Source organism: Malania oleifera, chromosome 5 (assembly GCF_029873635.1).
Source record: "Malania oleifera isolate guangnan ecotype guangnan chromosome 5, ASM2987363v1, whole genome shotgun sequence".
Classification (NCBI taxonomy): Eukaryota; Viridiplantae; Streptophyta; class Magnoliopsida; order Santalales; family Ximeniaceae; genus Malania; species Malania oleifera.
The window spans coordinates 111852336-111924424 of NC_080421.1; the positions used below are offsets into that span (position 1 = coordinate 111852336).

At 36.1% G+C, this 72089-nt stretch overlaps 2 protein-coding genes across 9 annotated transcripts; both read left to right on the forward strand.

Moving 5' to 3' along the window:
- The first annotated feature begins 7186 nt into the window (after nucleotides 1-7186).
- On the forward strand, nucleotides 7187-13508 carry LOC131155216 (protein transport protein SEC23 A). 2 transcript variants are annotated; one of them, XM_058108195.1, is made up of 6 exons: nucleotides 7187-7559; nucleotides 7730-8710; nucleotides 9013-10833; nucleotides 12615-12731; nucleotides 12854-12925; nucleotides 13040-13508. In XM_058108195.1, the coding sequence occupies exons 2-6, from the start codon at nucleotides 8225-8227 to the stop codon at nucleotides 13175-13177; spliced, it is 2634 nt and encodes an 877-aa protein (XP_057964178.1). In that variant the 5' UTR covers nucleotides 7187-7559; nucleotides 7730-8224; the 3' UTR covers nucleotides 13178-13508. The 2 variants fall into 2 exon arrangements, with proteins under 2 accessions (XP_057964178.1, XP_057964177.1); XM_058108194.1 differs by having other exon boundaries at nucleotides 7203-7559; nucleotides 7698-8710.
- A 2141-nt stretch (nucleotides 13509-15649) lies between these two features.
- LOC131155821 (proline--tRNA ligase, cytoplasmic-like) lies at nucleotides 15650-56138 on the forward strand. Of its 7 annotated transcripts, none has more exons than XM_058109261.1 (15): nucleotides 15673-15816; nucleotides 32162-32223; nucleotides 36762-36848; nucleotides 37069-37152; nucleotides 37240-37325; nucleotides 38017-38109; nucleotides 38409-38525; nucleotides 39048-39235; nucleotides 39795-39861; nucleotides 44681-44803; nucleotides 44953-45105; nucleotides 54047-54331; nucleotides 54505-54723; nucleotides 55140-55233; nucleotides 55782-56138. In XM_058109261.1, the coding sequence occupies exons 4-15, from the start codon at nucleotides 37107-37109 to the stop codon at nucleotides 55844-55846; spliced, it is 1536 nt and encodes a 511-aa protein (XP_057965244.1). In that variant the 5' UTR covers nucleotides 15673-15816; nucleotides 32162-32223; nucleotides 36762-36848; nucleotides 37069-37106; the 3' UTR covers nucleotides 55847-56138. The 7 variants fall into 7 exon arrangements, with proteins under 7 accessions (XP_057965246.1, XP_057965244.1, XP_057965241.1 ...); XM_058109260.1 differs by lacking the exons at nucleotides 15673-15816; nucleotides 36762-36848 and adding exons at nucleotides 30802-30956; nucleotides 31036-31099; XM_058109258.1 differs by lacking the exon at nucleotides 36762-36848.
- The last annotated feature ends 15951 nt before the right edge of the window (nucleotides 56139-72089 follow it).

Consider the following 72089-nt stretch of genomic DNA (forward strand, 5'->3'; position numbering starts at 1 on the left):
TGATCATTTGGACTTGACTTCAAAGTACCTAGAAATAAAGCTCAATTCAATGGTGGACTTCGGGTGATCGTCCATTTGTCACAATATTTGCGAAAGATAATTGAGGTGCATGTTGATCCCCACCAGTGAGAGTGTTTAATGTGTTGTCTCCTATGCTTGTGTGGGAATTATGAGAATGTTTAATGTTTTGTCTCCCATACTAGTCTTTATATTCTTCTCATTGTAAGAACTTTAAGGCAGCCTATGTTTTGAATATTAAAAGAAAACTCCATCATTGAAACTTAAAGCTTTGTCCAATCTTGTGATTGCATAGCGTGATGCTACACTGTTCTCGCCGGAGATCAAGTGGTGAGAAACCACTTTATCCAACACCACCATCACCCCCTCCTCACTCTAAACACCCACATGGCCTCCCCCTTATACACCCACATGACCTCCTCTCCCTACGCTCCCATAGCTACTTTCATCTTGATGTTTCAAAGCTTGTTTGAAGGACTTTCGGCGTGATCTAAATTCATGTTGAACAATGTCAAATCATCCAACGATTCTCTCGGGTAAATTCGTTACTTATCTTGAATCCTTTATTGTGAGAACCATTTTTTGAAGCCTAGAATCCCATATTAAAGGAGCCCACTTGAATCCTTAGATTTCAATATTTTCACTTGCTAATATTAATCGTAAGAATATTGCATTGTTAACGTAGAACTTGCATTCTCGAATTTTGAAATAACATCTTTCTGCATAAAAACTTGATTCCTTGATAAAGGAATGCTTAAGACTTAATTTTTGGATAAAATCATAGACCTTTTCTGTGATGACTCAAAAATATATATACAATTAAAACACAATAATAATAAAATAATAAAAATGGTCATTAAGTTAATATCAATATATAAGTGTTTTTTTGTAGGATCTTTGATTCCATGTTTGATGCCTAAGAAAGATCATGTCTTAGCGAGTGCTCAGAGACCATTGCGGCTCAGTCGCTCTCTAGAGGTCGGCCCAGTCAAAATAGAATTTCATAGGATAAACAGGATAAACACTGTTTATACACGTAAATAAGTATATATACATAAAATTGTGTTTTGACAGACAATTTGTAAAAATACATTGTAAGATAATAATAATACAGGTATCATATATGGGGCCCACATGAGTCCCGAAGTTATGTAGGGCTCATAAAACCATATAAGGACTATTGGAGTTATGTAGGACCCACTTGGGTCTCGAAGTTGTGTGGGGCTCACATGAGTTTTTGAAATTCAAATTTAATTCTTTTTAAAAAATAAATAAATAAATACTAAAACATAGCTTAAAAGTAATAATAATGATAATAATGATTTAAAAAAATAAAAAATAAAAAATTAATTAACTAATTAAAAAAATTATTAATGGGAATGGTGGCAAGCACTTCCACATGGCCTTCATCCTCATCCCATACTCAACCCATATCTAACCCATCCTATGCCCATTCTTTAATTTAAAAAAAATTATAATTTCACCACTCTCCCCATACTTTTACAAATTCCACTTCTTCCACAAAAATTTCTTATAAATAGGAAGCTCTTAACCTTCATTTTTCACAAAAATTTTCAAAAGAAGAGAAAGATTAGTGAGTGAAAAAATTAGTAGTGGAGAGAGAATTTTTGAGTAAGTTCTCATTCACCCACTCTTTTCGATCTCATTTCTTAAAGATACTTATTATGTTCGTAGCGCAAGATAAAAGAAGAGATAAGTATATTTGATTATGTTAGTTTTTTTTTTTTTATTAAAATTTATACCCGAGTTCATTTGTAAGTAAATTTGATTATGTTAGGATTTTAATTTAAAATTTATACCCGAGTTTATTTGTAGGTAAATTTTGATTATGTTAGTTAGCTTCATAAAATTCCCCTGAGTTTATTTTTACGCGTATTTAATTATACAAGTTTTATTTTTAATATACTTGCATTTATTTTTAGGTTAAGAAATGTTCTAATCCACTTTGGTAAATTTTCAGCATTTCTTTCTATTAAAAAAAATTATATATATTTTTAACACAAAAATAATGTAACATGAGTTTATTTCTACGTTACATTTTAATGAAAATATGAGTAAATATGAGCTTTTTATGAGATTATTTTAAATTGCATAAATTATAATAAGAGAGTTTTTAAAACACCTTATGACAAAGGAAGTTCAAAGTTACAAATACTCGGTACCGCAGCTTAAAGTTTAAATGGATCAGAGTGCACCCACACTATTCACAGAGTGGTTATTTATATTAATGGATTTCTCTTGAGTGCATACCTGGTTCCGGACCAGGACTTAATAAGGAAAATCTCACTTAATGTTTACATACGTTGATTTAGGTTGGTCGGTCAGCCAGCTAAGTCCAGTTTTCGGAGCGCACAACCCAGTCATGAGGGTAAACATAACTTACGACAAACAAGCTTAAGAGTGATTTTTTATAATATATGTTTGTACATATTTAATTACGTGTACATAGTTATTAATGATTTGACGGAAAAATATAAATTTATATGAAAATTGTCATTTTTGTGCCTAAATGATGATTTAAAGGAAACGTATAAGAAAAAGTATATGTATGTATATAATTAAATTTTTTTTTTTTATAATTTTAAAGTTAAAAGTTTAATTTAACGGTCATAGTATATGGTTATTAAATTTTATTGTTTAGTTGATGATAAAAGTTTTATGTAGAAATTTTTAGATTTACATTTATTTTAGAAGCAGTTTTGAGGTTATAGTATTAAATATTATTTTACGAAATTTTTAAAAGCTCATTTTGACCGTACACTAATAATAATCTTATTTACTTACTGAGTGTCGTCTCACCCCAATCATATTTTTACATTTCAGATAATTATGAATGACATATCGGAAATCAGACATAGCAAGCATGCGGGTGGGAATAGAATAGAAAAAAAATGAAGCTTGATTATAGATATTAGTATGATGCCAGATATTTAGGCTTATGTAATTTTTCTTCTTTGAAATAAATGATTGTAATATGGATAATTAGCGTTCTGGTTTAATAATAATTGAGTTTATTTACTTCCACTGTAAATCAATAGTAAAAAGTAAATATTCCAGACCCTTCGGGGTTAGGATATTACATTTTCAAAAATCATACAACATGTAAATCGTAGCATAATTTATGATGTTTACGTTTGGTTGATTGAATTTTTAAATTAAAGTGTTTACATATATGTGCTTGCTTGAGGGTTGACCACAAGACTAGGCCGACCATACCCGTCCTACATCAAAATCCTAACCATTGGTTGATCATCCTATCCAAATCTAGTCGTCATCGAATTCTTCACCATTCCACTAGCTTAACTCCTTCATAATCATCATTGAGCAACCCAAGACTATCGATGCTACTCCATTTTTAGTGCTAGACTATTGGCTACTTCCTATTGGCTCCTTGACAACTAGTGCAAACTTGCTAACTAAAATATAATATACTTAACAACACAAATTCAAATTTGAAGCCTAAATTTCATCATTAATTTTGTGTAACTGAAATTCAATTTTTGTAGGATTTCAACGCTTAATTGATGAATATGAATGAAGCACAATTAATTTATAGAATATTGGTCATTATCTAAAATTACATGCATAATTGCTAAAGCACAAATTAAGAGTTTTTATTTGTTTGCCATGTTTTAATCTATAAGTCGTTTCACCTGTATTGAAATTGATTATTTATTCAAAATTAACCTTGTCTCGTGGCTCTATGCAAAACATAAAGTATCTCTATATTGATTGCAAAGAGCCTCACATCTTGAAATCTTTGTTTGTTTATAAACTACATTGGAAAAGTGTATTAGAAAAAAAAAAAAAAAAAAACATCTCTCATGGTAAATAGTTGTGATTTCTTACCCACTCTCAAATCAGCATGATTTTTCATAAGTATTAGTTTTTAATTCTTGAATATCAATTTATTATTTATTTTTTTTCAAATTTGAAGCTTATCACAACATGACTTCCAGTCATCAAGTACTGACTTTGCAATTTCTAAGCTCATAGATTAGATAACTAACTAGTGTCACATTTCCTATAAGCATGTTTTGTCACTTTAGATGGAAATTTCACCGTGAAATGCCAGAGCTTTGATAGAGAAGAAAAAATCATTAATGCAAGAGATATGTAGACGCTGCATTTAAGAGCGTAGATTTCGAATCTTAAACTTAGATTTTGGTAGATTTATACAAATTTCAATACGATTTTATATAACATCTTATCCAAATCTAATATGAATTTGAATCTAAGGGTTCTTCAAACATAAGGGGAATGCCTTTAGAAAACATACAATGTATTTGATAAAATTTTAGACTTTGCTATGTCATATGATTTTAGTATAATGAATATTTGCTTTAAGAAGATAAAATAACACTTAATAACATTTAAAAGTGGACAAAATAGAAGTCAAATAGATTTTTTTTTAATTAGGAGGGTAGATCGTTTATCATGCGAAGATTATAAAGTTATTCTAGGTGAAAGTTTAACCACACAACATAGAGTCTTAGTGTTAGATATATGCATTAAAAAATGGAATAAAAATGATAAAATAAACCTGTGTAGGAGAACTAGATGGTGAAACCTAAAAGGAAAAAATATAATCAAATTTAAAGATAAAATGATAGATGGGGATTGAACCTTAGAGGATGGGATAGATTCAAATACTTTTTGGAATAGATTAGCTAGCTCTATTAAAAAGATAGCAAAATAGATTTTAGGTGAATCAAGGGGAAGATTCTCAAATAGTAAAGAAAATTGGTGGTGGGATAAAGATGTACAAAAAATCATAAAGATAAAAAGAATTTGGTATAAAACATGACAAAAATATAAAAACAGAGATAACTTTGAAAAATATAAGGAGGAAAGAAAATATGCAAAAAGGGCCGTTAGTGAAGCTAAATATAGATCATTTAATAGTTTGTATGATAGATTAGGTATAAAAGAAGAGGAAAGAAATATATTTAAACTTGCTAAAGTTACAGAAAAGAAGAACAAGGACTTAGGGAATGTAAAATGTATAAAGAGTGAGGATGATATTGTCTTGGTTAAGGACAAAGATATTAAAGAAAGATGGCAAAGTTACTTTAGTAAGTTATTTAATGTAAACCAAATAGAAGACTTAAATTTAGAATTGTCAAATGAGTAAAAGACTAAAAATATAAGATTTATTTGCAAAATTAGAGTTAAGGAAGTTAAGTTTGTACTAAAAAAAATGAAAAATGGGAAAGTTATGAGACCAGATAACATCCCAATTGAAGTTTGGAAATGCTTAGGTGATAACGGAATTATATGATTAACTAATTTATTTAATACAATTGTAAAAACTAAGAACATGTCAGATGAACGGAGGAAAAACACTTTAATACCTATATACAAAAATAAAGAAGATATTCAAAATTGTAATAACTATCGTGGAATTAAACTTATGAGTCATACGATGAAACTATGAGAAATAGTAGTTGAACAAAGATTGAGGTTAGAAACGAATATCGCAAAAAATAAATTTGGTTTTATGCTTGGGAGATCTACCATATAAGCTATTTATCTTTTAAGAAGATTAATGGAAAAGTTTAGGAAAAAGAATAGGGACTTGCATATGATATTTCTTGACCTTGAGAAAACATATGATAGGATACCTAGGGAAGTTCTATGGTGGGTTTTAGAAAAAAAAGGTGTATGTTGTAGGTATACCGATGTTATTAAGGATATGTACGATGGAGTAATGACTAGTGTAAAGACTATAGATGGAGAAACTAGAGAATTTCCAATTACCATAGGTGTACATCAAGGATCTGCTTTGAGTCCTTATCTTTTTTGCTTTAGTCATGGACCAATTGACTAAGAGTATTCAAAATGAGGTTCCATGGTGTATGTTGTTTGCAGATAATATTGTATTAGTTGATGAAATTAGGGATGAAATAGAGGTTGAGTTAGAATTATGGAGAGAAGCTTTAAGATAAGTATAAATAAAACAAAATATATGAAATGTAATTTTAGTAATAATAGGAAGAATATTGGAGACAAAGTTAAACTTGATAATGAAGAAATAAATAGCACTTGTAGATTTCGATACTTTGGATCTATTATGCAAGCTGAAGGAGAAATTGAAGATGATGTAATGCATAAAGTTAAAGCAGGTTAGGTAAAATGGAGAAGTGCTTCAAGTGTTCTATGTGATCGTAGAATACCCTTAAAATTGAAAGGGAAGTTTTATAAGACAGCTATAAGACCAACTATGCTCTATGAATTAGAATGTTGGGCGACAAAGAAACATAATATCCAAAAAGTAAAAGTTGTCGAGATGAGGATGTTTAGATGTATGAGTGGTATAACATTGAAAGATAAATTTAGGAATGAACATATTCGTGGTAGGTTAGGTGTAGCTTCTATAGAAGATAAGATAAGGGAGCGGCGACTCAGATGGTATGGACACTTGCAAGGTAGGCCTTATAGTGCACCTGTGAGGAAGAGTGACTTAGTTACTGTGGGGGGCAGTAGAAGGGGTAGGGGTAGACCTAAAATAACTTGGGAGGAGATAGTGAGTAAGGATTTAATATCCTTGAATCTATCAAAAGAAATGGTCCATGATCGCATTAATTGGCGGAAAATGATTCATATAGCCGATCCCACTTAGTGGGACTAAGGCTTGATTTTTGTTTGTTTGTTTGTATAGTTTAATCATAATCTACAAAGTCAGACAGTGTCTTGAGTTTTTATCTATTATTTTATATGATGGGTTTCTTGGACTTGTGTGCCAGACTAATCTCATGCTTACGCCTGCTGTGCCCTCAGCCAACACGTAAGAAGAGTTTTTATCTATTTTAATCAGTATTGCAGCATGAACTCAATTCAAGTAGGAATTTCAACCCCAATTTGTCGAATATCGCAACAAGAATAATGCATTGATTACATTAAGTTAATATCGATTAATTAATATTAAATAAGTATTTAATGAATTAATTATTTAGATTTTTGAATGTTTTGACCTAATTTAATTAGACATCTAATTAACTTAAATTAAAATATTTTACAAAATTAATCGAAAAATTATGTAGGGACCTCCCCTCCATATGTTCGTGTGCCTATTTTTTAAATATTAAATATATAGCAAGTGGTTCAATTTTTATTAATATAAGAGGGAGATTTATGTTGGATGAGTGTAGAATTTAGGAAATAGGCACACGTCCCTGTGTAACATTTACGGTTAACTTTGGCCAGCGACGTCGTTTTGCTTCAAGGTATTGCGTTGGCAGAAGCCGCAAAACCATCCCCGACTCAGCGAAGCTGCAGCAATGCCAGCTTCGAATCCCCACGCGCCCGTCGTTAGGCATTGACCATCCCTCAAAACCCAAAGGCAGTGCGGGCAACTCTTGAAGTCTCTCTCACAGCACAGCACACCATGGAACAGCACAGCACAGAGGTTGAAGAAAAAGCTCATCCAGTATCACAACTCTGAATAATATATCTATAGCATCTCAAATTTTGATAATATTTAAAACCCATTTCCTTATTTTGGCGATTTCCAGTTCCAGGTATGCGTTTTGTATTTTTTCGTTTCATACACCCGAAAACCCTAGATTTTTTAAGAAAAAAAATTTGTTTCATCAATCATTGTTTAATTCCATTTTTTTTTCTGATTGATTTTTTGTTTTTTTTTTTCTTGTTTGAAGCGAGGATTCTTTTGACAGCTCTAATTGTGCAGATTCAGAGAATTGCTCGTTGTGTATGCTTTCAATCTCGAATTGGGTTTTCTGCAAAACCCTTTTGTATCTCGAACTGGGTTTGATCTGGGGAGATGAAATTTTGGTGCTTTATTGGGGTTTCTTGCTTTCAATCTTGAACCGTTTTTTATTCAAAAGTTGTTATTGTTTCTCGTCTCGCCCTGGGGTTTTAGGTGGTCAGTTTTCTTTTGCAGAATCTAAAGGATTTATGCGATAGAAGTGTACTGGAACTCTTTGGTGGAATTTGTTTATGCACTGATTTGGTGTTTTTTGTATACTGCTGACTTAATTAGCAGGGAATTTCTGTCGTTTATTGATCACCGAAATTCCCTGCAAATAATTCAAAGGTCATAGTTTGTATCATCTTTTTCCAGAATTCAGTTTGTATTCGGACTCTTGTTATTCTTCCTTGTGAACTTTGATATTGTCTTTAGTTCTTGAGAATTATTCTCTGTCATAAGGAGATACCTAATCTCATGGCTAATCATCCACAACCACCTCCACCGTCCCTTGGGTTTTCTGTGGCTATTACCCCCACAAATTCAGACACACCAACCCCTCGCCCTGATAAAAAACCAAGTCCTTCTGCTTTCCCTTCACCTGGAGCAGCTAGATTTCCACCACCTATTTTACAACAGGACCAGATTCCTTCCCCCTCAATAAAAACCCCACTTGTTCCTTCGCCAGCCAATGGGATTAAGACGGGCAGCCCTGTTCCTCATTTGAGCACACCTCCTGGTCCTCCTATCTTTTCTTCCCCTCTCCGGCCTGCTGCTGTGCCTTTTCGAAGTTCTCCTGCATCTCCCCAGCCAGTGGCCTTCTCATCGGGTTCATCTTTGCCCACATCTTCACCTCCCCATTATTCAAATGGATCAGTTGAGTTGCAACACCAGGGTTCTGATGCTATGGAGGATTCGATACTTGATGAAAAATCACCATATGTTTTATTTTCTGCTCATAAGGTTTCTCTCTTTCTCTCTCTTGTGCATGTAGTTATAGTACTTTCTTTGCTTGTGTTTTTTCTGTCATATTAAGCACTCATTCAGTGAAATCCTTGCACGATTAGTTTTGATTAGAATATAATGTGTCATGTCACTTGGTAACTTAAAAAAAAAAAATTATAATAAACATTTGGTAACAATTTTAAATAGCATTGTTCGGTAAATCTATCTACATTTTTCATCTTACAATTCATAAGTGGTTTACATATTAAAATTTGCTTTCCCAGTTAGTGTAATTATGTTCTGCCTGTTTCATTTTGTAGGTATTGAAACAAAAGAAACAGGCAAATGTTCCCAGTTTGGGTTTTGGCGCATTGGTCTCTCCTGGGAGAGAGATCTCGCTTGGTCCTCAAATAATGCAGCGTGATCCACACCGTTGCCAAAATTGTGGAGCTTATGCAAACATCTATTGCAGCATTTTACCAGGTTCAGGCCAGTGGCAGTGTGTAATTTGCGGCAACCTGAATGGAAGTCAGGGTGAATACATTGCTCCCAGCAAAGAGGAGCTTCGAAATTTTCCAGAACTGTCATTTCCCATGGTTGATTATGTACAAACTGGGAATTCTAGACCTGGTTTTATTCCAGTATCTGATTCAAGATTGTCTGCACCTGTTGTTCTTGTTATAGATGAATGCTTAGATGAGCCCCACTTGCAGCATTTACAAGGCTCCTTGCATGCATTTGTTGATTCACTTCCCCCGACAACACGAATTGGGATTATATTGTATGGTCGCACCGTTTCTGTATATGATTTTTCAGAGGATTCAACTGCATCTGCTGATGTTCTTCCTGGTAGTAAGTCACCAGCACAGGAGTCATTGAAAGCATTGATATATGGCACCGGTGTGTACTTGTCACCGCTCCATGTTTCATTACCTGTGGCACACTCAATATTCTCATCATTGAGGCCGTACAAATTGAACACTCCGGAAGTGTCAAGGGATCGATGCCTGGGTACGGCAGTGGAGGTTGCTCTGGCAATAATTCAAGGGCCATCAGCAGAAATGTCCCGAGGAATAATTAAAAGGTCAGGAGGCAATATCAGAATAATTGTTTGTGCTGGTGGACCAAATACTTATGGCCCCGGATCAGTCCCTCATTCTTACAATCACCCAAACTATCCCCATATGGAGAAAACAGCTTTGAAGTGGATGCAGCATCTAGGTCATGAGGCTTATCGGCACAATACGGTTGTGGATATTCTCTGTGCTGGAACATGCCCAGTAAGAGTTCCAGTTTTGCAGCCCCTTGCAAAAGCTTCTGGTGGTGTTCTGGTGCTTCATGATGACTTTGGAGAGGCATTTGGTGTGAACTTGCAAAGGGCATCTACTAGGGCAGCAGGTTCACATGGTTTGTTGGAGGTTCGTTGTTCGGATGATATTCTCATTACTCAGGTTGTTGGTCCTGGTGAAGAGGCACATTCAGACACCCGTGAAACTTTCAAAAATGATGCATCTCTCTCTGTTCAGATGTTGAGTGTTGAAGAAACACAGTGCTTCTCACTCTCCATGGAATCAAAGGGTGACATCAAGAGTGATTATGTGTATTTCCAATTTGCTATTCAATATTCAAATGCTTATCAAGCTGACATTTCAAGAGTAATTACTGTCAGATTGCCAACTGTGGATAGTGTTTCAGGATATCTTGAAAGTGTCCAAATTGAAGTGGCCGCTGTTCTTATTGCAAAGAGAACCCTTTTGCGAGCTAAAAATTCTTCTGATGCTATTCATATGCAAGCAACAATAGATGAAAGAATCAAAGACATTGCTCTTAAATTTGGGTCCCAATTACCTAAGTCAAAGCTTCATCGGTTTCCCAAGGAGCTTTCCTTATTGCCAGAGTACTTATTCCATCTAAGAAGGGGTCCTCTTTTGGGGGGCATAATTGGCCATGAAGATGAGAGGTCTGTAATGAGGAATCTGTTCTTGAATGCGTCCTTTGATTTGTCACTTCGTATGGTGGCACCTCGTTGTCTAATGCACAGGGAAGGTGGCACTTTTGAGGAGCTTCCAGCTTATGACCTTGCTATGCAGTCTGATGCAGCAGTTGTTCTTGATCATGGCACAGATGTCTTTATTTGGCTGGTATGCCCCTCAGCTCATCTTCTTGTTATTGTAGCATGGCAGGTTTTGTTGGTCTTGGTGCTGCAGATCCACATGTACATTCATTTTCTTTTTGCTTTTCTACTCATGCCAGAACTTCTACATATATTGAATTGCAGTGTGTGTGTTTTTGTGTTTGTGCATGTGTTGATTAAGAAAAGGCGTGGGTGTGGGGTTGGGTTGTGAAGCCTTGTATGCATGTGCACACTCTTTTTTATTTGCACATGTACAGCAGTCAGGTCTCTGCACTGCAAACTTTGCTTCTTGTTCTCCTCAAGTATTGAGGAATTTCATTGAATGGGGCAGCACAATTATAACTGTGCTGCTTTTTGAAATCTTCTTATGGTAAAGTTTCTGATGATTTAAGTACTAGTTGGTTGGGTTCAATGGGTTCTCCCCCATTTTTTGAGCAGTTTTAAGTTTTATTTTTAATGGACTTTGAAAATTTTTGGTAACAAATAAGCAATTATGTTTTTTGTTGAACTTGAAACAAACATAATTGACTTTGCAGTTTTTTTCTTATTGATACATCTACTCCCACGGTCATCATTAAAACACTATGCCACAGATATAACCATTGCCACCGCCAGTGCTATACACGTTATCATAGTATGGTCATAATCATCTTTCCCTCCTTTATTAGCCCCCTTTCATCATTCCCTAAAGATAGTTAGCATGTGCCTACAGTGACACTGACAGCCCTTGATGGGTTTTAATGGGCAAAACCATGGGGACATGGTGGTGTGTGGTGAGGGAAAGGCTTGGGCCTACCTACCCCGATAGGACCCCATAAAGGAACGGGAGCATGGTGCCTATGGATAATGCGAGGCATTCAAAGATCTACAATTTAGGATTTATATATTAGTCTGGGGATATTTGTTTTGTTCGGTAACTTTTAATTACTTTGGGGTTATTTTATAATTTTTGATTGTTTTGGGTTTAAAATTTTTTTTTTTTTTTAGGGTTTCTTAGTTTTTTTCTTAATAAATATAGGCTTATGTTGTAAGACTAAGCAGCTTTTGGATGATTAGTAGAGACTCACTTGGTCTCTCTATCCCACTGCAGTCCCTTTCCTCTCTCCTTCACATCTGATTCTGTCCCCCCTCATGTCCCTTCTTCCTTGTTCTTCTTGTTTTCTCTTTCTATTCCCTTCTCTTCTCTGTTTTACTCTCTCCTCACTCTATTTTCGCTCTCTAAGCTGTTTGTTTTCTCCTCTTTTTCTGTTGCTGTCCTACATTGGGATGCTATTGTTTTGTTCATGTTACTCAAAATAATGATTGAACTACCTCAGTTTACTGGCTTGACAGTTTGTATTCATAGTGTTCCACTTTGTTTTGATTTTCTTTTTTCTCTTGATACACTTATTTAGTCTAATTGAATTATATCAATGTTCTCTTAGGTAGTGTTTGGAAGCATGAATGTTGAGTCTTGGATTTGTAAAACTCAATACAGTTTTGTACTACGTTTTGTCCAAATCCGTATGTCCAAATTTAAGGTCCAAACTCTATGTTCCCAAATGCAGGGTTAATGGAAAATCAGATGCTTTCACATTGCAACAAAAATATTTTTTGGATTGTGTTTTGACTACCATGACAGGAGTAGTAAGAGAGGGAGTCCCCCTATTTTGGTCTTGTTTTGAGTGTGTAAAGATACTTTAATTGTTTTTTTTTCTGAGCATGCCCCTGCTAGTAGTGTTACTCTTTACTTCTGATTTTCTCAATCCCAAAATTTAATATATACTCATCTCCATTGGTGGCATTCAGGGTGCTGAACTTGCTGCTCAGGAGGGAAGAAGTGCGGCAGCTCTGGCTGCTTGCAGGACATTGGCAGAAGAGCTCACTGAACTGAGATTTCCTGCCCCTCGAATCCTTTCATTCAAGGTTTGTTTACTTTTGCGTCTTTGTCATTATTTTTTGTAAACCGCAAGTGGCTCTGTCCTCTATATATTCCACCTGGTGACCAATGAAAGCATAAGAAGAAAGTTGTGTGTGAATTTGTGCAGGAAGGGAGCTCCCAGGCCCGATATTTCGTCTCTCGGATGATACCAGCACACAAAGATCCTCCATATGAGCAGGTGAGCAGAAGAAAAGTGGACTGAATTGTTGTCTAGTTAAGCAGTTATCCTTCTAAGTTTAAATGCATGTGGTTTTAAGAGAGTAATGAGAATATCATGAACCTTTGATTATAGGAGGCAAGATTTCCACAGCTTCGATCTCTGACGACAGAGCAGAGGACTAGATTGAAAAGCAGCTTTCTTCACTTTGATGATCCTAGCTTCTGCGAGTGGATGCGTAGTTTGAAAGTGGTGCCACCGGAACCAAGTTAAGCATATGTGATGAGCTGTTTTAGTTTGCGGCCTCAGTTCCTCCTGAATGGGAGTAGTGAGTATTTGGGAGCTTGTATCCTTTATTATACCATTGGCAATGGAAATCTTTGCCTCCCCTGTTTCCTTTGTGTGTTCATTTTTCTTTTCCTTGGTAAAGGGAAGGCAAATCCAACAGTCTGGGTTGGGAATGTTGATCAAATGGATGGCATGCTCCCTCTCCCTGCCCTTAAAACTTGAGCTTTGCTTTTATACTGTAAACTCAATTGTGAAACTGCATTTGTTCCTCATTTTGGAATGGAATGACATAGCAAAGCAATGAAGATTTCCTCTATCGAACCATGTTTTCTTTTGAAGGGTAAATTGTACATTTGTACTTTGAAGTTTCCCCGATCGCACCTCGTTTCATTATGTTCTAAACTCTCTGCATATATTCTTCGACGTTGTAGCCAAATTGCCATGTGATTGTGGTTATTCGCCATCAAAATTGTTTTGCAGATGTGGCTATAATTTTAAAATTTTTTTAATAATAGTTAAGAGATTAATGAATATGTCACAAAAAAATTATTTCTACTATTTATTGTTGTTTAATACAACTTAAGACTGGAAATTTATTTTAAATTGATATCCTTATTGATTTCTGAATAGCAGTATTTAATATTTATCCAAGAACAATCACCATCCATGTGCTCTCTTTTTGTTCATCTGTACTCTCTTATTCCACACCTCTTTTATGTTAAGAATATTTTTTGTATTTGATAAAAAATTGGGTCATCAAAATTCCTACTCGCTTTTGATATACTTATGATTTTTATTAGCTTCTAAACTTGTTCTAACTATTACTATTTTTCTTTTCCTAACATGAGCAACTTTGTATTTGGAAAAAGCTAATTTTCTAGTAAAAAAAAAAAAGAAAAAAAAAAAAAATGACGCTGTTACTCTTTTTTACGGGTCTGTTCGAATAAATGATTTTATTTAAAGAAATGAAAGGAAAAAAAAAAAAAAAGGAATGAACTACTGTATTCTTTTTGATATAAAATATTATTAAAAATGAATATAATTTCTAAAATGATAATAGCTAAAAAAAATTAAATTGCTAATATGTGTAAAATCAAATTGTAGTAAGAACAAGTTTAGTTGTAGAAAATATTTTAAGTTTTCATTTTGAGTTTTCCAACAAATTATCAAAACGATGGTCTGTTTTTTATTTTTCTAATATTTGTATTAGAAAGGTAGAATATAAATGATTTGTTTAGTTATAGAAAATATTTTCATTTTTCATGTATAATTTTAAAATAATTACAAAATCACAGATTTTTTTTCTTCTAATTTTCTTATAATTATATTATAAATAAAAAAATTAAAAAAAATCTATTTTATAACTATCTTATACAAATCTTAAAAAGTAGAAAATAAGTGATATTTTTGTAATTGCTTAAAAATAAATATAAAATTAATTTTACGAGTGGATAGTGTTAAAATTTTAAGAAAATTACATAAGCTCTTTTGTGGTTCGCTAAAAAATCACTAAGCCATTTTGTGGTTTTATTGTAAGCATTAAACTCATGTGTAATTTTAAAAACTATGTAAGAGTTATAATACCATTCGTTTTTTTTTTTTGTTTTTTTATTTATGGAAATCAATATATTAGATGAAAAATGCTATTTTAATGCACAAAAATGTCCTTAAATGATAATTTTTTTTAAAATCCAAATAACAACCAAATTGTTCAATATAGTTCCCATTATTATTAAATAGAGCTTACGTATGTTTATGAAGACCTATGAAAAACATTAATCACTAGATATATTAGATATAAAATTAAAAATAAGAATTCAAGATATTTATTTTAGTGTCGAATCTCAATAATTATCTAATAAACCTAAAAATATTAGGAGTCTGACTAGTAATATAATATTAATAAAAATTAATTAAAATATACTAATGTTAATAAAAAGCTGGAGGTTAGGGAGACAAATGGCACCCTTGGTCCTCGGATCCATCCCTGACCCCTCCGCCCTTGTACTTGGACGATTGCTACCACCCCATCTATTTTTTTTTTTTTAACGTTAATTAATTATATGAGATATTTTAATATTTTAACACATTTGTGTAACACAAGAGTTAATGAAATTATAACTTTTTATTATTCTAAAAATTAAAAAGGGAATTGATAATTATATAAAATCGTAAGACATTTTGTTGATTTTGATTTATCCATAGGAGGGGTTTATGCCGTTTCTCCTGTTTTTTTAAATTGTTACTTGTATTGCAAAACCAAAAATAATTCGAATTTTTTTTTTGTAATATTTTTGTAAAAAATGAACACATTTTTATATTAAATTGATTTTTTTAATATTTTATGTTTATATTGTTTTTAAATATCAAATTCGACAAAAATAAAATAAAATATAAAAAAAATTATCTTCAATTTTATTAAAATTTATATAAACCTAAATCCAAATTGACATAAATACAAACTCAAAATTGGGTCCTGTTATCAGCAAAAGGCACAATATATATATTTAATAATTTCATAAGCCTGTCCTTAGAACCACCCTACTTCTTTCTTCTTCCGTCGGCGACTTTGTAGCTCAGCTCGGCGGCGCCTGCCGTAATCGCCTCCGTTGGCTTCATTTCCGGTACTTTCTCTCTCTCTGGGACTTGATTTCTCTCTATTTTTTTGTCGCATTTTTGTAGTTAGGGCTTTGGTTTGACGCACCACCCTTCATTAGTCTGCTGAGGAACTTTAAATCTATGCGTTATGACTTTTGGTTGCCAATAGTGAACAGCTCACCCCAACAAGCGGAGCTGTTCTATGTTCCATGCACTGGCAGCATAGGGATGTAGTGCACTTGATTTTATCGCTGTTTTCATTATATGTATTTTTTTGGTTGCTTCTGCCAAAATTAATTTTGTAACTGATGTGATCACGCAATATGATTGATTTGGCTCTTTTGCTGAATGTTAAACAACTAATTTTTTAAATTTTAGGCTCCGTTTGATATACCTGTTGATATAATCTAAAAGAGATCCTACATTAAACTTAGCATTAACTAATGTAAGACCAAAAACTGAAAGGATACCGAGGGATTAATGGAAAGAAGATAACGTCTATTAGGGTTTTATTATACCAATTTTTACACCCTAGTAACCTATCCGAAATGTAACCCCAGCGACTTAGTAGGGAAATCAATAGGGGGTACCCCAATTCCTATAAAAAGGATTCCCAAAGGAAGGCAAATTGTCTCATCTTATCTCATTCTCATCCATACTTTTACTATTGCAAACATACAATCCTTTCAAATTCACTAACTTAGTTATTAGAATGACCCCTTGGAATATATCCCGAGTCCTCTAAGCTGTTTTTTTCTTATTCTTGGTAGGTGATCAAAGTCGTGATTGATCCAAATTCTCCTGAACAAATTTTGGTAGCAGTAGTTGGCACCATCTGTGGGAAATTTGGAAGGATTTCTTTTTAAAACTTAATCATGGCTGCATTATGCAGTTTTGAGTCTGAACTCGTTATTGGGGATCAATTGTGCCAGTCGGTTCACTCCCCACCATTATACAATCCGCTGCAAATTGTACCATTAGACCAATTTATAGCCTTCCAAAGATGGGTGGAGGACATGTTTTGTATGATCTTATAGCAGAAATGATGGGGATACCTCAAGTATCTTTCGCGGATATTGTGACTCGTGGATGACCACCCTCCGAAGTCTACCATTGGATGTAAATTTTTGCAGCAATTGAAACTTCTCTTGGAAGCTAGCTTGGAAAGAGGATGACAACTTGCAAGTCAAAGAGTCTTGTTTTTTCAAGAAGCATTTATTTCATTTTAAGTTCCTAAACTCCACTATCATAATTATTCTAGTTCCTAGGCAGCTATTTCCTATGACAAACTATTTCCTAGGAACCTCATTACCTATGTTTTAAAGATTTTGTTTTACTTTTTGTATTTTCTTTAATCTCTTAAGAAGTCATGTGCAAGTTATGTGCATGTTCATGTAAGGCTATAAATATGCAATCACATGTATTGTAAAAGGGATATTTGCATTATCAATTGAAAAGGAAGACTTTGCTTGAACTTGTGAATCTTGTTCCTTTCCTTGTGAGTGAGTAGTGTGAGACTATGTTTCGTCTTCCCGGAGATTGGGTGGTGAGAGACCACGACAACATCAACATCATCTTCAACACTACACGCCCACTCCTCTTTCATAGCTCACAGCCATAACCTTCCTTAAGCTTCATTCTTGTCTCTAGACTTTTTTAAGGATCAACAAGCTTGTTCGTGGTGCGATCGAGTACTCGTGTGTCTTGGTGTTTGTCATTCTGAACCTTTTGGTAAGCTCGTTTCAATACCTTGTTTGTGGCCATCTAAAACAGCCTCTAAAAGTACCTTGTAAGCTTTGAAACTCTACCTGAATCCTTGATTGAAAAACCTTGTTCATTCTCTTTGACTCTTCCTAGATTTTTAACATGAACATGCTTGCTAGTACCGTGCTTAGGGATATTTGATTTGTATGCTTGAACTTGTGATCTAAGACTGCTAATATAACTTATTTTAAAGTGAACTTGATTACTTGAATGAAATGATCAACTAAGGGCTTTTAAACCAAATCATATACGTTTTCAAAATCTCAATAAGTTGTGATCATTAGAATATGCTTGTGATTTTCATGCTTGGTTACTTCAATTCTTCCCATAGATTGTGATATTGTGTGTATGCTACAAAAAGGGTCAACTGTAGGACTAGGGCTACTTAGAACCGTCCTACATCATATTGGTATTAGAGCATAGGTTAGGTTCACATTTGACCCTACTTTGTGTGACTAAACACCATTCCAAAGGGCTACCGTAGTGTTGGCTGAATCCTTCCCCAACCCCTAGGATGTTTACTCGAGTCGAGAATCCTTACAAAGGTCGTAGGACTGATGTTGAGAGAGATGCCTCAATAGATGAGCTTCAAGATCAAGTTTGTGACTTGAATTAAAAGCTAGTTGAGACCCACCAAAGACTAGATAGGTTGGAAGTCCAACTAGTCCATAACCCACTCCAAGACAATTTAGAGCCGCCCCTTGAGCGAGGCAATGATGATGAACAACCTAGAGAGCCACCTATGCCTCTTAGAGAAAGACCTCCTCTTCCTCTACAAAGGCGAGTGAATTGCCAAGATGACTTTGTTAGGAGACCCCCACGTCATGAGCCCTATGCCCAACATTGGGGTGATGAGGACTATGACGTTGATGACTTTCAAGATAGGAGACCTTACAGTAGGGACCATCATGATCCTTACGAGGATGTGATGAGGCAAGTGAAGATAGAGGCCCCTGCCTATGATGGACAGATGGACCCTAAAGTCTTCCAAGATTGGTTGACTGAGATGGATTCCTATTTTGATTGGTATAGGATGATTGACCCTCATCAGGTTAAGTTTGCAAAAATGAGGTTGACGGGGCAAGCCAAGCTCCATTGGTTGAATGTAGAGAGGCAAGTGGCGAGGTTAGATCGTAGGTCGATTGAGCATTGGAACATAATGAAGGATAGGTTGAGGGAGAAGTATGTACTCCTTAGGTATAGAGAGCGCCTTATGGATCAGATTTATAGTTTGTGTCAGGGTAGCATGACGACCGTGTCAGAATATGTAAGTCAATTCGATGAGTTGTCTATAATATGTGATGTCTATGAGACGGTTAGTCAATAGATCTCCCGATTTTGCATAGGATTAAAGCCTGAATTGAGGAGAGAACTGTTTCCCCATCACATTGAGTCCCTTGATCAGGCCTATAATTTAGCTCATGACTTTGAGCAAATGAGTAAAGGGCCCATGGGAAAATGGTTTGGTGCCTCTTCAAATGAGTCATACTCTCAAAAGGTACAAAGTTATGACAAGTCCCAACCAATGTAATCAGGTCAAGTCACCTCCCGAGGGAGCAATCCCACAGTCTAGCAGCCTATGGAAAAGGGAAAAGCACCCATGACTAGATCCTCTCGTCAGAGTTCTGGCAATGTAATGTGTTTCAGGTGCCATAAATAAGGACACTTTGCCAAACAATGTCTCACCAGGAACTTGAGGAGGACGAGCTTGATAGGGAAGATGGTGAGGATGAGCTTGAGGAGGATCAAGTATATGTTCCTGAAGTTGTACCTAGTGAGGATGAGTTGTTAAGTGAGCCAGATGAGAGTGGCCAGTTGAGTGTGATGAGACGCATTATGATCATTCCCAAGGATCAGGAGGACTGGCGTCGCACTTCTATTTTTCATACTTACATCAAATGTGTGAGTAAAAGTTGTAAGATGATCATAGATGGTGGTAGCTGTATGAATGTTGTGTCTAAATCCGTAGCTGAGAAGTTGGGATTGAAAGTTGAGCCACACCCACAACTATATAAGGTAGCTTGGGTTGATGCCACTATCATGCCTATGAGCCATAGATGCCTAGTCCCCATTAAAATTGGTGATTATGAGGATGAGATTTGGTGTGATGTCCTTCCCATGGACGTTGTCCATATTTTGTTAGGACGACCTTGGTTGTATGATTTGAATGTCTCACATAATGGGCGTGCCAACACTTATTCCTTTAGGTGGAATGGCAAGAGAATTGTTTTGAGTCCACTAGAGCCGAAAGGTGAGAAAATGAAGAAGGAAAAGACAAAAACTAGGGGAAAATCATTGAATATCATGAGTAAAAAGCAGTTTGAGCAGGAGAGTCAAGCTACACAGGTAGTGTATGTGGTTGTTACTAAGGAGACTGAGGTGCCCCTTCTTGAGTATGAAACACCATTGGAAGTATCACCCATACTTTCCGAGTTTGAAGATGTCATATCTGAGCCACCTAGTGAGTTACCTCACATGAGAGACATTCAACATGTCATTGACCTTGTTTATGGTTCATCTCTGCCTAATTTTCCACAATATAGAATGAACCTGAGAGAACATGAGGAGTTAATGAAACAAGTGAATGAACTGAGGGAAAAGGGCTTTATTCAGGAGAGCATGAGCCCATGTGCCTGACCTGCTCTCCTCACTCCCATGAAAATGGCACTTGGACGATGTGCATCGATAGTGGAGCAATCAACAAGATCACCATCAAGTATTGGTTTCCCATACCTAGACTAGATGATATGCTTGATCAGATGGTAGGATCCAAGATTTTTTTAAAGATAGATCTTAAAAGTGGATACCATCAAATTAGGATTAGACCAGGAGATGAGTAGAAAACTACTTTCAACACGAAGGATAGGTTATATGAGTGGTTAGTCATGCCATTTGGGCTAACTAACACACCAAACACTTTCATAAGAGTTATGACTCAGGTATTAAGGCCTTTCATTGGACACTCTCTTGTAGTCTGCTTTGATGATATATTGATCTATAGCCAGGCTAGGAAGTAGCACCTTTGCCATTTGAGGAGAGTGTTTGAGGTTTTTGAGGGAGCAGAAGAAGTATGCCAATTTAGAGAAGTGTACTTTCATGACTACGCACATCATCTTCCTTGGTTTTGTTGTATCTGTGCATGGCGTTTCTGTTGACCCTGATAAGGTCAAAGCCAGTAGAGATTGGCTTACTCCCCAGAACATACATGATGCGAGGAGTTTTCATGGGTTAGCCACATTCTACATGAGGTTCATTAGGAACTTTAGCACCATCATGGCCTCCATTACAAATTGCCTCAAGAAAGGAGAATTTACATGGTCGAAATCTGCGACAAAAGCCTTTTTGGATATAAAAAATTTGATGACTAAGGCACCATTGCTACACCTCTCAGATTTCTAGAAATTATTTGAGGTTGCATGTGACGCCTCAGGTGTAGGCATTGGAGGAGTACTTAGTCAGGAGGGACACCCCATAGCCTTCTTTAGTGAGAAGTTGAATGAGGCAGAACAGCGGTATTCTACCTATGACAGGGAACTTTATGTTGTAGTACACTCACTGCGACACTAGAGATACTACCTCCTTTTGCAGAAGTTTGTCTTGTACTTCAGACCACCATGCCCTTAGGTATTTACATACTCAGAAGAAGCTAGGGCATAGACATATGAAATGGGTCAAGTACATATAGCAGTACACCTTTGTACTCAAACACCAAGCTTGTGTTGAGAATAAGGCTGCTAATGCTATGAGCCGAGTTGTAGCCACCATACAAACTCTTCAGGTGAAAGTTGTTGATTTCAATAGCATCAAGCAACAGTACTCTCAGTGTAAAGACTTCTGTGATATCTTTTCTGATTTGCTGCAGAGAGTTCCTAGTTCTCACCCAGACTTTGTGATTCATGATGGATTTCTCTTTAGAGGAGCTAGACTGTGTATCGCATCCACATCTCTACTTCATCAGTTGATTTGGGAATTACATGTTAGAGGTGTTGCGGGTCACTTCAGTAGAGATAAGACCATAGCTATGATTGAGGATAGATTCTACTGCCCTAGTTTGAAGAGAGATGTTGCTAGGATTGTTTCACAATGCCGTACTTATTAGACAGCGATGAGGAGGAAACAGAACTCATGATTGTATACCCCTTTGCCCGTGCCACACATTCAGGGCAAGATATCACTATGAACTTTGTGTTAGGTCTCCCCAGGACTGTTAAGGGAAATGATTCAGTGTTTGTTGTTGTGGACAAATTTTCAAAAATGTCACATTTTATTCCATGCAATAAAACACACGATGCCTGCAGGATTGCCACGATATTTTTTTAGGGAAGTAGCGAGACTTCATGGTCTTCCCAAAATCATTGTTTCTGATAGGGATGTGAAGTTTGTGAGCTACTTCTAGAAAACCTTATGGGCATTACTAGGTACCAAGCACAAATTTTCTAGTGCATATCACCCACAGACTGATGGGCAGACTGAAGTGGTAAATAGGAGCCTTAAGGATCTATTGAGATGTTTGGCAGGTGAGAACATCACAGCTTGGGACTTATGCCTTCCTATGGCCGAGTTTGCATTCAATAGTTCAGTGAATAGGACCACATGACTTGGCTAATTTCGGGTTATTAAAGGATATAGTCTTAGGAAGCTTGTAGATCATGGTTTTAAATAGTGGTAGCGGGTAGCGTAATGTAACGATAACGGGTGTAACGGGAAGTGGGAGTAGCAGATGTTACATAACGGGAAGTGGGTGTAATGGCCGTGAATTTTTTTGAAGCATGCACAACCTTATGTATATTAGCGTACTTGCATGTTTTAAGCTTTTAGCCCTTAGAAAGAGTTTTAGTGCATTTTGGATCCTTAAGTTCGGGTAACTAATTTATTTGGTAAGGGCAACAAGTTTACATTGTTTTAAACCATTTTTGATAGAAAAATTACGTGTGTGTGCATATTTATACTTCTCATTGTTCTTATCTGTGCTAAATTCTAATGTGTGCTAAATTAATTAATAAAACAAAATACATTATACACTCCATTAATCTATTAGACACATAAGACATACGGATAATACAAATATAAAATAGTTAGAAAAGAAAGAAGGTTGAAGTTGAAAAATATAGAACATAAATATCACATTACTAATATTATCAAAATAAAATATTTTCCTAACAAGTTAGTAATTTCAAATTGTTAATTAATGCATCTCTTGTGAGTATTTAAAGAAATAGTAAATTTTGCATCATTGTCATCCTCATTATAATCTTTCCCCCTCTCGCCACATGGTATATTGAGAATGATTTATGAAAGCAAGGAAACATTGAGTAGAAAAAGTAAAAAATAAAGTAATTTTTTTGGTGTAACGGCCCTGTAGCGGTTACGTAATAGCCGTAGCGGCCTTTACGTAATGGTCGCAGTTCGTAACAGCTGCTACTGCTGTGATTTTTCTTCCCACCGATTTCGCAGTGTGTAGCGGTATCGGTAACCCAAAAAACCATTACGTAACGGCTTTGTGTAACGGTTGCGGCCGTTATTTAAAACCACATAGTAGATCTTATTTCATTACTACCTGAGTCTAGAGTGAGTGAGCTGGCTGATACATTTGCAAAGCATATACATGATTTACACTCCTAGATAAGAATGAAAATTAATTTAAGCAATGAGCATTATAAATCTATTGCTGATGTACATTGCAGGTTGCAGGAATTTTCAGAAAGTGATATAGTTATGGTTCGAATTCACCCATAACGGATCCCTTCAGGAAAGGTAAGAAAGTTTCATGCCAAAAAGATAGGACCATTCAAAGTTCTTAAGAAAATAAGTTGTTGGAAATGTGGCTCATATTTGAGTGGAATGCATACACCGGGAAAGCATCGTGAAACAAAGAACAAGAGAGAGAAGTTTGCAGGAAGAAACTGGCGACGACTTCAAGCAGTATGCAAAAGGAATGCTCTCGGCTTCAAATTGTCGACAGTTTCGTTCGGCACAAGTTACTATTTTTGAATTTGGAGATTAGTAGATTGGGGGGGTTGGAGGATTTTCCTTTGGGGATTGCTACAAGGATGATTTAGATAGGTTCTAAAGTTCCTCTACACTTAGGGTTTGTATATAATCATATTTTGTAGCCTTAGTTGTAAGCTTGACATTATTGATAGTGAAAATTCAGTTGCTGCTCTCGTGGATATAGGCACATTGTCGAACCACGTAAATCTTGTGTCTTTGATTATTGCTTTCGTTTATTCTCATTGTTGAGTGATTGCTTATTCCTTATTGTTCATCATTGCATGCTTGCATTGCTTGTTTCGTGATTGATTCGAGTTTGTGCAAGGTTTTCGCTGCGCACTTGCATCAATAATTGGTATCAGAACCATTCACAATGGCTGGGATCTCTTCGATGAAGTTCAATGTTAATAAGTTCGATGGAACAGGGAATTTCGAACTTTGGCAGAGGAGGGTGAAGGACTTGCTAGTGCCAGGTATGGTGAAGGTTCTATACGGAAAGAAGCCGGAAGGCATGGGCGAGACGAGTTGGAAGGAGCTGGAAGCAAAAACTGTGTCCACTGTCCAACATTGTCTGACCGATGACGTGATGTATCACGTCATGGATGAGGAATCGCTGGTGGTGGTTTGGCTGAAACTGGAAAGCCGGTACATGTCCAAGTCATTGACGAACAAGTTGTATCTTAATCAAAAACTAAATTGACTTAAGATGGCAGAGGGTTCAGACCTAACTCAGCACATCAATACATTCAATCAAATCATTAGTGATCTGAAGCGGGTTGATGTGAAGTTCGAGGAAGAGGACAAAACATTGATGCTACTTAATTCCCTACCTATGTATCCTACATACGAAAATCTGGTTACGACTCTGACTTGGGAGAAAAGAAACCCTGGAGTTGGTGGACATCAAGAGTGCATTGCTGGGGTTCCATAAGTGGAAGAAGGCCACCGATGAGGGTTCACAAGGTGAAGGGCTCGTGGGGAAGGGGAATCAGGATCGTGGGAGAGACAAGTTCCGGGATGGATCGAGCAACCATAGGGCTCGGTCCAAATCCAGGAAGAGGAAGGACGTGTGGTGTTTTAAGTGCGGTAAAAAGGGGCACATAAAACCCGAGTGTCCGGGGAGGATGAAGGGGAATATTGAAAACAAAGAAGGGTCTTCAAACACAGCAAATGTAGTAGAGGAAGGAGATTTTGGGAGCAGTAACAGTAATATGCTCTTGGTTTCATCTGGGTCAGATGAGTTCGCAGATTCTTGGATCTTGGACTCTGCGTGTTCTTATCATATGACGCCAACAAGAACTGGTTTATTATGTACAAATTGGTGAGTTCATGTTCCCTTCTGATGGGGAACGACGCTGCGTGCAAAGTTGTCGGGCTGGGGAATATCAGATGTATGATGGTGTGGCGAGGACGTTATGTGATGGCAGGCGCATACTAGAGTTAATGAAGAATCTAGTTTCGTTAAGCACATTGGATTGTAATGGGTTTAGTTAGAAATCTGAAGGTGGGGTAATGAAGGTGAGCAAGGGCGTTCTGATTGTGATGAAGGGGAAGAGAGTGCCGTGGAATATATATACACTGGTGGGTACAACGGTTGTAGGTGGAGTTGCAGCCGTAGAGTACTAGAGTCTGAGTTTGATAGTACTCTTTTGTGGCATATGCGTTCAGGGCATATGGGTGAGCATGGAATGAAGGAACTTCACAAGAGAAAGTTTTGAAGGGGGTAAAATCATGTAAGCTGAATTTCTGCAAGTAGTGTGTGTTTGCGAAGCATAATAGAGTTTAGTTCATGGCAGCCACGCACAAGACGGAGGGAATACTGGACTACATTCATTCGGACGTTTAGGGATCGGTGAGAGTGGCATCATGAGGGGAGCATGTGTACTTCGTGAGTCTCATCGATGATTACTCACGGAAGGTCTAGGTTTACTTCTTATGGCACAAGTTGGAGACGTTTGCCAAGTTTAAATTGTGGAAAATTGAGGTGGAAAACTAGATCGGGAGAAAAGTTAAGTTCTTTAGGACAGACAATGGAACTGAGTACCCAAACTCGAGTTTCAGAGAGTTCTGTGAGCAGCAAGGCATAAGAAGATATTTTACCATATGCCAGCCATTGCAATAAAATGGAGTGGTGGAAAGGATGAATCGAACCCTATCTGAGAGGGCTCGGTGTCTTAGGTTGAATGTTGGACTCGCTATGAACTTCTGGGCCGAGGCGGTTAGTATGACTTGTTTCTTGGTAAACAGATCACCAAGGGCATTACAAGATGGGAAAGTTGTAGAGAAGGTGTGGACAAGTAACAAGGTAGACTACTCTGGATTGAGAGTATATGGGTGTCCATCCTATGCGCACATTCATGGTGAGGAAAGATAAAAGCTTGAGGCGAAGTCTAAACGGTGCATCTTTTTGGGATAGCTGAAAGGTGTGAAAGGGTTCAAGCTGTGGGATCCAGTAGCAAACAGGGTGGTGATTAGTAGAGGCGTGGTTTTCGATTAGAAAACCATGTTGTGTCGTACTCAGGAAGAAGAAGAGAAACAGGTGCTAGAAAATTGCAGTAGCAACGTGCATGTGATCCAGGTGGAGTTGGAGACTTAGGGCAGAAATGCAGGGAGTTTTAGCTCGAGAGATCAGCTGGCGGTGCAGGTGGAGTTAGAAACTCACGGTGGAGATGACGGTGTTCAGAACACAAGGAGTTCTAGCTCAAATCACCAGTAGTCGCATTGTAGTATATCTGTAGATAGATCCAGAGGCATCGCTAAGCCACCCTTTAGGTACGGCTTTGACAATCTGGTGTCTTATGCACTTATCACAAGCAGCAGGGATCCTACTACCTTTCAGGAGGCCATGCACAGTCAAGAGAATGGTAGCTAGATGGGCACTATGGTGGAGGAGATGGAATCGTTGCATAAGAACCAGAAGTGAGACTTGGTGGAGCTTCCAGCTGGGATGTGGGCGATTGGATGCAAATGGGTGTATAGGAAGAAAAAAAGCAGTTTCAGAAAGAGAAAGAGAGAAGTACAAGGCTCACTTGGTAGCAAAGGGATACTCGCATAGGAAGGGAGTTGATTATGATGAAATCTTCTCCCCTGTGGTCAGGCACACTTCCATCAGGTAGTGTTGGTACTGGTGGCGCAACATGATATGCATCTGGATTAGATGGACGTAAAGATGGCATTCCTCCATGGTGATTTGAAGGAGTTAATTTACATGACACAACCAGAAGAGTTTTGCCAATCTGGACAGGAGCACTTAGTCTGTAAACTGAAGAAGTCACTTTAACAGGTTGAAGCAGTCTTCAAGGCAGTGGTACAAAAGGTTTGACACCTATATGATCCGTTTTGTCAACAGGAAGTGTGAGTACGATTGCTGTTTCTATGTGAGGAGTCTTGAGGATGGCTCTCTCATATTTCTGTTGCTTTATGTTGACGACATGCTGATTGCTGCTAAAGACATGACTGAGGTAAATTAATTGAAAACTCTGTTGGGAAAAAAGTTCGACATGAAAGACTTGGGTGTAGCTAAGAGGATTCTTGACATGGAGATTCGCAGGGATAGAGCTACAGGAAGACTATGGTTATCTCAGGACGACTATGTGGAGAAGGTGCTAGAGAGGTTTATCATGGCTAATGCTAAACCCGGTGAGCACACCGTTGGCTAGTCATTTCAGGCTGTTTACCGCCTAATGCCCAAAGACGGACGATGAGATTCGTGACATGTCAAAGGTTCCCTATGCTAGTGCAGTGGGCTGTCAGATGTATGACATTGTGTGTCAAAGGCTGAACCTGGCACATGCTGTCAGCGTGGTGAGCAAGTTCTTTTCGAATTCGGGTTGACAGCATCAACAACATTGGAATGCTGTCAAGTGGATTCTTAGGTTCTTAAGGGGTACAACTGGATATGAAATCATGTTCAGTAGACAACAGAGGGATCCATCAGTGGTAGGGTACGTGGATGCTGACTATGCAGGAGACTTGGATGACAAGAGGTCTACCACAGGGTACGTGTTTGCTCTTGTGGGAGGACCTATTTGTTGGAGGTTTATGGTGCAGTTGTTCGTTGCTTTATCTACTTTTGAGTCGGAGTACATGATAGTGGCCGAGATTGCTAAGGAAGTGTTGTGGCTCACGGGATTGATCAAGGAGCTGGGTGTCCAGCAAGGTGGAGTTCGGTTGCAGTGTGATAGTCAGAGTGCCATTCCCTTGGCGAAGAATCAGGTGTATTATGCGAGGACAAAACACATTGATATGCGGTTTTACAAGGTCAGAGAATTGATTGCTTTAGGAGAACTTCTACTTGAGAAGGTTCACACGTCTGACAATGCAACTGATATAGGGATGATTTAGATAGGTTCTAAGGTTCCTACATGCTTAGGGTTCGTATATAATCATATTTTGTAACCCTAGTTGTAAGCTTGACATTATTGATAATGAAAATTTAGTTGCTGCTCCCGTGTATGTAGGCACATTGCCGAACCACGTAAATCTTGTGTCTTTGATTATTGCTTTCGTTTATTCTCATTGTTGAGTGATTGCTTATTCCGTATTATTCATCATTGAGTGCTTGCATTGCTTGTTTCGTGATTGATTCGAGTTTGTGTGAGGTTTCTATTGTGCGTTCGCGTCAACATGAGTTCTAATGCTTACATGCTAGATATTCCTGATGATTTTGGTATAAGCAATGTATTTAATGTTGAAGATCCAATGCCTTTTTTGGAAGCTAATTTTTTTTGCAGAACCTAGCCCTACTAACCCTATAGATGAACCTATTCCATTCATAACTCTAGTTGCACCAGAATAGCCAAATTTACCTTTGCCACCACCATTAGTCCCATCAAAGAAACTCAAGCCAATTGAAGAAATTCTGGATGTTAAAACAACTAGCACATGAGCTAGAACATGCCAAAAGTTTCTGGTCAAATGGAAAGAGAAGCCACTATCAGAAAGTAGTTGGATTCTTAAAGATGATCTCCTTCGTCTCAACCCGTAGCTATATACCGAGTACTTTTGACATAATTCTCCGGAGGAGAATTCTTTTTGGTCGAGGAGAAATGATGGGGATCAACATGCACCTCGAGTATCTTTCGTGGATATTGTGACACGTGGACGACCACATGAAGCCCACCATTGGATGTGAACTTTATTTGCAGCAATTGAAGTTTCTCTTGGAAGCTAGCTTGGAAAGAGGATGACAACTTGCAAGTCTAAAAGTCTTGTTTTTTCAAGAAACATTTATTTCATGTTAAGTTCCCAGACTTCACTATCATAATTATTCTAGTTTCTAGGCACCTATTTCCTATGACAAACTATTTCCTAGGAACCTCATTACCTATGTTTTAAATGTTTTATTTTACTTTTGTATTTTCTTTAATCTCTTAAGAGGCCATGTGCAAGTCATGTGCATGTTCATGTAAGGCTATAAATATGCCATCACTTGTGTTGTAAAAGGGATCTATGCATTATTAATTGAAAAGGAATCCTTTTGCTTGAACTTGTGAATCTTGTTCCTCTCCTTGTGAGTGAGTAGTGTGAGGCTACGTTTCGTCTCCTCGGAGATTGGGTGGTGAGAGACCACGACAACATCAACGTTAGCATCAACACTACACGCCCACTCCTTTTTCATAGTTCATAGCCACAACCTTCCTCAAGCTTCATTCTTGTCTCTAGATTCCTAAGGATCAACAAGTTTGTTCATGGTCGATCGAGTACTCGTGTGTCTTGGTGTTTGTCATTCTGAACCTTTTGGTAAGTTCGTTTCAATTCCTTATTTGTGATCATCTAAAACAGCCCCTAAAAGTACCTTGTAAGTCTTGAAACTCGACTTGATTTTCTTGATTGAAAAATCTTGTTCATTTTCTTTGACTCCTCCTAGATTTTAAACATGAACATGCTTGCTAGTACCGTGCTTAGGGATATTTGATTTGTATGCTAGGACTTGTGATCTATGATTGCTAATATAATATCTTTTAAAGTGAACTTGATTGCTTGAATGAAATGATCAACTAAGGGCTTTAAAACCAAATCATATATGTTTTCAAAATCTCAACAACTTGTGATCATTAGAATATGTTTTTGATGTCCATGCTTGGTTAATTCAATTCATCCCATATATTGTGATATTGTGTGTGTGCTACAAAGAGGGTCAATCGTAGGACTAGGGCTACTTAGAACCGTCCTACATCAAGAAAAAAGATTTTGTAGAAAATGGCCCAGGGGCTCTTCAAGCAGAAAGATACCTAAGGGTAGGTGGTGGTACCACATTAAGCATTTTTTAAAATTTCAGATCTAACAAAGGAAGTAGAAGGATTCAATAGTGTGAGCATTAATAAGCAACGGTCCTCGGAAATTGAAGAAAAACTCAAGAGAATTGATCAACTAGAAAAGTTGGTAAAAGAAGGTTGTAGCAAACCTTAATAGGGGAAACTTCAGTTAGATCTTCTGATCCCCTTTTACCACGGAAATAATGGTGATCCCTCTGCCCAATAAATTCAAGATGCCTCACATAGAAGGATATAATGGGTTGTCAGATCTCCTAGACTATCTTGACACCTTTAGAATATTGATGCAATTGCAAGGTGCACCTGAAGCAATTATGTGCCAAGCATTTGTAGCAACCCTGAAGGGAATGCTAGAGCATGGTACTAGACATTGAAGCCTGACTCGACTGTATCTTTCTTTGAGATGGAGAATAAGTTTGTGGGGCATTTTGTCTGCAACCGAAAAATAACGAAGACCTTGGCACACCTTATGAGCCTTATTTAAGGAGAGAAAGGGATGTCGAAAGAATTCATACGTCGTTTTATCAATACAACTCTAGAGATAAGAAACTTGGACCACAAAGTAACAATAGCTGCCTTGACGATGACTCTGCAACCTTGTTACTTTCTGAATTACGTAGGGAAGAAATACTTGACTGATATGGGAGAGCTAATGGTACAAGCTTAGAAACATATCAACCTAGAGGAGGTTATTACTATAGAAAAGAAGCAAATCAGATTTGAAGAAAAAATATACTATAGACATTGATGAATTTTTGAGGGAGGAATAAAGAAACATACCTCTAGTAAAGACTTATGTAGTAACCCAACCCCGAAAAAGAAAAAAAAGAAAAAGAAAAAAAAGATATTTTGGAGAAGATATTTTGAAAAGAGATATTTTTAGATATTTATATATAAATATCTTGGAGGAGATATTTATTTAGATTACTTAAGGGCTAAGTAAGGATTTATTCTATAAATTCTCTTATCCTCTTTCATTCTCTCATTCTCTCTCTCTCTCTCTCTCTAAGATCCTTCGCCGTTCGTCGTCCGTTTCCAAAAATGGAGGGTATTGCGTGAATCAGAAGAGGAAACTCTACACTTTTAGTGGATCGGATCGTCGTTTCGGAGAGTTTCGGGTTTTCCCAAGAATCGAGGTAGGAATCTGATCCTAATTTTGATTAGATATTTGGATAGCAGTAGAAAACATAGTAAGGTTATGTTTTGTGGTTTTAGGTTTTCGGGATCTCGAGTTGTCGTTTTGGACTGTTTTCGTACGAAATTTCATTTCGAATATAAGGTAAGGGGAACTTGATTACAACAGCTATTTTGGAAAACGAAACCGCTAAAAAGCTAGTTTATGTTATTATTTATGATTTAACTGCTTATTTGTGAAATTCTACCGAACAGAGATGCCGGTTTGACAATTTTACGGTTTTTGGTAAAAACAAGGATTTCGACGTATGATCTCCAAATTTTACAAACATCGTTATTTGTGTTTATACTATAGTAGGAGAGGCTCGATTCCTTTATTTATTTAGTTAAACTATGTATATTGAATTTCTATCATTTAGTGGGTTTTTGTATTAAACTTGTGTGATATATGTTGAAATGGAAATGAATGTATTTTCTATACTACTGATATAGAATATGGGAATGAAATTCCAATTTGTTATATTGATAATGTGATAAACAGAGGCTGGTGATACACCGAGCCGCATCAGTAAACAAAGAGGGGTAAACTGAGTGGAAAGACGCCGGTTTGAACCCGATGGAATTATTTCTATACTATTGATATAGATTATGGGAGATAAAATCATATTTGTATAAATTGAATTTATGATACACGGAACCACAGCTTGAGAGTCCCGGGAGGGTTGAAAAATACTTTCTTTGTAAGGTGAAATGAAACCACTGTTATATGATACGGCACGATATCGTAGCTAGATGTACACGTGCAACCACACGTACTAAACGATGTGGGTACCAAGATGGTCGGCTAGCAGGACCATTGGCTGATATTGGGCCAATGGAGGTAGTTGGATTGTATGTAGGTACTCGGCAGTGTCTGCACGAACAGGGCATTGGACGAGTACCAGTGCACAACCCGAGCCACGGGGTAAAACTGGTTATAGGGATATTTTGCTGTTGGTCATCTGATAAATCATTAAATGGTCGAAAGACAGATGTGGGAATTTTGTAATATGAATGATGATATACCTTATGCATTACTGTATTGAAAATATTTGATTTATATTCTAGATGTTGAATGAAAATATGCATGTATGCAGTCACACACTGTTGTAACTCCTTCTTCCTTACTGAGAGGTGTCTCACCCTATCTTACAACCTTTGTTTTCAGGTCCGTCCGTGCGTCGGTCCTAGTAGATAAAGGGACTGGGGTGGTTATTTTGATTAGCTTACGTAAGCATCTAAATTTTGTACTAAACTTGATGAAAGTCCTTTTTGGAGGGTTGTAATATGACGATTACTCGAAGTCTAAATGTATGTAAATTATGGATGTATTAGTGAACTCTGGTATAAGGCTAGTAGTAATCCCAATGGATGTTTATGTTTTTCCGCGACATTTATATCATGATTATGTATTATTTACACCCGTATGTCCCTGTTTAGGGTGGGTTGTTTCCATATCTTGAACAGGTATAGGTATTTGATGTAGCTGAGTGACACCTGCGTCCGTGTAAAGGGCCGGGTCGTTACAACTTACCTTCCAAGTATGGAGAATAAGAGAAAAGGAGAGATACTATTTATAGGAGAAAAAGAGGTGGCACAGACCACAAGGCTTTGTGAGATGCGAATCATGCCAGGGAGTTCTACCCAGAAAACGGGCCATGCTCGACAAAAAATTGGCCCATCTGATGAGCACTGCTCATGAGACCCAAAAAATGCCCATTTGATGAGCACTGCTCATGAGACAACAAGAGACGGACACAGTTTGACAAAAAATTGGCCTGTTTTGATGAGCACCACTCACGAGGCCTAAAAATATCCATTTTATGAGCACCACTGATGAGACAACAAAAGCTCTTTGATGAGTACCACTCATAAGGCAACAAGAGACGGACATTGTTCTGCAAAAAAATGGTCCATCTGATTAGAATTGCTCCTAAAAAATGGCCATTTGATAAGCAATGCTTAGGAGACATCAAAAGAAGGGCACTGCTCACAAAAAAATTGGCCTATCTGATGAGCGCTGCTCATGAGATCCAAAAATGTCCATTTGACGAGCACCACTCATGAGGCAACAAGAGATGAACATTGCTCTACAAAAAATTGTCCCATCTAATAAAAACCAATCGCGAGGCCCTAAAATGTCCATCTGATAAGTACTGCTCATGATGCAGCAAGAGGCTGTGCTTGACAAAAAAAATGGCCTATATGATGAGCATCGCTCATGAGACTGAAAAATGGCTATTTAATAAGTACCACTCATGAGGCAATCAGTGACGGACACTTCTCGGCAAAGTATAGACCCATTTGACTAGCACCACTCATAAGACAACAAGAAATGGGCAGTGCTCGGCAGAGTATTGGTCCATCTAATAAGCATCACTCATGAGGCCCAAAGATGCCGATTTGATGACTTAATCCGAATCTTATGATAATAAAGGGACTTATAGTAAAGACAATATACTCTCGAGTCAGAAAGGTAACTCTAAGACTCGAGAGTAGGGGGCAATTGATATAAATTAAAAGACCTTGACATTAAACTTGACATTAACTAATGTAAGACTAATAACTGAAAAGACATCAAGGGATTAATGGAAAGATGGTAATGTTTGTTAAATAAAGCAGGAGGTTAGCACACCAATCTTGACTCCTTAATAACCTATCGAAATTTAATCTTTGTGATTCATTCGTAGGGAAATCAATAAGGGGTATCTCAAATGCCTATAAAAAGAATTCCTTAAGGAAAGTAAGACATCTCATCTTATTTCATTCTCATTCATAATTTTATTGTTGCAAACATACAGTTGATGTAGGACGAGATAGATTGACCTATGTCTTACGGTTCAACCCTCACACAAGTACATATACTCAAAACACTCTGGGTTAAGAATTCAATTAACTAACATAAACAACATAAATTATGCTACCCTTCACATGTTGTTGTTTTTTGAAAAGGCGAATGTGTTTGTCTAGAAAATAAGTCCCAATTGTTCATTCACTAAGGAATCAAGTTATATGCGGAAATGATGCTTTTTCAAAATTTCAAGAATGAAAACTCTATGTTAGCAAACTAACATTCATACAATTGATATTAGCTAGCAAGTGACAATATTGGAATCTAATAATTCGAATGGCTTATCAAATATGGAATCTTTGGCTTCATCATAATCCTCTTCATTCCAATGTATAACATAAGGGTCAAGCTAGAATCTTCTGGGAGCATTTGGTCTTGGTGAGGGATGAACGGGGTGTATGTGTTTGTCCAGAAAATAAGTCCCAATTGTTCATTCACAAAGGAATCAAGTTATATGTGGAAAAGATGCTATTTCAAAATTTCAAGAATGAAAATTCTATGTTAGCAAACTAACATTCATACAATTGATATTAGCTAGCAAGTGACAATATCAAAATCTAGTGATTCAAATGGCTTATCAAATATGGAATTTCTGGCTTCGTCATAATCCTCTTCATTCCAATGTGGAACATAAGGGTCATCACGCTGGAATCTTTTGGTAGCATTTGGTCTTGGTGGGGGATGAACGGGAGGTCATTCTAGAGGAGATGTCCTTTCTCTTGGAAGGTTGTTTGGTTCCCTAGAGTGGTGGGAAGCAATTTCATTGTCAACCTCAAAGGGCTGTCCTGAATTTTCTGGAGGTGGGTCATGAATTAAATTAGCTTCCAGCCTCTCAATTCTGGAAAGAGCATTAGTGAAGTCTTGAGTTAAGACTTGAACTTGGGCTTGAAGGTCATCTAAGAGGATATCACGGTCCATATCAGTCCTACGACCATGATAATGGTTCCCAGCTCGGGTTGCCATCAAAACATAACAACACAAGGGCAAGAGAATCACGACTAAGGAAGGGAATTTTTGGGGAGGTCAATTCGGCCAAGGCAGTGGACTTTGAGGGTTTGCCTAACTAACCTAGGCTCTAATACCAAGATGGTATAGGACGGGGAATGGTGACCTAGTGCTACGGTTCATCCCTCACACAAGCACATACACTCAATACACTTTAAATTAAGAATTTAACTAACTGAACATTAACACAATAAATTAGGCTATATTTCACATGTTCAAGGATTTTGAAAAGGGGTATGACTTGTCCAGCAATTAAGTCTTAATTGGTTCTTTCACAAAGGAATCAAGTTAAATGCGGAAAGATGCTATTTCAATATTTCAAGAATGCAGTTCTACGTTAGCACAATAATATTCCCACAATTGATTTTAAACTAGCAAGTATCAATATTGTAATCTTTTGGCTCAAATGTGCTATTCAAACATAGAAGTTTAGATTTTCAAGCAAAGGCTTACACAAGATTAAGTAAGGATTCAAACAATGTGAAATAATATTGAAAACTAAAGGTTCTGGGTGACTTCAGTCGCTTGGACCTTGGGGTCAGTCGCCTGAAGAATTTAGAAGCAGAATTGCGGATGGGCAGTAGTGAGTCAGTGGATTGAGCCAAAGACCTTAGTCGCCTGAAGAGTTTTTAAACAAAATTCTTGGGAGGCAGTAGTAGTTCAGTCGACTGAACTAGTGACTTCAGTCAATTGAACTCCCACAGATTTTGAATAAAGTGCAGGAATCCAAGGGATAGTTTCAACTAGGGCTATGGGGCTTCAAGCAAGGGTTCACAACCAGTTAAGGGCTTATGAAAAGATCAATCTTACCAGGGATGACTTGATATGGTTCACCACGAACTCAGATCACATCGTAAATATCCTTGGAACAAGCTTTAGCACAATGAAAGTAGGGGAGCTTCTGTGTGTATATGAAATGGTTCAAATGAATGCTGAATTTACCAATAAATACCATGAATGACTTGACGATATTCTACACAAGTTAGATCTTGCCTGAAGTCCTTCGCGCAAGCTTTGAAATGCCAATATGTATGCAACAATAGAATGGTGGATTGGTGGCCGTGGGGTGTATCTTGGTGGTGGTCGTGTGGGTGATGGAGGGGAAATTGTCAGAGTGAGATAGGGATGAAGTCGCTGGATAGGATAGTGGTCTCTCACTACTTGATCTCCGGAGAGAACGACGTAGCCTCACATTACACAACCACAAGGATTGGACAAAGCTAACAAGCTTTACAAGGGAAATTCCTTCAATATTCTATATTCAAACTTGACTTTCTAGTTCTTACAATGAAGGGGGTATATATATATAGCGAGCATGGAGGGACAATACATTAACTTCTTACACAAGCATGGGGAACAAGGAATGGGAAACTAAATATAATAAATACTCAGTAAATCCTGACACATTAAAGACTAACAACTTACTAAACACACAACATACTAAACATGCACATGCAAGCAAGTTGTTTTGCATGTTTACAAATTAAATACAAAACATAAGTAAAATGAAATAATTTAAATGATTTTATAATTTACTCAGACCATGTAAATTTTATATGGAACTTTAGGCTATGAAAGTGTTAGAAATGGAGTTTGTTTTATTCTAGAATAATTTTATGCAAATAAGGATATAATGGTAAATGTAGCATGAATACAATTGCATTCCCCACTTTTGCTACATATAACAAACAATGAATGGAGTTGATATTCCTTTCTATTTTCCATTGCATGTGTCAATTACACTGGTTCAACTCTGCAATCTGCACATTCTATTTCATTCCTGACTTGGTCTTGTTCATGCATTTATTCCATTCGGTGAAACAAATGAGCTGATTGGGTGTTACATTTGAGCCTAATCTGAATCGGATCAGCTGGGAAAAATGCCTGATTAGATCCTGTTTATAATTGGCAGATGGACCTGCAAGCACAACAGTTGGAGCTCCTCCATAGGTTAAATGAGCCAATGCCTGTGATCTTAAAGCTCCTCCTGTAGACTTAGGTTGTTAGTTTGTGCATCCAGTAGCGCATTTGCTGACATGTTTATTATGAATTTGTTGGTTGTTTGATTTACAAATCTGGTAGTTGCCTTATGAAGAAAACCCATTGATTGGTGCAATAAGTTTTGCAATGCTGTATCACCATTTTCTAGTTTTTATGTGATTTTAGCACATGCTGCAGTTCATCATTTTCACAGTTCCTTACTTGAAAATGTTTTTTAGACAAATTATCTGGCTGTGCCTACGGTTGAGTTGAGGATATGGCTGGTGCTGAGGCAAAAAAGTCAAAGGGCAATGCAAGCACTGGTGAGTATTTGTGCTTTACAGTAGTCTAATGGCTTATTGATTGTATATTTTGTGTATTTTTCTGAAATTATATGTTGAAATTTTCAGGGGGAAGAAAGAAGGAAGTGAAGAAAGAGACTGGTTTAGGCCTCTCCAATAAGAAAGATGATAATTTTGGTGAGTGGTACTCAGAGGTATGAATGCTTAGTTTCAACTATTTTCATATTATGGTCCAGTCGGCTAACTTCCAGACTTGGTGTTGTGATGATTATGGGGACATTAAAAATGAAGAGATGGAAAAGAAAAACATAGCAAGTTATAGGCAAGACCTTTTATTTTTGGGTGTTATTTGGGTGGGGGGGGGGGGTGTGAGGAAGTGGGGTTGGGGGTGGGGCTCTAATGCCCCAGATGGGCCAGCATATATGAGTTTTACCCTTTATTAGTACTCTCCCAGTTCACAATTTGGAATTGTTTCTTTTCTGTGGTTGGTTGGGTGGGTATTAACAACTGGTGCATTCTATCCCGCTATAGCGCTCTTGATGTGGGTTTTAGAACCTGCAAAACAAAACCAAGTCTATAGTGCAACAGTGCATGCTAATTCCTTATTATCTGGTTGCTAGTCACTTGTTTATGATACATTGCATTTAAGGATGTCTGGGTGCTTCTTATCATAAGGATGCATTTCTCATGTTGTCTCAGATATGGCATTTTTATAGTGATGCAGGGGGGTAAAAAATTTTTGGTGCTTCATGTTTGATCCTAATTCCCTGTTTGCTATTGATTTGTGCACAATACATTATTTCAAAGATATCAAGAGTGCTTTTTATCAACACATCTGAATGCTTGGGCTCTTTATCTTCCCATCTTTCTTTTCGGCTTGTGCAGGTTGTTGTCAGTGGTGAAATGATTGAATACTATGATATTTCTGGCTGTTATATTTTGAGGCCATGGACTATGGCAATCTGGGAGATAATGCAGGTAAGTGTGTAAAATTTTCCCACGCCATTTAATTTATCTAGCATTGGATACTTCATTCATTGACAGTTTTATTGGCTGGGTTAGCTAACCATAGTGTTTTCTTAATTCTGTGCTGAAATCACTCATGAATGTTGGTGTAATAATCAGTGATTTCTTGGCACTTTCATTTATTGCTGTTGGTTTGTACAATTACAGATGTCTTGATTTTTAGTTGTTAATCAACTTTTTGTTTCATTTACTTTCCTCAGTCTTCAATCGAACATGTGTGTGGTTGTTCAATCAATGTTGTCAATATGCAGGCTTTCTTTGATGCAGAGATTAAGAAGATGAAGATTAAGAACTGCTACTTCCCTGTTTTTGTATCTCCTAGTGTTTTGCAGAGGGAGAAGGATCACGTTGAGGGTTTTGCTCCAGAGGTGAGGTTTAACTACAAACTTTCTTTTCTGTACTTGGAGAGGGTATGCTCATCTCTCAGTGTATGGAATGCTTCCCTTCTTTCACCCTCCCCCTCTTCTGGGGTGGAACTCCACAAAATCATATCTTTTCACTGGAAATGTTGTTGGCATAGTAAAGGAGAAGCTGCCTTCTTTCAGGCCATAGTAAGAACTAACAGGCTTAATAGAAGCAATTATTGTTGATCATGGATAGAAGAATGAGCCCCTCAATCCCCTTAATGTGTCTATGAATGGAAGTATTTTGTATTGTAGCGATCACTGAACAACACTCAGTTAGGTATATGTTATTGTTTGCGGTATTCTGGTGTTCCTTCTCTGTTTTTTCTTTTTTGTTTTGTGCTGTGGGTAATGTGTAAATTGTCTCTGGATCAGTTGTACTTGTTTGACAATAATTTCATTACTTGCTATTTACTATTGCTGTATTGCATTTTTTTTTTTCCCACTGTTGATCCTTCTAATCGCTGCAATTTCATGCATTTTCAGGTTGCATGGGTCACAAAATCTGGAGAAACAGATTTGGAAGTGCCTGTTGCAATTCGCCCAACTAGTGAGACTGCTATGTATCCCTATTATTCTAAGTGGATAAGGGGACACCGGGACTTGCCTTTGAAATTAAACCAGTGGTGCAATGTCGTTCGGTGGGAGTTTAGTCATCCAACTCCATTTATCAGGTAGTTTCATGGATTTGTTTATCTATGACTGGTTTGTTATTAGTTTCTGTTGCAGTCATGAGGATTTTTTTTTTATATCTTTATTGAGTGTATCATATAGTAGCTATTGTACGCATTTATAATTTTAACTTTGTGTTGATAGTGTGAAGGCTAGTGTTCATTTTTCTGCATATTTAATAGGAGACTCTATTATTGCGTGCACACTATCATCTAGAATTTGTTTTTTTGTTTTTAATACATTCAAATTCTCTTCCCATTGAATTGCTTCTAATGGATTTTTTTTTTGAATATTCAGTAAGTCCTTTCACATGCTGATTTTTCCTCAATTAAAAACTTCCATAAGAATGGTTTTTTTGTAGTGTCCAATAAATTTCTTGCTTGTTCTATCAAAGAAAAAAAAATGGCTCTGGTCATACACTTGTGCTGATTTTTGGAATTATTTTTGTCATAGTGAATGTATTGTTAATTATTGTTGACTTTTTCTTTTGTTGATCACTTGGTAATATCTAAAATGCACTTATAATTTACTGTAAAGTACTAACATACTCTATGGTTGTAGGAGTCGTGAGTTCCTTTGGCAGGAAGGGCATACTGCTTTTGCAACCAAGGTGGAGGCAGATGCAGAGGTATGGAATTCAGGGTTTATATCTATTGTATCTTTGGCTTCCATCAATGTTTGGTTTATATAGTGTACGCATATGATTTCTATTTGTGGTATTTTTTTGAAAAGTGTTCAACCAAGATGTTAAATTAAATTTATGCAAGAATTTGAACATTTAGCAAAGTTTAAAACTGGCCAGTGCAAGAGGGGCTTTGGTTACTGGAAATTAAGAGCAGTTCAAAATGATTGTAATATATTGGTGGCATTTTATGGGAGTGTTCCACCAAATTGTTGAATTCGATTTATACAAGAAATTGAACATTGAGTTTGGTATAAATTTAGCCACTCCAAACATGTGTTTTTGGGTAATGCAGTTTACGAGCAGTCCAAAACCATGGTCCTATATCATTGGGAGAAACTCTCCTCCATTTTCTTTAGTAGCATGCAAACAACAGACAATGTATTAGTGGTCCAAGAATGAGCATTAGATCAACCATTTAAAATTTTTTGATCATGTTTGTGTCCAATTTATTAACAACTATTTGCATTATGAGTTGGCTACTAAATTTTATTTTATTTTTTTAATTTCTTATGTTAACCCATTATTTATTCTCCCTAGGAGCGTGGAAATGGAACTATTTTGGGACTGTCTGCTTTCATTAAAGACAAACCGATTTAGACACGAGTCTGGTAGCTAATGAGGTGGTTTGAGGATGTGAAATGTAGGGGCAGCAGGGTGTTACTCTCAATTTTAACTTTGAAAAAGCCTATGCCATGGTGAGTTGGGGTGTTTTGGAGAAGGTGATGGTTAAGAAAGGTTTTGGTTAGTGTGGAGGAACGGGATTAAAGGTTGGTTGTCCTCAACAAATATGTTTGTGATTGTGAATGGACAATGTAGCGAATGATTCGAGCTTCTTGGGGGCTAAAGCAATGGGATTACTTCTGTTCTTGTTTGTATTGGTGGTTGATATGTTAAGTGGAGAGCAACCTTCAGTAGTTTGCTGATGATAGTATGCTTTTTCTTGAGGATTCATGAATTCCGAAATGTTCTTTGTTGAGAGTTTCCAAGAAGAGTTTGATTAATGTGTCTAAGAGTGAGGTGGCCAATATTAACATGGATTATTGTGACTTGGGGTTCACGACTTTAGCTGGTTGTCCTTCTATGGGTTGACCTTTGTCCTATTTAGGGCTTCCTTTAGGTGTTAATCCTACTTTTTTGCTGCTTTTTGGACCCTGTGGTCTAGTGTCTAAGACTTTGAATAGGAGATTAGAGGGGCTGGAAGAGGGAAAACTTGTGCTTAGGGGGTTGTATTACTCTTATTAATGCCTCCTTTCTAATATTCCTCTTTATTTTTCATCCCTTATTAGAGTTTGTGTGTGTCTAGCGGGGTTTAAAGAGGGGCTTATGATTAATTTCTTATGGTTTAGCTAATAGGAGGGATCATCTTGTTAGTTGGGATGTAATTAGGTGACCTATGTCTGAGGTGGATTTGGTGCTTGGTAATGTGGTATCCAAAAACATCTCTTTGATAGCAAGATAGTTATGGAGCTTCCCCTTAGAGGTTGATTCCCTATCGCACTAGGTTATTAGAAGGAAATATGGAGTTCATCAGAATGGGTGAGATACTAGAGGGAGTGGCAACATTTTTAATGTGAGTCCTTGGAAGTTCAGGCTGCTTGCTCGTTCTTTCCTCATACTTGGGGCAGGTAATGGTAATACAATTCGGTTTTGAGACGATCTTTGAATGGGAGAGATTTTGTTGGAGGTATTGGTGCGTCCTATTTGGGTTTAGCTGCACAAAGGGGATTTGAGGTGAGCTCATTGAGATTTATTTTGGAAATCTTGCCATCTAGTTGGTGCAGGTAATGGTAATACAATTTGGTTTTGAGATGATCTTAGACAGGAGAGATTTCGTCGGGAGGTATTGGTGCGTAATCTTTGCGTTTAGCTGCACAGGGTGGATTGAATGTGTTCTCATTGAGATTTTTTTGGAAATCTTGCCATCAGTTTGGAACAAAATTTTGTATCCTCTGTTAGTGATTTATTGTAATAGCCTCTATACAGCAGTTGTTTATATGGGAAATACGAGGGTTGGATTTCCATTTCCTCGTTTGTATTGTCTTTGTTCATTGCACGATGGGGTTGTTTTATTTTTGCTTTCTAATGGGGACAAATTTTTGTGGAATTTCAATTTCTGCAAGTCTTGGAGTAATTGGGCAGTGGAAGAGCTGTCACCTTTGTTGTGTTTGTTGGAGGGTTGCTGCCCTTCCAATAGGGAGGATCTGTGTAAGTGGGGGCTGGATTCTTCCCTGGGAAGGGAGGGGCTTTTCTTGCAGATATTTCTTTGAGTTTTTGATCCGGGAGAACATGTATTTCTTGCTATATCCATAGTATTTGGAAGGTCAAAGTTCCCTCCAAAGTTAAGGCTTTTATTTGGTTGGTTGTTCTCCATAGAGTTAACACTAACAATATGCTACAGAGTAGGAGGCCTTCTAAGGCATTGCCTCTTGATGTGTGCGTGTTTTGCTTCAATTGTTCTTAAATCTGCGTCTCGTTTGTTTATGTATTGTCCTTCCTCATGGAGGATTTGGAACAAGTTATTTGGTACTATTGGTGGAAATTTGGTTTGTCTGGGGTTGGTGGGGGATATGTTGGCTATTTCACTTTTTGGTTTCAAAGCAGAAGCATAGACAGGTCAGCCTTATGGACATTTGGGTTATATGCTGTATTGTGGGGTATATGGATGGAAAAGAACACCTCCCCCACCCCTAGGAAGGCTTCTTGAGTTTTGGTTGAGGATAAATTCAATATTAGGCTTCTTTATGGGCTGTAGCTGCAGGTTGTTTTGAGGATGTTCAGTGTGATTGGCTGGGCTGTTTTGTATTGACCGTTATTTTCTTTTTTTGTTTTTTCTTAGGAGGATGCCCTGTTCTACTTCTTTGTACATTCCTTCTTTCTCAATGGTATTTCTTTTTGGGTAAAAAGAGGGTTGGATGTCCAAAGCATTTTGGTAGAATTTAAAAATTTCATGGTATATATATATATATCGGATAAGAAAAATATATTAGAAGAGAACAAACAAAAGTACAATGTTAGGAGAACAAGGTGTCTTCCAAAAAACAAATAGAAAATTGCAATAATGCTGTCCTCCAGTTCCTCTGAAGGTGGGACAGCGGTGTTCCCCCAAAATCCAAATGAATGAGCCCAAAGAGAAGCCAAAAGCACTACTCTGCCCACAACAAAAGTGGAGAGTTTGTACGACCCTTGAAAATAATGCTACATCTAATAGATATGGAACATATGACTTCTATCTGGACACAAAAGACAGTTAATGAAGCTCTTTTAATGACCAAGAATACAGATCAGTAAGCTTCCTACTACCATGTTGAGACTTGAGAGACTAGCAAATTAGCAATCCATTCTTCAAAACAATAGACGTTTGAAATGGAAACTCTGGAGTGATTCAGTTACGAACTTGGATCAACTATAAACGTAGGCAAATTAATACTGATGTGTGGATTAACTGCATCATATCTGCTGCTACAGCCGGTGGAATGGCCTATTGGTGATTGTTGTAGCTAATATCAGTTGTCTATGTTGGGGTCTTTATGCTTCTTAATCTTACTTTTCTTTTGAATTTGGTGAACATCCATATAGCATGTGTTTCTTCACAAATTTTGAGCAAGTAAAGGTGGCCTCTACTTTGAGTATTGATATTAGCATTAAACGGATGGATTTTTGTGTTGAGCACTTGAAACTCTTGTCATTGATTTTTGGAGGGGGGGGGGGGGGAGGGAATAATAAAGCTTTCATGTGCAATATTTGTTTTCTTCATACAAGCATGATTGCAGATTTTTTTTGTCATTGGGGCAGCTTCTGTTTGTGATGCTGGATCTTTTGCAAATAGCTCTATGTTTAGTTTTTTGTGATTGGGATTTGTCAGAAAATAGGCACACTGTGATAGGAATGAGATTGGGCAATATTTTAGACTTGGGGGATGGGTTTGTTGCTAGTTGAAGACTGGATCTGATAATCTGTTGTGTTCACAGCATTGAAGTACGGAATGATACAAGATATAGGAAGAACTGAGGAAGGGAAGAGAGTGATTGGAATAGGCCTAGGCAATACGTCAAAACCCAGGTTCACAAGAATCACACTAGAAGAAGGCGATCACACCCTCTGGGAATTAGCTCTAAACTGTTTTCTTATTCTCACGTCCGGTTCGGAGGGCGGGGATATCCTGACCCCCTCAAAATGATGTCTACCTCTATAGGCTGACCTTTTCCTCCTTTCTCCCATAAAGCTTCTCTTCACGCAGTCCCATATCCAATTAGTAGAGATCGAGATGCTTTAATAATAGGTTTGAGCGCTTTTAAGCCTTTTCTTTTGCTTGCTGCTCAGTTGCTCAAAAAGAGAACCATGCACCCTTTATATGAGACTATGAGTCCTTTGCTTGGTGACAAAGGGGAGTTGGTGGCCTTGCAAATGTGGCGACCAGGATGTTAACCAAGACTTGGACTTGTCTAGAACTTTGAGACTCACTAAGAACATCCAAAATTAAAAAGGGAGCCTAGAATAAAATTCAGATGCGTGGACCCATTACTATCGGTTCATAACTAAAGTGCCAAAACACTCCTAAACTTCCAAAATACTCCTAAACTTCAAATTGAATTTAGCAAGAAAAAAAAAAGTATTTGGACTCCTTAGGCAAGTTCTAACTCTAAATATTGCAAAGAAAAATGATATTTGTTGTGGAATTTTGTTTTCTCCTTGTAATATTCCCTGCATGTAGTTTGCATCAGTCTTGAAATTTTGTTGTTGTGCAACTGTTGATCTATTTCAGGTCCTAGAAATATTGGAATTGTATAGGCGTATATATGAAGAATTCTTGGCACTTCCTGTTATAAAGGGCAAGAAGAGTGAGCTGGAGAAGTTTGCTGGTGGACTTTACACAACAAGTGTTGAGGTTATTACTTACTACTTACTATATACACATCTACTATCTATGCTGTGTGCATTATTCAACAAGTTCAGACCTTTTTTGTGCTGATTAACATGTGCTTTAATGTGGAATGTAAAACAGCCAATCATATTTGTGCTTATACTATGTGCTAGGCTTTTGTTCCGAACACTGGTCGTGGTATACAAGGTGCAACCTCCCATTGTTTGGGCCAGAACTTTGCAAAGATGTTTGAGATAAACTTTGAAAATGAGAAGGGAGAAAAGGCTATGGTCTGGCAGAATTCTTGGGCCTACAGTACTAGAACGGTATACTTAACAAGTTATGATTTTCTTTCATTTGTTCATGACAAATGGTTGTCTTTTTAAAGACACATAAATTTCCTATCTGGCAATGGTTTATTGTATTACTCATGAATATAGTTCCATTTCTTTTCATTATTTGTTTTTGTTTGTTTTTCTGTTTCCTGATATGGTGTTCATGGGCTTCAAAAAATGTTTTGGATCTTAGCATTTTGCTGTTGGAACTCAACAATGTTGCTCTGCTATTCATGATGATTTAATAACATTCAGTGCCATATCTTATTGTCAAAAAGAATGCTTCGGCTATTATGAGTTATTTATTACACAGCCTTGTGGTAGTCTTGGATTAGTTATTTGCCTTTTTGGTGTTTTCATTGGTTCAATAATAAGTTTCAAAGCATTAATATACTATTACTCTAACAGAGCCTCAAGCAATTCCTTCCCTTCTAGTGTTTTCTTGTAGGTGCTGTACATTATATTGCACATTCTCAGGGATTGGCTTGAGCTAAAGTTTGGTGGAATGCTAGGATAAAAACTTCATCCATAGATTTTGAGGCTTGCTACCTATATCATATTTTTCTTTGTGTATTCGAAAATCTCCCTCGAGGCTTTGGACATTAGCATTCACATTGAACTTTAAATAAAATGCATTTACATCTCTTCTGGTATCAATGTTACATTTTGTAGTAATTGTAGCAATGAAAAGTCTATAATGCCAGGTATCATTTGGAACCACTCATGAAGAAGTGTTTTAAAAAAAAGTGCTGAATTTACTAAATGTTGATAATAAGTGGTGAACTGGAAATGTGCTAAAAGTCACAAGTGGTGTTTGGTTGTGTTTAAAATAAGTGGTATTTGGATACTAACTTTTGTTATAGGTACTATATAGATTTATATTATTATATTTCATCAATAGTTAATATGTTATAATATATAATAAAACAATATATGATTATTTTTAGATATATTTTAAATTAAAATATTAATAATTTCTAATTAAAATTTTAAGTGATAATTATTTTAATTAACATTTAAATATTTTCTATTAAGTAAAATAAAATAATATTGTTATTTTAATTAACAATAATCTTGTTATGAGGTATATTTATAACATATGACTGTCATTAATTTATCTAAAAACAATATCATTAATTAAATTAAAAAATTTAATTTATTCAATGTTAATTTTAAATTAAAAGATGGTTGAATTATGTTTTTTATCAATAACTATGTCATAATACATAATGCAATAATCTATGATTATTTTAATATATTTTAAATAAATTATTATTATTTTCTGTCTAAAAATTTAATTGGTAATTATGTTAATTATTTTTTAATTATAATTTGATGTTTTTTATTAAATAAAATAAAATAATATTATTTTAAATTAATATATTATTATTTTAAATTATAGTAATATTTTCTAATTAACAATTAATTAATAGTTATGTTAATTATTATTTTAATTAACGTTTAAATGTTTTTACTAAGTAAAATTAATATAGCATTATTGTTTTATAATTAACAATAATCTTGTTCTTAATGTATATTTATAACATATGATATATTTGAATTAATAGATGGTTCTTCTTCTTCAATTCAGAATTAGATTATTTTTCATCAATAATTAATATGTTATTATAAATAATAAAATAATTATGACTATCTTCTAATATATATTTTTTAAAATTACAAAATGCCATTATAAATTATTTTATTTACAAAACTGACCCTGCCTATGAATAATGCCACTTATAAGTGGCCAAAAAGCATTACTTTTTTTTGTAGAAGTGTTTATTTTAAGTGATAACTGCTATAAGCACTTTTTTCTTTTTTTAAAGTGCTCCCAAATGGAGGCTTAGGTATGTGAATGCTCGTGATCACACACACAAAATTGATGTTCTAAAATGTGTCAGAGATCTTAGGGTTTTGTTTGGTATCGTTTGTATTTTTCAGTTTCAAGTTTTCATTTTCTGTATAGTGAAAAAACAGATCATGAAAATGCCTTTGTTTGTGTTGGCAGTTTTTTGTATTTGTTATCAGTATTTAGATGTTTGTAAAAAAAGTGAAAGCTAGATATTATGGTTTTCAGTTGTTTGGAAACCTGTTACCACAATATTTTAATATCCAGAATTAACTTTTATTTATTTATTAGATCATTCATTTTATATAGCCTTTAAAATAAAAATAAAAATAAAAATAAAATGATCATATGAATTTAAAGTAAAATTATTATAAAAATGTCTATAATATTTTTAAAAAACATATTTACTGTTTTCCAATTGTTGTGTACCCGTATTTGGCATGGTTCAGTTGACTGGACCAAACCGCTGGAACTGTAACTGAACTGTAATTTTGATTGACAAAAAATGTGAACTGTAACCAAACTCTTAAATGTATAACCAAAATTCGGTTAACCGGTTTTTAGATCAATACCGACGGTTAACCAAACCGTTAGATCCAATTCAAAATTTTAACTTCACTACAATTTGATATTTTTTTCTCCTACTATAATCAATCTGTAAATTTTAAAATTTAAACAATTCGAACATCAATATGATTTAAAATTTAAAATTTTAAATTAGCATACTACAATAACTTAAAAAAACAATCCTAGTCAACAAAATCCATAATCCAAGTTCTATTTCTAAAAAAATAACATAAAAATAACCAACCAAGGTTTTAAATTGTTATTAAATTTTTTTAAATTTAAATTGTTAAATATTATATAATATATAATTACATTGTTGAGATTTTGATTAAATGAATGACCTATAACCATTAACATAGATAATGTATATTTTTAAATATTTATTATATATTTGTTTGGTTTAGTAAACTGCAGTTATTGAATGGGCTGAATTGAAACTGAATCATTATCCAAAATATTTGAAAATCGAACCAAAATCGAACCAAAAAATGGTTAACCAATTTTTCGGTTTGGTTTTGCTGTTTGGTACGGTTTTTCAGCTTTTCATGCCCACCCCTGTCATGTTCAATAAGATTATTATTGTAAAGTAAATTTTTTGAAATATAATAATTAAGTAAAATAATTATAATAAGAATTTTTATTGCAGTATTTTTAGTTTATATTATTTTAAGCATTTTTTGTTTTAAATTTTTATTTGATGGAAGGACAAAATTATTTGTTTAATCAAGTTTAATTTTTTTTTTAAAATTTTGGAAATATTAACCAAACAGGTTGTTGATTTTTGGTTTTAAGTTTTTATTTTTGGTTTTTGGTTATCGTTTTCATAATTTTTGGCAATGATACGAAATGGCTCCTTAATTAATTATTTTTTTATACTTGAGCATTTTTCACATCTAAAATTAGATCATGTGCTTATTGTTAATATTATAAGACCATTTTGATTTGATGTTATATCTCTTCAATTTTCCTCTATACTGTTTTTCCTCCTTATTTCGACACACACACACACACACACACACACACATATATGGGCAAATTTGTCATTTTAAAAACTTTAGGCCATGAAATTATCAACTGAAACCACTTTATTGGTGGTAAACTCTTGATAAGGGGAGGTAAGCACAAATGTGAAAAACCTCATGGTAAAGTTTTGCAATTAATTTTCTTTTTACGTGTGTGTAAATTAACTGAACTTATTCAAAATTGCTGCACTGGTGTGTTTACGTTTTCTTGTGCAAGGAGTTTTGAAAATGTTTCTCCATGTTTGTGCTTGCATGTGTTTCATATCACATGAGTATGAGATCTCCTCACTCATTGCAATTATGATTATTGAATAGGCTCCTGCTCATTGTGTATCCCGTGCTCCTTGTGGCAAAATAACTGACAATTTGTTGCTGGGGAGAAGTTTTGTTATTTATTTATATGTTGATAGAAAAAAGAAGCTTTATTAAACCAAGTAAGAAACAGATACAATAGCAGAGAACATAAAGTCCTCACTCGAACACAGGAAAAAGAAAAAAATTCATCAACATAATAAAGCCACCCAATCTCATATTACATCCTGAAAGCAACAGCCGTTAAAACAGCATGTGATATATGCCGAAGTGAAGCCAAATGTTGCAGCCTGTCCCAAGGAAGCTCCAACGATAATCTCTCCCTAGAAAAAGGTGTTCGTCTCCTGCCAATTTCCCCAAAGCACAGTGCATGTAGTTCACATCTACAGCCTCTTAACATTCTTACCCTTTCCCAAACCAATAAAAGAAATATACAAGAACTCCTCCACTGACTTTGGACAAACCTACTCTTGGCCAAGAACTCCAAAAGTGAATTTATAAGCCCCAAGCGAGAGAAGAGTGAAGAAACAAGTGAGATACATTCTCACAGCGTTCCCAGACGTAAAACATATATTGGGGGAGAATGCTTTAGAAGATCTTCAACTCTGTCGCAGCTTGTTGGTGTTAACTCTTTTAAGTGTCACCATCTAGAAAAATGCCTTTATCTTTTAAGGAACTTTAGCCTCCCATATGCCTTGACAGAGAGGAAATACCACGAAGTTTTGATATTTATTGCTGCAACTTAAGGTTTTGCCGTGTCATACAATCTTGTTATAATGAATACTTGCTTTAAGAAAAGAGAATAACATTAAGTAATTTTCACAAGTGGACAAAATATAAGTCAAATAGATTTTTTCCTAGCTAGGAAAGAGAGATCGTTTATCTTGTAAGGATGGTGAAGTTATCCCAGGTGAAAGCTTGACTGCATAACATGGAGTGCTAATATTAGATATTTGTACCAAAAAATGGAAGAGAAAGAGTAACATAAATCAATGCAAGAGGATTAGGTGGTGGAGTTTGAAGGGTGAAAATTTACACTATGTTTGGCAGAGGCCTTGGATTTGGATTCGTGTAATACAAATCTATATTCCAAATCCACCTAAATCCAAATTTAAGGCCCGAAATCAATGCTCTCAAATGCAAATTTAGTAAAATTTGAAGATAAAATGATATAAAAGGGTGAATGGACAGTAGGGAACATGGTAGATACTGACAGTATGGAATAAAATGGTTAACAGTATAGAAAAAAGATAGCAAAAGAGATCTTAGGAGAATCCAAAGGAAGATTCTCGGGCAACAAAGAAAGCTAGTGGTGGGATTAAGATGTTCAAAAAGCCATAAAAACAAAAAGAATTTGTTATAAAACATGGCAAAATAGTAGAAATATAGAAAACTTTGAAAAGTATAAAAAAGCAAGAGAAGAGGTTAAAAAAGACCATTATTGAGGCTAAACATAGAACTTGTCATAATTTACATGCTAGATTAGATATTAAGGAAGGGGAAAGAGACATATATAAATTAGATAGAGCTAGAGAAAGAAAGTGCAAGGATTTAGGCAACGTAAAATGTATACAAGTTGAGAATGATTATGTCTTGATCAAATAAAAAGACAAAAAAAAGGTGGCAAAGATACTTTAATAAGTTGTATAATGAAAACCATGTTGAAAGCTTAAACCTGCAAGTGAAAATGAGGAAAAGACTTAAAAATGAGTTTCATTTGCAAAATAAGAGTCACTGAAGTGAAGATCACTTCAAAGAAGATGAAAAGTGGGAAATCTGTAGGATCAGATAACATCCCATTTGAAGCTTGGAACTGTCTATGTGATAAAGGAAGTATATGACTAACTAACTTATTCAACACTATTATAAGAACCAAGAAAATGCCGAAGGAAGGAAGGAAAAGCACATTGCCTATATACAAACAAAGGTGATATTCAAAATTGTAATAATTATCACACAATTAAAACTATGGTCATGCGATAAAATTGTGGGAAAGGATAATTGAACAAAGAATAAGAATAGAAATGATGGTCTTGAGGAATCAATTTGGTTTTATACTTGGGAGATTGACAACAAAAGCTATTTATCTTCTAAGCAGGTTAATGAAAAAGTTTCGAAAAGAAGAGTAACTGGCATATGGTTTTTATCGACGTAGAAAAGGCTTATGATGGAGTACGTAGAGAAGTGCTTTGGTGGGTCCTAGAAAAGAAAAGGAGTATGTAGTAGGTATATTGATGTCATTAAGGATATATACGATAGAGTAATGACTAGCTTTAGGACTACCGATGGGGAGTCTTGAAATCTCTTTCCACAATAAGAGTACACCAAGGTTCTACTTTGAATCCTTATCTTTTTGCTTTAGTGATTGATGAACTCACTAGGAAAATCCAAAATGAGATCCCATAGTATATGTTGTTTGAAGATGTTATTGTTTTGATAGATAAAGTAGGAGCAGAGTAGAATCTAATCGAGAACTTTGGGGAAGAACTTTAGAGTTTAGAGGTTTTAGGAAAAGTAGAAAATATTAAATATATGAAATGTAATTTCAGCTAAAGGAAGATAAGATTAGACTTGATAATTAGGAAGTCAATAACACTAGTAGATCTTGATATCGGGATCCATTTTGCAAGTGGAACTTAAAGAGGATGTAGTACATTGAGTTAAAGCAGGTTGGGTGAAATGGAGGAGTGCTTCAGGCGTGCTGGGTGATTGTATAATACCATTAAAATCAAAAGAAAAGTTGTGTAGGAGGGCTATAAGACCAGCCATGTTATATGGTGTAGAATGCTAGGAAATTAAGAAACAACATATTCAAAATGTAAAATTTTCCAAAATTTGAATGCTAAGATGGATGAGTGGTAAAAAAATTAATGGAATTAGTAACAGGCTAGGAATAGCATTGGTGGAAGATAAGATAAGGAAGGAGTGACTTAAATGGTTTGAACATTTGAAATGAAGGTCAAGTAGTGCACCACTGAGGAGGAGTGAGCTAGTTTTTATTAATGGCACTGGAAGAGGTAGACTAGATGTAAAATAACTTGGAATGAGGTTGTGAGGAAGGATTTAATAGCTCTTAAGTTGAGAAAAATAACCTTGACTGTGTGAATTGGTGGAAAAGGATTCATATAACCTTTCCCACTTAGTGGGACTTAAGGCCTGTTGTTATTGTTGTTACTTAGTATGCATGTACTCTATGTTGCACTACGCTGATATTTCCCTGCTTGTTACAATCTCAGTTGTCTAATAAATCTATGCATAGTGTTTTCACGGTAAAAGTAACCCCATATTCTGGGGCTTGGAATAGGATTTTGGATTTGTGTGATTTGGATAAAATGCAATACAAAATTGTATCATGTTTTGTTCATCCACACAAATCCACCCGAGGCTCGAAATCCATGCTCTCAAATATAACCTAATTGAATTGTAGTCAAACCTAGGCAAACTGTTATGGTCATTGCTTCAACCTTATTGAAGTGTATGCCATTCCAACCATCTAAACTATGCCAAGATTCAGGAGCAATTCCTGTGAGAATAAGTTGGGTATGGGCTGACTAGGGCAGTGAGTGAGATCCTGGGATGATTGGAGTTATTGCTTGGCTCTGTCCATAGTGTTTACTGAGATTTAATTGCCTTCCTCCCCTTTAATGAGATGAAGGAAGCAAGGTGGGCTGCTTGTCTTGCCTTGAGCCCATAGGAGGGACTGGTACTGCTTTGGGCTAGATTGCTGCTACTCTGCTTGAGTGCATGTGCTTGGACTGTCTGACTAAGTGTTTGGACTCTTTGGCTTGAGAGGAGCATGAGATTTTCAAGGAACAGAAGACTTCTCTGATTTTCTATGGAAGAAGCTTACTTTTCTTGCTTCTTTTTCTGTGAGTACATTTTTTTTTTACCTTTTTGGCGGTTTTTGGGGGTTATCGCTGTCTGATCTTCAAAGGGATTGGAAGGCAACCTTCTCATAATTATTTTTTAATTTTTTTCACAGGACACCTTATCCTCCATATCTTGTACTGTTTGAGTCTTTAATGAAATTTTTGTTGTCTGAAAAGTATGAGGAAATTGCTGAGGAAAAATGTCATGTTTAATATGAGTAAATGTTGATTTAAACATGACAGACTGAAAATGTCATCATTTGTAGCAGAATAGTCCTGAGACTTGTTATAGGGAAAGGGTTGGTGTGCTGTCCATTTTTGCTTAATTCTTATTTTCAACTTGAACATAATTCTTTTATTTCAATGACAGCAATAATTTTTGGGGAGGATTGAGAAGGAACTTCTTGCAAATTTTACTTCATTGGTTGCCCATTTGTCAATCTTATGTAAATATTGAGTCATGTGTCATACTCAGAAAGGGAAATCCACTTTTATCCTATGTTTCCTTGGATTTGGATAAGATGTAATATAAAATTGTATTGAAATTTTTCCTGTATTGAAATTTGTCCAACTTCACCTAAATCCAAATCTATGGTCCAAAATCAATGCTCCCAAATGCAGCATAAGCTTGTATAAGTGGGAGGTTTCGTATGGAGGGCCTCCCTAATAAGAAATATTCAGTAGAGTGTCAGAGGTACTGCCTCCCGCCCTTGCACAGTAGGGTACTGTATTTTGAGTCAGGGTGTAGTGCAATTATGTTGTTGTATGAGGTTATTTTGGAGTTCTCACATTAAGGGCCATATATACTTGTAGCAAAGGGTTGCAAAGGCTGTTTTCATTGATGATATAGTAGAGATTTCACTGGGGCCCTTTGAATGTAGGAATGCATGCTGAACCATATAAATTGGTGTGCTTATGTTTTTCTTTTGACTCACTTCATGTGTGTGCATAAAGCACAGGGCGTGCCTTACAACATGTTCAAAGGTTGTGCCCATTTTGGAAGCTCATTTATTACGTGGTACTTATTGGGGAAAAAAGTCCAGTCAGTGAAACAAGAAAACTTGACTTTGAAATGGAAAGACCATAAATGGTGCTATTTGAGGGTATGCAATGAGTGAATGTGATATCAAAGTAAATCATGCTTAAAAAGTTGTTCATCTGATTATGTTTTTTCAGGTTGATTAATCTTGTAAGGTTTCTACACATTTGTTATAGTTTATTCAAATATTTCATTCAAACTTCAGGACTTGTTTTCCTGATTGTTTTCATGAACAGATGCCTAATTGCATTGTTATTTGTCTATTGCGTAGATTGGGGTGATGGTGATGGTTCATGGAGACGACAAAGGCCTGGTTCTGCCACCTAAAGTAGCATCTGTCCAAGTAATTGTTGTTCCTGTGCCTTACAAAGATGCTGACACTTGGGCAATCTTTGATGCCTGCACTGCCACTGTGAATACTTTGAGTGACGCAGGATTTCGTGCTGAAGCTGACCTCAGAGATAACTATTCTCCTGGTTGGAAGTACTCGCATTGGGAAATGAAAGGTGTTCCTCTGAGGATTGAAATTGGGCCAAGGGACTTGGCTAATCGTCAGGTAAAGCATGTCTCTGAATTTTTCTTTTCTCTTTTGTTGTGCCCTTTACTCTATAAATTGTTGCTAAACTAACATCTTATATTCTTTATTTTGTTTTTTGACCTTTTTTGCACGTTGTGTCTTCTGTTTCATTGCTCAATTTGAAGACTGGAATACTTTGATTTTATGCCCAGGTACGTGCTGTTCGTCGTGACAATTCGGCTAAAATTGATATACCTATGGACAATTTGACCGAGCAAGTAAAAGAAATGTTGAATAATATTCAACAAAGCCTGTTTGATGCTGCAAAACAAAAACGAGATGCTTGCATTAGGATTGTAAAATCCTGGGATGACTTTATGGAAGCGCTTAGTCAAAAGAAATTGATTTTAGCTCCTTGGTGTGATGAGGAGGTATATTATATGTTTTCTCCATTGACTTTTGTCTGGTGTTTTAGCAATTTATCCTGCTGTATGAGAAGCCTGCCTATTTTCTGTTTTTTAGGGGGAGGGACAGGTTGTGTGTGTTTTTACCTTTTTTTTTTTTTTTGGGGGGTGGGGAGGGGGCGGGGCAGGGGCGGTTGTGTGTGTGGAATGAGATGAAGCCATATGCAAGTCAGCTTAATTCCATTTATTGCGCTCAAAATTTTGTTTTTGATTGATGTAATTATGTTTCTCATTGTTTTATCTCAATGCTCAATATAATTTCGACGAACATTTTTCATCCCAGGAGATGCTCTGCAGTCCTGCAAATGAGTTTGCGGAGATATCTTTCAATTATTATTCTTTGAGCTTTATTTTGATGTAGTTTTTGTGTTTTCTTTCTGCAGGAGGTGGAGAAGGATGTGAAAACACGAACAAAGGGTGAGATGGGTGCTGCAAAGACCCTGTGCTCTCCATTTGACCAGCCAGAACTCCCTGAAGGTACTTCATTTGTTTTAGGTTGTGGTGACCTTGATTATTATTGTTCTTGTTCCTTTTTTAATTCATTGAGCCTACTTGCTGATGAAATCTCGTTGTAAATGTTGTGTTAATAAATGATTGATGAAAAAAAAAAAAAGAGATGAAAATTGTGTGCTTGATTATATACTCTCTCTCATTGCTAAATGGATTTTCTGAATCTATTGTGGTTAGGTGTGTTCTTCAGTTCATTGATGCTTGATCAGGGTGAAGTTTTGGGGTTTATGATCCAAATCTCTGCCTTAAATAGTTGGAAAATGGATCTCCCTTCTTTTCTCGACATTTCTAACTCGATTTACAGTGTTTGTTTCTTTAATTGTCACTATTAAAGCAAAAATCCTAGTGATGTGGGGAGTTACAATGTCATTTCTATGGAGTTTGTAGTGCGCATGATTTTTCTGTGTCTGAATAAGCATTTGAAGCTGCAAATCTATCAATGAAAGAGTAAAAGATCAATGCATAATGATTTTTTGAATTCCTTTTTATTATTTGACATTTTAATTGTCTTGCAGGAACTATTTGCTTTGCCTCGGGAAAACCTGCGAAGAAGTGGACCTACTGGGGCAGGAGTTATTAATTATTGGATTACTAATTACATATAGTTGTGATGAGGAAGCATACAATTATGTTTCTAAGGGTAGCCCCATTATAGAATCATGATTGATTTTTACAGTTTGTGGTTTTTTACATTTGCTTTAGATGGAAACAGTGTTCCATATGACAATAGGTGTTAAAAGGTTTGTATGCTGCTTGATTGTTGTAAAATTTTGACATTATGTGTGGAAAAAAGTAACGGATTTTTGAAAAAATTATTTGAATTGTGGGGTAGAGCAATTTAGATTAGCTATGAGCATGAAGGCTTTTGAAAGAAGCTGGGATTTTTTATTTTTTTATTTTTTTTTTATGGTCTAAAATTCAGTAACTTGTTTGGTGAACTCCTTAATTGGTGTTGAAATCTCTGATTCAATAAGAGATCATCCTCTTGCATGGTCAATTATGATGTTTTGTTGTACATTTTTTCCTTAAAAAATGCAAATTGTACATGCCCATGGCACGGACACACATTGTTAATCATAATAAATTAAACAATTTAGTATTCAATTTTAGGCATTGTTGCAACTGTATTTAGGGCTTTTAATGGATTTTAAAATGCATTTAGGGAGCGTTTGTGTCCTAGGAGAATAGATTTTTCATTTTGAATTTGTGTATATAAATTTAGAAAAAAAAAAATCAACAGTCAATACAATTACACTGCATGTTTTGTGCTTATTTCTCTACTAAATAAATTGGTTTATGTTTGGAAACACAGGGTTAGTAGTTAACAGTATAAAACATCTCTTTGGTTTGGCATTGTTTGAATGATGAAGCATTCCTTTACTAGACAGATTGGTCTGGCATTGTCTGATAACAAGGAAAAAATGTGTATGATTATTGACACTCGTAGTGAATTTGTTTTGGAGATATGGTTTTGGAAAAAGCTGAACGATAGAGACTGTGTTATGGGCCTGTGTTATTTAATATTATTCTATTATTTTAGTTAAAAAGAATTCTCTTATCAACATTTACATAAAAAAATAACGAAAAGTTATTTATGATTTTCATGTTTGTTTGGCGGGGGGGGGGGGGGGGGGGGGTGTTGTTTGTGTTTAAATCCCAAAGCATGTACAATTAAAACCTCTCCAAATGTGGAACATGTAAGGTTTGTCATGCATAGCCTTCCTAGGTTGGAAGTAGGTGAAGTAGGTCAATCACGTACAGATTAAGTGATCAAGAAAAGTTCTTAGGTTAGGTTTGCCATGTGTAGACAATGTGATGAGTGGATGCCCCCTAAGTGAAGGGTAGGTCAAATATGTCACGTGCGTGATATATGTCTAGGATGATCTCTTTGGGCAAGGAGTAGGTGGAGTAAGTCATGTATGTGACTTGTAGTTCATGTGATCAAGAAGACCTCAAGTGAAGAATAGGTAAGTAAGGTCTACCATGTGCAGATCATGTGGCCAAAAAAGACCTCTTAGGTTAGGGCTGCCATGCGTAGGTCATGTGACTAGGAACGTGGGATTAGATCTGCAGTGCTTACTGATTCAATTGCTAACATCACATTGGTTATTGATTAAGGTCCGCCAAGCTTACTCTTAGACCTTTCTAGCTACTGACCTCTCCTGATTCATCACTATGGGAGCTCTATTACTAGGTATGCCATGTGTAGATTATGAGCTTTCCTTAAGGGTAGGTTAGACTTGCCATATGCAAATCATGTGACCAAGAAGATCTCCTGGGCCAAGTTTGCCATATGTAAGATTGTGTGACTAGGAGAACCTCTTCAAGTGAGGGCAAGTTAAGTTTGCCATGTGCATATTATGTGACTAGGAAAACCTCCTAGCTCAGGTTTGCCATGTGCAAACCACGTGACTAGAAGGACCTCCCTGTGTGAGAAGGCAAGTTAAGTCTTCCGTATGCTGATCACATATCATGGTTTGGCATGTGTGTCGCATGACCCAAAACCCAAGTTAGGTCAATTTTGCCACATGTCGACCTTATGACCTAAAGGACCTTTTCTAAGTGGGTGTAGGTTAGGTCTGCCGTATGCAATAGAACCACGTGTATAAAATGGTGACTTATTTAGCACGATTAAGATTGTTTTACCCACATTAAATGATCAAGTTAAATCCCCTCATGTAACATGACTTGAGTAGAAAGGGAAGGGAAAACAAAACTTTTTATTTCATTTTTTTAGTAACCAAATAGGGGCATGTATTTTTAGTTCCCACTTAAACAAAAAAAAAAGAACTCCACTTAATTGTTCTTATTGACTTTGGGAAAAAAAAAAAAAAAAAAAACTCAAATATATGCTATAGAAACTTGAAAAAAATGTGGATTACAGCTCTATATTGGAAGGGGATCCTTGCTTCTATCCAAATACTTTGCTCAACCACACTTCTATTATCGTATGAACATTTACTATTAGAAGTCTGGAAAATAGCCTTATAATTGCAACTTCCTGAAGTTAGGCCTTATTGTCATGATTGATCCAAGTAAGCCCTTAATTTTTTCACACATAACTACAAATCAAGAAAAACATTTGAATACATTGTGCTATATAGTAGTCTTCATTTCATATATAGGTTGGAGTTGGACTAAGATGGTGGTTTGATTTCTTGAATTGATATGTTAGTGGCTGTAAGTATGTGTTTGAAAGTGGTTGTCTAAGTACTAATCACAATTTTACACTTATGATTATTATAGGTGATTACGCGCTTAAATTGCGTAATTATGTGTTTTAATTCATGCATTACGACTTATATTTTTAATTAAATGCCTAATTATGCTTAATATTTTAACATTACGCTCTATTTATAATATTTGAATTTTATTTAATAATTTATGAATTTTTGGTATTTTATTTTTGCAAGATAAGTTATGGACGTTAAAGCCGATGGTATTTCGTAATTTGTGCATAATTCCCCCACCCGAGCTCCGATCGAAGTGATTCGAAATGCTGTGTAAAGCCAAGAAAGTGCTCTACAACTTTTGTGTTTTGAGCTTTGAAAGTTACAGGTTGTAGGAAGATTGAAATTAGATTTGTGCACTAAAAAAAAAAAGGAAAAAAGAAGAAACAAGAAAAGAAAAGAAATAAAATAAAAAATAAAAATTGATTTGACCCGGCCATGCAGTTGGGTCCTTTTCCTGGTGCGCTAGTAGGGTTCTGGAGGCTTTTTATGTTTTTTTTTTCTCCTCTCTTCGGTAGCCCCCTCTTCACTCTTTCTCTCTTCCGCAACCCCTTCTCTCCCTCTTCCTTCCTCCCTCACTGCCCTAAACTCTCCCAGCCTCCTTTCTCTTCCCTTCTCCATCTCCTCTCCTCTTTGCTCCCTCTCCTTCTCGTCTCTCTTCTTCCTTCCTTCTTCTTTCTTATCAAGCTCTTACTGCTACTACAATCTCCAACCCGAAGCTCCTCCTATAGGTTCTCCCTATGCTGCCGCTGTCCACGGTTGCTGCTATCTCAACCCATACGGCCAGCCAGCCATCTTCTAATCTTTTTCTTTCTTCTCTTTTCTTTAGTTTTTTTTTTTTTTTGGTTCTTGCCTTTAAATAATTGAATAATTGTTATTTTCTTTTGGTAGAATTTTAATTAAAGTCTTAAACTTTTGAATTTTTATTGGATGATTATTATTGAAATTTATTTATTTTCTTCCTCATCTCAATTAATATTAGCATTAGATTTAATTTTTGCTTGAGTTATTTTTTTTTATTGATTAAAGTTGAGTTTGGTTTCCTGAAAAAAAAAAGAAATAAAATACAAAAAGAAAAAAAATCATCTTAGGGATTTAAATTTGTTGAGTTCCATTTATTTTAAATTCAATTTGATTAAAGTTTGAATTTTTATTGTGTTTTAATTTATTGCTCAAGTTCTTAAGGAGTTAAATTTTCGTTCTTGATTACATTAAAATTTTGTTTTTTTGTTTTTGTGTTTGATTGAGGTTGTTAGAATTGCCTGCTTTAATTACGTAGAAAAATTATCATCTTTAGTGTTTTTGTCCGAAGTTCAAATGTGAGTTATAATTCTTACTTGGCTGATTAAACATATGATCGTTTCTCATTGGTAATTTAGTTGTTAATTTAGTGCGTGTTAAGATTCATAATTTAAATTGCACGTTGTTTTAATTCGTCAAAAGAAAATCTCAAACATCTTGGAAACCTCGAATCTAACTATGTTCAGTAAACCTTTTGTTTCTTATTTTTTATTAGAATTACGTAAAATTTAAAATTAAACTGCATTCCTTGAAGAAACTATCTGACCCTTGAGCTAATTAGTATACGACTGAACTCCTATATTTAAGATAGCTTCCGACCTGCTCATTTTTCGAGTGAGTGAAGTTTTTGGAGTCATTGTCGGGGAGTGCCAGTTTTAATTTCAAATTTTGTATTTTTTCAATTATTTTTTATTTTTAATTAAAAAATAAAAAATAATAAAAAATTGAAAAATTTGAAAAAAAAAATGATCATGCTTGTTAGCTGCTATGTTGGTGAATTTCTGCTGTTAGCATTGATGTTTGATGCCTTGGGTCCGAGATATTTCGAATAGACTGTCCAAAATTTCACTTAACACTAGTAGTGACACATAGAGTACAGAATCTAATTGTTTTCTTGTTACTTTTACGAGTAATTTTGAAATTAATTTGAGTAATTTGTTTGAAGAATTCTTTGAGGAAGTTATGGCTGCACCTGCACCACGTACACTTTAGGATTTTCTACAGCCTACACGTACATCTATACCTTCCTATATTGTGTTACCACAAGATGCACCGAACTTCACAATTAAGCATGGTATGTTATCTATGATACCCCAGTTTCACAGGATGGGTTCTGAGAGTCCATACCAGCATTTGACATATTTTGAGTTGGTCTGCACCACTTTCATTAATAGGGTCGGAACCGATGAGTATATCAAACTTCGTCTGTTTCCTTTTTCTTTGAAAGATAAGGCAAAAATCTAGTTTAATTCTTTACGACCTAACTCTATTACTAACTGGGCTGAAATGCAGCGTGAGTTCTTACATAAGTTCTTTCCTTTTCAGAGAACTTAGTACTTGTAAGAGCAAATCAGTCAGTTCATGCAGAGAGGTGACGAGACGTTCCAAGCTTGCTGGGAGAGATTCAAGGACCCGATGAACATATGTCCACATCACAGATTCGAATTTTGGAAGTTAGTGAATTATTTTTATACTGCACTTACCCCTAAATGTAAACAGTTTGTCTAGACTATGTGCAATAGGGAATTCTTCAACAAGGAACCATATGAGGCTATATCATTCTTTGATTATTTAGCTGAAAGTGCCCAACAATGGAACACATGATATGATCGGGTACCAATGGCAGCACAACCTCTCAGAGCGATTAGTGGTGGAGGTAGATACGAGGTCAAAGAGGAAACTAATTTACAGTCTCTTGTTGCTGCTTTGTCTAAAAAAATAGAGGTTATGGAGTTAGGGAAAGTGAATGCTACGAAATCGATTGAGGATTGTATGCTTTTACCAGTATTGTAGGAGAATAGATCTGATCAGATGCAGCCAGTAAATTGGATCAACAAATCTCAAAATTAGCCATTCTTGAACACTTATAATCCGGGATGGAGGAATCACCCGAACTTATCATGGAGGAACGATTAGTCTGATCCATCTTCCTCATAGTTTTAGCAATTTCCTCAATCTTATGCACCACCTCCGTAGCCGTTATACCATTCAGTTGCAGCTCCTCAATCGTAGTATCAGCCGCAATAGGTCTCTTAAAACTACGCACCTCTAGGATTTCAACCAAATTTAGCTCATATTCCATCGAAGAAATCTTTTGATGATAACATGACGCAGATGGCGAATATGTTTCAACAATTCATGCAGATTCACGTCACAACCAACAGTCAGAATACTCAAGCCATTAGTGAATTGAGAGACACCATGAATAAGATAAGTACACAGCCGAATACCTTAGAAAAAGGAAAATTTCTTGCACAGCCTCAGCCTAATCCCCAGGTATATCAACAACAACAGCAACCAGTGCATACTGTTTCAGGGGATTATATTGAAACAGCAAAGATGGTTGTTACCTTAAGAAGTGGAAAAGAGGTTTCCCATCCTGAAATGTTCGTTGATCAACAAATAGTTGCTCCAACACTTGAAAAGGCAATTGAGACAGATGAGGGAAATGAAAAATCAAACAAAGCAAACTCAGATTCAAAGAAGTCAGATAATAAGGAGGATGAGACTGTTAAGGAGTGTCAACCTATGGTACTCTATCCTCAGAGGTTGACATCTGGTCAGAACAACAAGTATCACACTAAAATTCAAGAAATCTTCAAACAGGTGAAGATCAACTGTAGTGACCTGAAAAATAATAGTATTTTAATAATAAGAGGAAGAAATAGATACAGAAACAGAAGGAAGCCGTAGACTTCGTCAACAAATGCTTTGCGTTCGTCGACGACATTGCGTTTTGGGGATAATTTTAATTTTAGGAAATTGTTAGGAATCGTCGACGAACATAGGGTTTCGTCGACGAGAAAATGCCGAGAGACGGATCGGACTGCTCTGAATTTCGTCGATGAATACAGGGCTTCATCGACAAATTTATTGAAAGACTCATCGACGAGGTGATGTGTCTCATCGACAAATCTGACCCTATAAGTAGGAAAAGCTCCGATTTCTATCATAATTTTCGGCTTCTCTCTCTCTCCCTACGTCTCTCTCTCTCCCTTCTCTCTTCATTTTCGGCCCCGCTAGATGCCGGATCGACGATCTGAAGCCACCACGACGCTCTTGGCGAAGTTCTTTACAAGACTACCGGAGCGGATCGTTGGGGAAACGAAGTAGGATTTCATCCCAAATTCAGGGTAAGGCCTTTTAGCCTATTTTTGGCCTTATGACAATTATAGGAATTGATGTGGACGAAGAAATACTGATATTTAGTTCTGACAAATGTTATTTTCAGGGTGTTTTGTAGGAGGCCTTGCGGGTGTCAAGCTAGTATTTCATAGGGGCTTTCTAGTAGTCAGGTAAGGGAAATATGTTGTGTTAGGTACTTTTAAGATATTATACAGTTTATTAAATGATGAAAATTATGTATTACAGTATCGTGTGGCTTTTGAATATGAATATAGTACGAATATATGTTTTTATGATATTTCAATGTTTTGATTTTACGATCTTTCATTACTATGATTTTATGAAACCCAATACCATGATTACATGAATATTAGTATCATGATTATGCAATTTCCGTATTATGATTATGTAGATGATAGTGTATGATTATACAGTCCTCAGTATTACGTATGAACTATAGTTACAGTTTATGCAGCATCATGGTTATTTCAGTACTTTAGAAATATATTATATGATATCAGACCCTGTTAGACTTGCAGCTACAAAGCACAGTACCGTTGCTATAGATACTATGTTACTTTATGAGTGCAACCACCTATTTAGATAATACATGGTAAGGTCAATCACCTAAGCCATCGAAGAGGTTAGGCTCCCCATCCAGATATGGGTTGAGGTGGGTAGATTGACTGACGGAGTATAGTGATTTATTCCTGGTTGGCCAGCCAGGATAAATCTTGCCTACGGGCCGCACAACCCTGTCATGAGGTGGTAAGTCATGACACACAGATAGCCACAGAGAACATTTTCAGTTATTATTACGTATGTATAGATTTGCAGAAACAGGGAACATACTTACTTATATTAGAAGTATTTTGAATAATAAACTTCAATACTATCATGTTAAGCAATAGGGACAGAGGTGGTGGATTTTATCACTTATATTTCAGTATATATATACATATATATATATATATTCAGTTATACATGTTTATTTGAAAATAGATTTTCATGATATAGTAGCTCATTTGCCACACACTAGTAATAACATATTTCTTCTTACTGAGCGTTGGCTCATCCCAGTATTGAATTATTTTCAAGTGATCCAGGTAGGCGAGCAGATTAGGCTCGCAGGTAGAGGGGCTTCAGTGGTGCCCTGTCAGAGAGTGAGTACATTTTTGGGAATGATTTTTGTATACCCTATCTAGTTGAGGGTGCTTTGGGAACAGAGATATGTACATATTTTGGGAAACATGTAGTACTCTGGTATTGTGTGGTATTGTATATATATGTTCAAATGATAATGCCTATGTGGTTTTATGCTTCTCGCTGCTTCGGTTAATGATTGGGTTTACCCCCAGCATGGTATCAGGGCATGTAGAATATTATAGTAAAAAAAAAAACAGTTAATTAAGCAGGTCGTTACATCAACATTCTACTTCTGGATGTCATACAGCAAGTTCCTGCATACGCAAAATTTCTAAAGGACTTATGCACAGTAAAAGGAAATTGAATGTGAAGAAGAAAGTTTTCTTGACCGAACAAGTTAGTGCATTAATATTGAGTCAGACTCCTCAGAAGCTCAGAGATCCTGGTTCCCCTACTATTTTTATCATGATTAGTAAATCTCATATTGGGAGAACCTTACTTGATTTGGGGAGTAGTGTGAACTTGCTCCCATTTTCAATATTCGAGCAGTTGGGTTTAGGTGAGCTGAAGAAAACACCCATGATGCTACAATTGGTAGATAAATCACTAAAAGCTCCCGAGTAACTTGAGGTATTTGATGAAAAAGTTCCCTTGATTAGAGAGTTACTTGAATCAGAGGGGCAGTCCACAAAGATAGATGCAATACCAATCCATGATGCGCAATGGAGACTAAACCCAACATGACGAAGGTGGTAAAGAAAGAAGTGCCGAAGATGTTAGATTCTGACATCATCTATCCTATCATCGACATGTCATGGGGCCCTTGGTTTGATGACATAGTGAACTACCTTGCCACCGATCAAACGCCAGAACCTGGGATAACACAGGATAAGTGTCAGTTCTTTGTAGAGATCAAGAATATACTTGAGAAGACGGGTTGTGCTAATAGAAATGTCTGGTTCGAGAAACTAGTTGATGCACTCTATACCTACCAAACTGCATTCAAGACAAACTTAGGGGTGTCTCCCTACAAGTTGATTTATGGTAAGGCATGTCATGTATGTGTTGAGATTCAGTATTCTGCATAATGGGTTATAAAACAGATTAACTTTTCACTTGATAATACCATAGGTTTGAGAAAGTTACAGGTGTGTGAGCTTAAAGAACCCAAGAGGAAAGTTATGACAAGGCTCGCTTAGTGAAGAAGCGGATGAAGCTGCTGCATAAAATCAAGGATAAACAACTTTTCCCAAATCAAAAAGATCTTCTCTACAACTCTAGATTGCATCTGCTTCCCAGGAAACTGAGGTCTCGATGGGGTGGCTCGTATATCGTTGAACAAGTTCATTCTCACAGCGCAGTGGACATTGTGGATCCAAAGAATGGTAACAACTTCACAGTCAATGGACAGTAGCTCAAGCCTCTCATGACTCCCTTCGATCCAAATAAAGAGGTTTTGCTTCTACACGACCCTAAGGGAGTTTTCTCACCTCTCTCTCATTACTTTTCTATTTCTTTTTATTTTATTTGTTTTCTTTATTTGCATTTCTCTTTTCTTTTTCTGTTGCATTAGTTGGTAGTGATTTTCTATTAGTTTGTTCACCCGTGCATAGTTTTTCTAATTCCCTTATTGTAGTAACCGGGAAAAAAATAAATAAATAAATAAATAAAATAATAAAATAAAATAAATTAATTAAAATAAACAAGTAAAATGAATAGTATGATAAGGACAAAAAAGAATGTGTATATATATATATATACACATTTTTTTTTGTATATATATATATATATATATATATATAAGTAACTATGATATTATATATATATATATATATATATATTATACCACAAGCTTCTTCAAGAAGCTTTGAAAAGTAAAAAAAAAAATTCAAACCACAAGCTTTTTCAAGAAGCTTTGAAAAGTCAAAAAAAAAAAAAATCCAATTTGAATTGGATTCTTTTTATGTTGCGGCCAGTGCACTCTCTCACACACACACACACTCTCTCTTTCTCTCTCTCCTACGACTCTCTCTCTCTTCGATTCCAAGCTAGTTTTACACCGGATCGACAAACCGAAGCCACCACAACGCTCCTGGCGAAGTTCTCTACAAGTCTATCAGAGCGGATCGTCAGGGAAACGAAATTGGATTTCATCCCAAATCCAAGGTAAGGCTTTATATTTAATATTTGGATTTTTGACAGTTGAAGAAAGTGATATACGCGTAAAAATACTGAACTTTAATACTGAAAATTTTCAGTTCCAAGGTGTTGATTGGGAACGTTGGGAATCATCCCTAAGTTGAGGTAATACTTTTTAAGTCGAATTTGACTTAGTGGTAGTTATAGAAAATGTTGTACGTACGAAAATACTAAACTTTAATTCTGCGAATTTTCATTTTCATGGTGTTGAGTTGAGAACCTTGTGGGTACGGGGAAAATTTTCTTAGGGGCTTTTTAGGAATCAGGTAAGGGGATAAACTAAGCTAGTTTTGTTTTGAGAAAATGCATCTATATATATGTAGCATCTGGTTTTAGGAAAAATAAATATAATTATATATATGATTTATATTTGAAAAATACTGTTTAAATGATGATATGTTGAATACGTGGAAAATTTGTTTAGTGTGGCATGAGTATAAAAATGTTGTGAAATATTGTTTTCTGGGAATGGGGACGATATGGATTTCTATGATGGAAAATCGGTGTACGGACAGAGATATTTATATATATATATATATATATATGATTTGCCGGCGTATGGGTCGTGCTATGTGGTTATGTTTGCCGGTGTATGGGCTGTGCTATGTGGATGAGATTTGCCAGCGTACGGGCTGTGTTATGTGATTTGTCGGCGTACGGACCGAGCTATGATAAAATGTGTAATTCCGGCGTACGGGCCGATGATTTTCATGAAATATGTATATGTGAAAAATGATATGATTGATTTGATAATTATTGATATGAGATATCCATGTATCACAATTTTAGTATATGTATATGATATCAGAACCTGGTTGGCTTGGTCTAGGCTAGCACTTGCACGGTACCGTTGCTATGTGTCCATGGTCTTCGTGATCATGATATTTGTGTTAACGCCGCTGTACGGAGTGGTGTGAGATTGGATGGTCGATGTGGTTATTTTCAAGAAGTGTGTTGTTATCGCCCCTGGTGTACGGACCAGTCTGGGTAGATCCATCGGACCTACAGACTACTGTTTGACTTGGTAGTGGTCGGCCAATCATTGTTAGGTCCCGCCTTTGGGCCACACAACCCAGTCATGTGGAGGTAATACATGACAACAGCCAGCTAACCTACGAGGATTGTTTTATGTTATTATTAGTATATGAGATGAGATATGTTTATGAAAATGCAGTATATTCTACTATGTGTTGATACATATATATGTTTTCCCAGATTTGATAAATAGTATTGAATATATTATGTATGGTATATGTAGAACATAATACTCATGTTGCCACACACTGGTATTAGTTTATTTCCCTTATTGAGAGGTGTCTCACTCCTAAATCTTATTAACTTTTCAGGAGCCCAGGATAGAAGAGCGGGAAAAGCCCCGCTGATATAGTACGGTTTATCTGTCCTTTTTGAAGGGTAAGTTTTGAAGGGACAGTTAGATTTTGTGGGAAATGTTCCTAGGTTTTATTTTTGGGATGTATATATGAAAATACAGTGATTGTAGTAACTCTGATATTGAGATGTACATGTTTGTATATTTTCTACTGCTAAGGCTTCTGCTTTATGCTTTGATATATCCCTGGTGCCCACGGACCTAGGTGGATTGTGACCTGCTGAGCTGGAATGTATGATGTGATGATAATTTATTTATAAATATATATATATATATATATATATATGTGAAAAAGGAGCAGGTCGTTACACTTATGCTTTCACATTGAGGATAATGTTCCACTTTAGTTGGGGGGGGTGAGAATTTGCATGTGACACTGTGCACGTCTACTTGCTAAGTTTTGTATTAATAAAAAATAAAAAAATAAAAAAAATAATTAAAAAGAAAGAAAGAAAGAAACAAAGAAAGAGTATTGAAGATAGATGATTATGCCATGATTAACACTGACGTATACCCTTCACATACTTGCATATAACCTAAGAATTACACACTCGAGTCATTTATGGGTAGATTCTCTTTATATGACTTCGTAACTCCATGAAGGTTGATTGGTAGTTTATTCGTGTTAATTTGGTTATAAACTCTTATATTTACATGGTATTCATGAGGTTGAATAGACATATTCACATGATTCATTGCACTTAGGGTTCCTTGTGAGCACTGAGAGAACACTCGCGGCGACTATGACACCTTGTGAGGTATCCTTGAGCTATTTATCGTCATTTTGAGTGTTAACATCAAATCAGAGTTCATGAAACCCAATTCTCTTTTCTTCTAGATGATTCTTTGTACACTAGTCTCTGTTTTTGACTTGTTAGCCTAGAAGTGGCATTTAGTGGGGAGATAGAAACCTAGGTCTGGTAACCTACTCAAGATGTGAAGGGTGAGCCACCCCTAGAAATAGACTTAGTTCATGGACTACTATTCGAGCTTAATTCTCATTGGTGGTATGAAGACAACAAAAGAAGTGTAATGATTGTCCTAATTGACCAAGAAAAGACAGAAATTGAAGAATGAGCAGAAGAAAGAAAAAACAAAAGAAAAATAGAAATGCTCATGAAGTGAAAGATCAATACCTGCTCCACACAAATACCACAAAAAGTCAAGGATATGACACATGTTCTCCACGTATGAAGACTCTTCAACCGCTTAATGCCTCAAATGTATTCACGCCTGATTTGTGAATAAGTTGATCTAGGGTGGTTTTGGTTGGATATGGCGAGTAGGTGAGAAAATGTTAGGGTGAAAGACCCGACACCTCACAAATTGTTGGAATTGGCGTGATCCCAAGAGGGAGGGTGAATTGAGTTTTAAAATATTTTTCGTTAATTTAAACAATTACGCCGATTCACCACTATTCATATCTCATTCAATATTGAAAACGTGTACGTACAATGATTAAGCTATCAGTGTGTGCATACATACACGTGTGCTGTATATCTCATTTAAATTAGTTATGTGTGCATGCAATATGGTTATAACAAAATATGTACAAGCATACACATACTGAAATTTAAATGAAGAAATTTAAATAAGATAGAGAGAGAATGACACACAGATTTGTTAACAAGGTTCGGCCAATACTGCCTACGTCCCCACCTTGGCCATACCCCCTAAGGATTCCACTATACCTGCTCACGTAATCGGATGGAGCAGAAGTCTTTTACATCCTCTCCTTACGGGGCGAGGAAAACCCCAACCCAATTACTAGGTTGAACCGAACTAGTCTTATTTACGGAGCTGAGACTCCCCAGTTCAATTAATGGGTTGAACCCAACTAGTACATTAAAATCATTTTTGTACATGAAAATGCTTATGAAAAATACAAGCAGAAATGTACACAATAAGTTCAATAAAAATACGCACTCCAATGATATGAAATAATGTTAAGGGGAGTAAAAGTGCTTAACTATATTTAAGCCCTAATAAAAAGTTTTCTTCGAAAAGAAATTCAATAATAAAATAGGAGAACCTAGGGTTTTACTCTTTCAATGATTTTTGCACAGATATAATGTGTATGAAAAATGAGTACTATGTTCTCTAACAAAAATTTATGCAAATTAGAAATACTTGGAGAATCTAGGAGTTAAGCTCAAGCAAATATTTGGGCAATAAACAATTTTCTCCCAAAAATATTTATCAAAGAAATAACCGGGAAAAAACCTAAGCAATATTCTCAAAAATAATTTTCAAAGATTTGGTGCCTAGTGAGAATATGTGTAAATAAAATGCCCTAAATAAAATACTCTCTTCAAAGATGATTTTGAAATAAATGCATGAAAGAGAGTTGGAGAGATTTGTATAAAATATTTTGCCCCAAAAGTATGATTTAAATAGTAAAAAATATTTTGGGAGAACTTTGATTAACAATGGATTAGAGAGAAAATTTTAATTAATCAAAGTTGTTAATCTGGAGTTATGAGGGTGTATTTATAGAGTTTGTGAAAATTATGACCGTTGAGGACACGGAGGTCATTTTAGAAAAAAGATTAATGATGTTTAATTAAAAATAACCTCGTTTTACCGCAGTAAAAAATTCACCAATCCGAGAGGCTCGGTCGTCCTGACGCGAGGTTCAGTTGACCAAGTGACTGAGTTCGGTCGACCGAGCGAAATTTGAACTGAAAGTTCAGTCGACCGGACTTAATGTCCCAAGGGCAGTTTTCCATTTTCGCGCGGTTCAGTCGACCCGGTGATTTTGAACTATGAAATTCGGTCAACCAGGCGGTTGGCAATTCCCATGTGTGGGTTCAATCGACCAGGGCGTTGCCCATATAAATCTGGTCGGTCGACCGGGAGGTCAACATGTTGACCAGAGGAGGTTCGGTCGACCAGGTTTGCCTATATATATCTGGTCGGTCGATCGAGAGGTCAACCTGTTAACCCGGTGGGAGTTTGGTCGACCGAGGAACTCAGTACAATTGAGTTCAGTCAACCGAACAAGCCAATTTGGGCATTTTTAGTCCTTTTTCTCTTTTAAAATTTACCGTATTCATATGATGATTAATGTTAAGCCTATAGGGCATATTTTTATGTAATATTTAGGGACCTAAGGTCAGTCTAAGGCCTTTGAGGAATAACCCTAAAAATATGGCGTCGGTCGACCAAAGGAGCCCTAAGGTCATTCGGTTCCCTATGGTCAAACTATGGCCATCTGAGCATATAATTCATATCATGCAGATGCATGCATTATTACAGACCAGAGATATAAAAATAAATGCAATACAAATAAAACATAAATGTCTTCTTCTTTCTTCTTTGCTTTTTAACTCTATGGAAAACGCCAGATATGAGCTTTGAGTCGTGTCATGACTTCCATGTCCTCTTGATCTTATATGTGACCTGAATTATACCTGTTCATGCACTTAAAAGAACACATAAGAACCACTTGTGTTTGTCAGCATCAAACGGAGATTAGACTCAAAAAGCCAACACAAATAGGTTGGATCCTTTTCAGACTAGTCCACTCTATATATTTAGCATTTGTTCCTTGCAATATGTGGGATGTTTGATCGTGACACTCCTCCTCACATATGACGAGTGAACCCATCATTTTTGAGTGTTTTTGAGGGTATACCAATTAGGTCAAGTCAGAACGACCGTTCTATAGGTGTCCACTGGTATCCTGAGTGTAACGAGTCATACGCATTACATATACCTCGAGATTTCGCTTGTTTATACTTGAATTAATATAACTACATTAACTCTGAATTGTATCGCTGGTTAACTTCATGTGAGTATATTGTTCTTAATGACTATATAACGATGAAACTTGTATGAATGACTTACTTCGGAGTTGTGTGCATTGTATATGATGAACTTGTGTGAAATTTGGTTATATTCCTGTATGTCAAACAATATGGATGTGTTGCATGTACATTCATTTTATGTTTGTTGGAGTTAGTATTTGTGGATACCGCCCTGGAATTCATTCATGTTATTTGCTAGAAACTAGCAACACGTTAGTTGGGGGGTGTGATTACGCGTTTAAATTGTGTAATTAAGTATTTTAATTCATGCATTACGACTTATATTTTTAATTAAATGCCTAGTTATGCTCAATATTATACATTATGCTCTATTGATAATATTTGGGTTTTATTGAATAATTTATGAATTTTTTGTATTTTATTTTTGCAGGGTAAGTTATGGATGTTAAAGCAGACAATACTTCATAATTTTTGCGTAATTCCCCCACTCGAGCTCTGATCGAAGTGATTTGAAATGCTATGGAAAGCCGAGAAAGTGCTCTACAACTTTCATGTTTTGAGTTTTGAAAGTTACAGGTTATAGGAACGTTGAAATTGGGTTTGTGCGCTGAAAAAAAAAAAAAGGGAAAAAAGAAGAAACAAGAAAAGAAAAGAAATAAAAAAAAAATTGATTTGACTCAGCCATGCAGCCGAGTCCTTTTCCTGGTGCGCTGATAGGGTTTTGGAGGCTTTTTATGTTTTCTTTTATCCTCTCTTCGACAGCCCCCTCCCCACTTTTCCTCTCTTCCGTAGCCCCTTCTCTCCCTCTTCCTTCCTCCCTCACTACCCCGAACTCTCCCAGCCTCCTTTCTCTTCCCTTCTCCATCTCCTCTCCTCTTTTCTCCCTATCCTTCTCGTCTCTCTTCTTCCTTCCTTCTTCTTTCTTATCAAGCTCCTACTACT

Excerpts from the sequence above, each read along its gene's own strand:
- LOC131155216 (XM_058108195.1), top strand. The coding sequence starts at position 8,225 with ATGGCTAATCATCCACAACCACCTCCACCGTCCCTTGGGTTTTCTGTG. Across the intron at positions 8,711-9,012 it reads TTTTATTTTCTGCTCATAAG|GTATTGAAACAAAAGAAACA; the intron begins GTTTCTCTCTTT and ends TTCATTTTGTAG. Across the intron at positions 12,732-12,853 it reads CTCGAATCCTTTCATTCAAG|GAAGGGAGCTCCCAGGCCCG; the intron begins GTTTGTTTACTT and ends GAATTTGTGCAG.
- LOC131155821 (XM_058109263.1), top strand. The coding sequence starts at position 37,107 with ATGGCTGGTGCTGAGGCAAAAAAGTCAAAGGGCAATGCAAGCACTG. Across the intron at positions 38,110-38,408 it reads CAATCTGGGAGATAATGCAG|GCTTTCTTTGATGCAGAGAT; the intron begins GTAAGTGTGTAA and ends GTCAATATGCAG. Across the intron at positions 45,106-54,046 it reads GGGCCTACAGTACTAGAACG|ATTGGGGTGATGGTGATGGT; the intron begins GTATACTTAACA and ends TCTATTGCGTAG.